At 46.8% G+C, this 64370-nt stretch overlaps 2 protein-coding genes and 1 pseudogene across 4 annotated transcripts in view; 1 reads left to right on the top strand and 2 right to left on the bottom strand.

The window, feature by feature from the left end:
* Positions 1 to 12109: 12109 nt before the first annotated feature.
* Positions 12110 to 14351, bottom strand: LOC108535158 (uncharacterized; annotated as a pseudogene). Its single transcript, XR_001887146.1, has one exon. The product of XR_001887146.1 is annotated as an uncharacterized LOC108535158 (transcript).
* Positions 12110 to 30642, bottom strand: SCD (stearoyl-CoA desaturase). 2 transcript variants are annotated; one of them, XM_017880849.1, is made up of 6 exons: positions 29498 to 30642; positions 28827 to 29109; positions 24412 to 24542; positions 22790 to 22995; positions 20666 to 20898; positions 12110 to 16200 (listed from the first exon to the last, which is right to left on the bottom strand). In XM_017880849.1, the coding sequence occupies exons 1-6, from the start codon at positions 29657 to 29659 to the stop codon at positions 16001 to 16003; spliced, it is 1215 nt and encodes a 404-aa protein (XP_017736338.1). In that variant the 5' UTR covers positions 29660 to 30642; the 3' UTR covers positions 12110 to 16000. The 2 variants fall into 2 exon arrangements, with proteins under 2 accessions (XP_017736338.1, XP_017736345.1); XM_017880856.1 differs by having other exon boundaries at positions 29633 to 30642.
* Positions 30643 to 49986: 19344 nt separating this feature from the next.
* Positions 49987 to 64370, top strand: part of PKD2L1 (polycystin 2 like 1, transient receptor potential cation channel) — a 43842-nt gene continuing 29458 nt past the window's right edge. Inside the window, exons 1-2 of the mRNA XM_017880761.1 lie at positions 49987 to 50221; positions 50770 to 50883. Coding sequence (XP_017736250.1) covers positions 49987 to 50221; positions 50770 to 50883 — 349 coding nt within the window. The remainder of the gene's footprint in view (positions 50222 to 50769; positions 50884 to 64370) is intronic.

Genomic DNA, 64370 nt, shown 5'->3' with positions numbered 1-64370 from the left:
CCTCAAAAAAAAAAAAAAAATCTGATTACCGGTGCATGCAGCCCCCAGTCACACACCCCCTGCTTGCTCAATCGATCACGACCCTCTCATGCAGACCCCCTTAGAGTTGTGAGCCCTTAAAAGGGACAGGAATTGCTCACTTGGGGAGCTCGGCTCTTGAGACAGGAGTCTTGCCGATGTTCCCGGTCGAATAAACCCCTTCCTTCTTTAAAAAAAAAAAAAAAGAAAACCTCTGCATAAATGCCTTTCCCCAAAGCCACACATCTATTAAGTAGTAGAACCAGTACTTGAAACTGGGTCATATTGACTCCTAGCCTAATGGTTTCTCTGTTGCACCATAGTACGCAAAATGAATGATACAGATATGAAGTATAATAAGAACTCACATTAAGGGCCAGGCATGGTGGCTCACGCCTAAAATTCCAGCACTTTGGGAGGCCAAGGTGGGCAGATCATGAGGTCAGGAGATCAAGACTATCCTGGTCAACATGGTGAAACCCTATCTCTACTAAAAAAAAAAAAAAAAAAATTAGCCGGGTGCGGTGAGCACACATGTAGTCCCAGCTACTAAGGAGGCTGAGGCAGGAGAATTGCTTGAACCCAGGAGGCAGAGGTTGCAGTTAGCCAAGATCATGCCACTGCACTCCAGCCTGGCAACAAAGCGAGACTCTGTCTCAAAAAACAAAACAAAACAAAAAAACTCACATTAAAACCAAATAATTAAATTTCTACCAGAGGCCTACTTAGAAATGCAATTAGTGTTTATCAGCCAGGTATGATCACTTTAAGCTCACCTAGTCCAGATCATAAAGACAGCTTAAACAGATTTGGTCAAAACCATGAAGAAATGGGAACTAGCTTGACAATCAAAAGAGATGAGATTGACATCCATTCCATAGACTGAAAATAACATAACTCTTATTACCTTATGTTTGGTTGAAGAGCTTAGATGTGCTTTATATCATAGTCTTAAAACTAGGTGGGGCTAGGAGCGGGTGGCTCACGCCTGTAATCCCAGCACTTTGGGAGGCCAAGGCAGGTGGATCACGAGGTCAGGAGATCAAGACCATCCTGGCTAACATGGTGAAACCCCATCTCTACTAAAAAAAATACAAAAAAACTAGCTGGGTGAGGTGGCGGGCGCCTGTAGTTCCAGCTACTCAGGAGGCTGAGGCAGGAGAATGGCGAAAACCCGGGAGGCGGAGCTTGCAGTGAGCTGAGATCCAACCACTGCACTCCAGCCTGGGCAACAGAGCGAGACTCCGTCTCAGAAAAAAAAAAAAAAAAAATTAAGGTATTCAGCCGGGTGCAGTGGCTCATGCCTGTAATCCCAGCACTTTGGGAGGCCGAGGCGAGCGAATCACCTGAGGTCAGGAGTTCGAGACCAGCCTGGCCAAAATGATGAAACCCCATCTCTACTGAAAATACAAAAATTAGTAGGGCATGGTGCTGCATACCTGTAATCCCAGCTACTCCAGGGGCTGAGGCAGGAAAATCCCTTGAACCTGGGAGGTGGAGGTTGCAGTGAGCCGAGATTATGAGATCATGCCACTGCACTCCAGCCTGGATGACAGAGTGAGACTCTGTCTCTTAAAAAAAAAAAAACAAAAAAGTTAAGGAAGGAATTCTAGTTTGAGTATAGCAGGATGAGCCGCAGACAAAACCCCACAGACACCAAGTTAAAGAAGGAAGGGCTGGGCCGGGCGCGGTGGCTCAAGCCTGTAATCCCAGCACTTTGGGAGGCCGAGATGGGCGGATCACGAGGTCAGGAGATCGAGACCATCCTGGCTAACACGGTGAAACCCCGTCTCTACTAAAAAATACAAAAAACTAGCCGGGCAAGGTGGCGGGCGCCTGTAGTCCCAGCTACTCGGGAGGCTGAGGCAGGAGAATGGCGTAAACCCGGGAGGCGGAGCTTGCAGTGAGCTGAGATCCGGCCACTGCACTCCAGCCCGGGCGACAGAGCGAGACTCCGTCTCAAAAAAAAAAAAAAAAAAAAAAAAAAAAAAAAAAAAAAGAAGGAAGGGCTGGCCGGACACGGTGGCTCACGCCCGTAATCCCAGCACTTTGGGAGACCGAGGCGGGCGGATCACGAGGTCAAGAGATTGAGACCATCCTGGCTAACACAGTGAAACCCCGTCTCTACTAAAAACACAAAAAATTTAGCTGGGCGTGGTGGCGGGCGCCTGTAGTCCCGGCTACTCCAGAAGCTGAAGCAGGAGAATGGCGTGAATCCCAGAGGCGGAGCTTGCAGTGAGCCAAGATCGCACCACTGCACTCCAGCCTGGGCGACAGAGCAAGACTCCGTCTCAAAAAAAATATAAGAAGGAAGGGCTTTATTCGGCCAGGAGCATCGGCAAGACTCACGTCTCAAAAAACCGAGCTCCCCAAGTGAGCAATTCCTGTCTGTCTTAAGGGTTTACAACTCTAAGGGGGTCGGCATCCTAGGACTCTAAGGTGGTCTGCGTGAGAGGGCCGTGATCGATTGAGCAAGCAAGGGGTACGTGACTGGGGCTGCATGCACTGGTAATTAGAACAGAAGAGAACAGGACAGGGATTTTCAGAGTACTTTTCCATACAATGTCTGTAATTTATAGATAACATAACCAATTAGGTCGGGGTTGATCTTTTAACTACGAGGCCCAGGGTGTGGCGCTGGGCTGTCTGCCTGTGGATTTCATTTCAGTCTTTTAGTTTTCACTTCTTCTTTCTTTGGAGGCAGAAATTGGGCATAAGACAATATGAGGGGTGGTCTCCTCCTCCCTTATGAGGAGTTTGGATAATTGTACAGAGCTGTGTAAACATTACTTCAATGAAGATATAGAACAGCTCTGGCTAGGCTGGTTTCAAACTCCTGACCTCAGGTGATCTGCCTGCCTTGGCCTCCCAAAGTGCTGGGATTACAGGCATGAGCCACCCATCCTTCTCATGCCTTTTTGCAGTCACATATGTAATTTAAAAAACTGGGACAATTATATATATATACTTTTTTTTTTGAGATGGAGTCTCACATTGTCACTGGGGCTGGAGTGCAGCGGCACGATCTCTGCTCACTGCAACCTCTGCCTCCCAGGTTCAAGTGATTCTCCTGCCTCAGCTTCCGGAGTAGCTGGGATTACAGGCACCCGCCTCCACACTGAGCTAATTTTATGTTTTTGGTACAGACAGGGTTTCACTATGTTGGCTACGCTGGTCTCAAACTCCTGACCTTGTGATCCACCCACCTCAGCCTCCCAAAGTGCTGGGATTATAGACGTGAGCCACCATGCCCAGCATATATACTATTTTTTAACCTGCGTGTTTCTAAGATGCATTGGAGGTAAAAAGATGCATTGAATATCTCTTTATATAGTTTTACAACATAATTTTAATGGCTCTATTCTATCAAATGAATGCTTTATAATTTATTTAATCGATGTCCTATTGTTATGTATATATATAAACAATGTCTGGCTTCCTCTTCCTGGAATTGTTTTCTTATTTCTATGATAGTACTGTAGTTTGCTTTTTTTAAAAATTTTTCATGTCTTTCTGATACTTCTTTGTCTGTTTTGCTAGCTCTGTGTCCTGTTTTTTTTTTCTCACTACAACCTCTGCCTCCTATGTTCAAGCCATTCTCCTACCTTAGCCTCTCCAGAAGCTGGGATTACGGGCGCCTGCCACCACGCCTGGCTAATTTTTAATAGAGACAGAGTTTCACCATGTTGACTAGGCTGGTCTTGAACTCCTGACCTCAGGTGATCAACCCACCTCGGCCTCCAAAGTGCTGGGATTACAGGCATGAGCCACCACACCTGGCCTCTGTGTCCTCTTTCTACCTTCCCAAGATTCTGTACTTGAATCTTCTTTGTTTTTTCTTTTGAGACAGGGTTTTGCTCTTGCTCTGTTGCCCATGCTGGAGTGCAGTGGTGCTATCTCGGCTCACTGCAGCCTAGACCTCCCCAGGCTCAGGTGATCCTCCCACCTCAGCCTCCCACGTAGCTGGGATTACAGGCACATGTCACCACACCCGGCTAATTTTTGCATTTTTTTGTAGAGTCAGTATGCCCAGGCTGGTCTCGAACTCCTGGGCTCAAGCAATCCTCTTACCTTGGTCTCCCAAAATGCTGGGATTACAGGCATGAGCCACTGTGCCCTGCCCGAATCTTCTTATTCTATAATTTCTCTTTAGGTCATCAATTTCTCTCCAGCTCCACTATAAACCCTTTGGATCTCATCTCTACTTTTCTTCTCGACACCAGATCCAAATTCCCAAATGTCTACTGGGTATTATATCCACAGGAATATACTTCTTGCAATTCAAACTCCACATGTCAACAACTGAACTCCTATTCCCTTTGCAAAATCTCTCGGCTTCTCTCTTTCTCATTTTTGCTACCTATTTCAGGTAGGGGAAGTGCTGTCCTCCCAACCACTCAGGCTAGAAACCTCAAAGTCCTCTTCTGATTGCTGCCCTCACTCATCTCACACATCCAGTCAATAAAGTGCTATTGATTCTCCTCCCAAATGCCTCTCAGCTTGTGCCCTTTCCATTCCCACCGTGACTATCCCAGCTTGTGAGGTCCCATGACTCCTCACCGGAGTGGTGACAATAGCCTCCCAACTTCTCCCAGTTCCCAGCCCCCGCTACTCTGCCCTGTTGCCATGAGAGTTAACTTTGCGAAACAGAGAGATTATTTTCCTCTTCTGCTTGAAAATATCTGATGACTGCTTATCACTTACAGAAGCAAGTCTAAACTTTCCACTGTCCCCTCCCACTCTCCCACCACACACCACCTTCCTGCGCCGGTTGCGTCAGCCTCGAAAGTTCCTGAACGCTTTGTTGTTCCTGTGCTTTTACTCACGTTCTCCCCAGTGACTGCCCAATCTTTAGTGTGTTTTGCTGACTCCTGGCGCTCTGCCTCTTCCATGAGAGGCGTTTTTGCACGATTGCAGACAGGAATAAAAATGAGCTCTGCCTACTGGGCCATCCTGGTTAGCAAGGTCTACACCACCTCAAAGGCAGCTATGGACTAAGAGCCCACAAGGAATCTCGGGTTATGAGGGAGGGGCTGGCCATGAAGACGGCTAAAGTGCCTCATTTGTCTTCCCAGCAGGAAAGCGATGGGACCTCGGCGGGCAGGAAACGCGATCTCCACCCGTCTGGAAAACTCTCTGAGTTCTGGAGCACTGTTCGCGGCCGGACTGAGTGGCATGTCCGCATTTTCCCCATTCCAGGGTAGGGCAGACTGAGGTAGGCGAGCAGAGCCCCAAGGCCGACTCCCCGGGGAAAAAAAAAAAAGGAAAAAAGGCTCCCGCCGACCTGTGATTCACAGGAGCAAGAGCCTGGAAGGACCGCGCCTCCTGATTGGAGCAGACAGAATCAGACAAGCTTGGGGGCCGCTGATTGGCTCCGGCGTGGTCAGGCGCTGGTGGGCTGTTGTAAATGTAAATAGCTCTTGAAGGCCCGGGTCTGTGACCGGCAGTAACCCCGGCGAGAGTGGGTGGAGAGGGAGGCCCTTCCTCTCCATTCCTGTCAGCTGCCAGCCAGGCCCAGGCAAGCCGGCCCTTTAGCGTAGGGGACTGGGCAGGACGAGGCAATGGGTGTCTTCGGAGATCTTAAGCTTGGGCTGAGAGTTAAACAGTCACCTGCAGGGCTGAGCCAGAGCTGGCACCTTCCACACCGAGCCCCTTCCTATCTGCGCTCAGCTTTGACTGTTTAAAAGTTTAATGTGATGTTCTGGGCGAGGACCGAGGCGTTGGAGGTCGCTAGGAGGGTAGGTTTATGGAGTCGCGTTAACGGCTGTAGTGGGTGTACCTTAGTGACCACAGGGAGGTGGCAGCCTGTCCTCGCCTCCTCCTGGTCACCGTATTCTATTTGCGGATAAAGGTAAGAATGGAGGCTTAGGAGTAGTCTTTCTACTAGCGATGCAACTTCTCCCACCCTCTACTCCAGGGAAAAGAGAAGTCTGTGGGGAACTGGCTTTCTAAAAAGTAGGGAAGAGGAAAGGGACAAATGGGTACACGTTAAGAAGAGGGTGACTCATACATTGCTGGAGAAAATGTAAAATGGTGCAACCACTGGGGAAACAGTTTGATGGTGCCACAAAAAGTTAAATATAAAATTAGCATGTGACCCAGCAACCCCACTCCTAGATATAAACCCTAATAAATTATAAACGGGTACTCTTATTTGCACCCAAATGTTCATGGCAGTGCTATTCACAATAACCAAAAGGTGGAAGCAACTCCAGTGTTCATCAATTGATAAATCCGTAAACCAACTGTGATATATTCATACAATGGACTATGAATAGGTAATAAACAGGAATGAAGTACTGATATAGGCTCCATTGGGGATAAACGTTGCAAGATTATGCCAAGAGAAGGAAGCCAGACACAGAAGGTCACATATTGTATGATTCCATATATATGAAATATCCTGAATTGGCAAATCCATAGAGACAGAAAGCAGACTGATGGTCACCAGGGGCCAAGTGTGGGTGGGAAGATGGGGAATCACTGTTGAATGGGTTCGAGTTTTCTTTTGGGGTGAAAATGTTTTAGAACCAAAGGTAGTGTTTGCACAATATTGTGAATGCCCTAAGTGCCACAGAGCTGGTCAATTTAAAATGGTTAGTTCGGCCTGGCACGGTGGCTCACACCTGTAATCCCAGCACTTTGGGAGGCTGGGGCAGGTGGATCACCTGAGGTCAGGAGTTTGAGACCAGCCTGGCCAACATGGTGAAACCCCGTCTCTACTTTAAAAAAAAAAAAAAAAAAAAAAAAGCTGGGCATGGTGGCAGGTGCCTGTAATCCCAGCTACTCAGGAGGCTGAGGCAGGAGAATCGTTTGAACCTGGGAGGCGAAGGTTGCAGTGATCCGAGATCATCCCATTGCACTCCAGCCTGGGCGACAAGAGCAAAACTGTCTCAAAATAAATAAATAAAATGAAATGAAATAAAATAAAATAAAATAGTTTAGCTGGGTGCGGTGGCTCACGCCTGTAATCCCAGCACTTTGGGAGGCCAAGTGAGGAGGATCACTTGAGCCCAGGAGTTTGAGACCACCCTGGGCAATATAGTGAGACCGCCATCTCAATAAATAAAGTGGTTAGTTTTATGTTATGTGAATTGTCTCTCAATTAAAATGTATCTCTTTGTCTCTCTCTCAAACAAACTGACAGACTAAAAGGTGAGTCCTTCCTGCTGTCTATAATTCTCTAAGAAAGAAATAAGAAACAGCAATTGAGTCCTCTGCTGCCTTTCACTTCCACTTTCCTTTCTGTTTTTTGAAGTCTGGCGTGGTCCTGGTTACTGAGTGCTCCCCATGGAAAATGGCCAGGAGAGAGAGGGCCCCTTTGGCCCCTCTGAGAAGGTCCTCGCCTGGGCCCAGAACCACTGTGAGTCAACCGGGCATACACACACTGAGCCTTTGTGAGCGCTCTGTGGCCAGGGTGTAGCTGGCTGGGCGGGGCTGGGTGGGGGAAGGGCAGGTCTGGGTCCTGAAAGTGGGAAGGCTTCTTGCCTCCAGCAACCCCAGTATGGAATCTCAGCTCCTTGGAGTCTGCAATTAGGGCCTGTGGCATTTGTTCCAAAGTCAGTGTACAAGAATCGGCGCTTTGCCTGCTGCACAGAAAGTTAACTATAGGTCACAAAATATGACTCCTACTCCCTGTGACATTTCACACAGTTTGTAGCAGTGACAGAATTTAGAGTAAGACCTGAGCTCATTCTGTTGTTTCCAGTGCTGTTTAGGGGCAGGGAGACATTTCTGAAAGAGGAAGATGCTTTTGAGGAGCTCAAAACCTTATAGGAGGGTGAAGTGTGGTTTGGGAAAAGTAGACAGGAAATGTTGGGTACATATCTATGATTTGAGAGGAAAGCTTAAAACCCAAGTGTGACTGAATGTTAAGATGGGTCAGGAGGTGGAGTGAGTTGGGTTCTTCTGGAACAGTGGATGCATCTGCTGTTTGTGCAAAAGTTAAGCTCCCTGCCACTGCCACCTAGGGAGGAGGGCCACATCACCAGGCTTTGCCTCTGAGTATAACTGAATATTGCCAGGCATACAGTTGGACATATGACAGATTACGACATATTTAGTTTGTCATCTACTCCACACTCAGTAGAGCCAGTAGTTAAGACCATAGGTCCTGAACCAGATTATAGCACCATTACACATTTTATCACAGCTTTTTCTCCAAGTGAACTCAGTTACTTCATCAGTAAAAGCCAGGTAATAATAACACCTGTTTCTGATGCAGTGCGATAACACACAGCCAGGAATTCAGTGCAGTGCCCAGCTCTAGTAAATATTGTTATTGTTATTATGATTGTATCCACAAGTCTGATGGACTCAGAACTTTAATTTCCCACTCAAAAGGAAGTTAAGTCTGTGTTTATGCCATTGCCTAAACCCCTTTAACTAAATGTAGAACATGGTATCTGGATTTTTCCAAGTAACTTGGTACAGCCGAATTGTCATATTATACTCTAGTTTATAGCAGCTTGCCTTTTTTCATGTGGCTAGTCTTTGTCTCCTTGAAGTTTGAGACTAGAGACCACATCACTGCATAATTAAGAGAACATAGACTGGGGGTGGTGTCTCACGCCTGTAATCCCAGCACTTTGGGAGGCCCAGGCGGGCAGATCACTTGAGGTCAGGAGCTCGAGACCACCCTGGCCAACATGGTGAAACCCCCATCTCTACTAAAAATACAAAAATTAGCCAAGCAGGTGCCTGTAATCTCAGCTACTTGGGAGGCTGAGGCAGGAGACTCGCTTGAACCCTGGAGGCAGAGGTTGCAGTGAGCAGAGAATGTGCCACTGCACTCCAGCCTGGGCAACAGAGTGAGACTCCATCTCAAAAAAAAAAAAAGAGAAAGAGAGAATATGGAGCACTTCTTTTAATCAAAAAATTTATTTTAATCAGTGCTTCCTTAATATATTTGGGTCAGCTACAACTAGTGGTAAAACATTAAAATAGAGGGCTTTGTTCTCATATAATTTTTATCAAGATATAATTTATATACCATAAAATTACTCTTTTAGTGTATGATTCAGACATTTTTAGTATATTCACAGAAACATGCAACCCTTACCAAAATCTAACTTTAGAACATTTTCGTTACTCCCCACAGAACCCGTGTGCATTGGCAACCCTCCCCCAGTCTCTAACATCAGCTTGTCAATTTCTTTAAAAAAAAAATAAAAGGAGCTGGAATTTGATAAGGATTGCCTTGAATCTGTAGATGAATTTGGGGAGTATGAACATCTTAACAATATTGTCTTTGAATCCATGAACATGGGATTTCTTTTTATTTATTTAGCAGGTCTTCTTTAATTTCTTTCAACAGCATTTTGTAGTTTTCAAAGTACCACACTTATGTACTTTTTTTGTTAAATGTATTCCTATTTGTTTTATTCTTTTTGGTGTTGTTATAAGTGGAATTCTTTAATTTCATTTTCAAATTATTCATTGCTAGTTTAGAAATACACTTGATTTTTGCATATTGATATTAATATATCCTGCAACCTTGCTGAGCTCATTTATTAGCTTTAATATGTGTATACATGTGTATTCTTTAGGATTTTCTGTATACAAAGTCATGTCATCTGCAAATAGAGATAGTTCTTCCTTTCCAATCTAGACACCTCTTCCTTTTCTATCCTGGTAGACGTATTTAGAAACTATCGTGGTTCTTCTAGGGAAACGTGAAACATCTGGTGGCCATTTGGACATTGGGAATTTCATTTCTATGCTCTTCTCCATTATTATCTTAATCTATTTTTTTGTCCTTTTGCCCCATGGTTAATCTTGATTCCTAAACAGAACCTTAACTTCCTTATACCTTTCCACGTGAAACATATCAAAATCAGGGTTCAGAAAGCAGCAAAGAGAACAGTGAGGATAAATTGTATAAATTGAGGCTGGGTGCAGTGGCTCACGCCTATAATTCCAGCACTTTGGGAGGCTGAGGTGGGTGGATCACAGTTCCAGACCAGCCTGGCCAACATGGCGAAACTCTGTCTCTACTAAAAATACAAAAATTAGCTGGGTATGGTGGTGGGCACCTGTAATCCCAGCTACTTGGGAGGCTGAGGCACAAGACTCGCTTGAACACGGGAGGCAAAGTTTGCAGTGAGGTGAGATCGCACCACTGCACTCCAGGCTGGGTGACAGAGGGCGACTCCAAAAAAAATAAATAAATAAATAAATATATTGGATCCCAGTTAATAGGAAACAAAATAGAGACTTGGAAGAAACTGTGCAGTTACAGAATGGCTGAAAAAATATTCTGGCTTGAACACGTTAAGAAAAATAAAGAGGGAAAAGGACTCATGGTAGAAAACCAGATATTGATGAAAATGTCACCATTAAGGTCTAGCAAGGCCTCCATGTACATAGACTTTTGAGTTTGCATACTCTGAATTACTCAGAGACTCGTGCTTCTTGTCCAAGGTGAAGGCAACCTTAGATTAGAAAGCAAGGTGAGCTGGAGAACTGGCTCTGAGGGGCTCTTAAAAACCCAGGTATTGCTCAAGGTGGCTCCTGATGGAATATGGAGATTCTTCAAACCGTAAGAGTCTGTCTTTCTTTTTTCCATAAGAGGATTATCAGATAAAATATAGTAAAAGCTAGGCTGGGTGTGGTGGCTCACGCCTGTAATTCCAGCACTTTGGATGGCTTGAGCCCAGGAGTTTGAGACCACCCTGACCAACATAGTGAGACCTGCCTCTTCAAAAATAAAACTTAAAAAAAAAATTAGCCAGGCGTGGTGATACACACCTGTAGTCTCAGTTACTGGGGAGGCTGAGACAGAAGGATCACTTGTGCCCAGGAGTTTGAGGCTACAGTGAGCTACGATTACACCACTGTACTCCAACCTGGGCAACAGAGCAAGACCCTGTCTCAAGAAAAATAATTTTAAAAGTATTAAAAGCTAGCCGGGCATGGTGGCTCACGCCTGTAATCCCAGCACTTTGGGAGGCTGAGGTGGGCGGATCACCTGAGGTTAGGAGTTCGAGACCAGCCTGACAAACATGGTGAAACCCTGTCTTTAATAAAAATACAAAAATTAGCCATGCATGGTGGCCAGCACCTGTAGTCCCAGCTACATGGGAGGCTGAGGCAGGAGAATTGCTTGAACCTGGGAGGCGGAGGTTGCAGTGAGCCGAGATCACACCACTACACTCCAACCTGGGAGACAGAGCGAGACTCCGTCTCAAAAAATAAATAAATAAATGAATAAATTAATAAAAGTATTAAAAGCTAAAAGGAAAAACCAAAAACCAAAACCGTTTCCACTTTGTGCACCTGTGAGCCTGAAGTCCTCTGCTTCAGGAACATACAAGCCTTCCCTTGGACTGGTTTTCCTTTCTTCCTGCTGCTGTGCGTATCAGCATTCTCAAGAAGCCATTTTATTCCCTAGAGGTGACTACATTTCAGAAACAGGAAAGAGCTGTACTGCCCAGCCGGGGTTGCAAGGTAAAGAACTGCTTTCAGCTGGGCGCAGTGGTGCACAACTGTAATCCCAGCACTTTGGGAGGCCAAGGCAGGTGGATCACCTGAGGTCAGGAGTTCGAGACCAGCCTGACCAAAATGGTGAAACCCTGTCTCTACTAAAAATACAAAATTAGCTGGGCATGGTGACATGTGCCTGTAATCCCAGCTACTTGGAAGGCTGAGTCAGGAGAATGCTCGAATCTAAGAGGTAGAGTCTGCAGTGAGCCCAGATCATGTCATTGCACTCCAGCCTGGGCAACAAGAGCCAAAAACTGCTTTCCCAGGGAGTGCTTCTCTTGCTGGTCTCTTCCTCTCCCAGTATCTTTATCTTAGGTCTATGTGACTGACCACGTGACATACCTGAGAACCCTGGCACTTCCCCAGGGCCAAGTTGCCAGCTGGTGTTAATGTGTTTGATTTAATGGCAGCAGACTCCCGGCTTCCTGCTTCCCAGAGTTTAACCTAAAGTTACCTTTAGGACAGCAGGCCAGGTTACTGGAGTATGAGTCAACCATTGTAACTTCTACTTCTTTTATACTCTTAAAGGTACAGACATAGATATGAGCCAGAGATAAATCCCAAGACTTTGAATCACAGCCAAAAAAAACTCCCAGACCCAGTGCAATCAGATTCACTTCACTTTTATTATGAACAAACACAATCTCAGATTAGTACAATTAGCTTCAGAGTTGATATTAATAGAAATTATTCCAAAATTATTCTTGTCACAAGTAACTATCCCACATAAAAAGGGAAAAATCCCACCCAATCAAAGAAAAGGTATCCTCTGTATGTTTCCATGGCAATGAGTTGTTTATGCATTCTCAATTTTTTTCTGGCTAGTTATCCACCACTTCTCCCATGGAGCCATTCAATCTCTTGGAGAACCATATAGACTAACGACAGCATCTGGGACACATGGACATACCAAGTTCATGGTGGACATTGCTATTACACAAACCACTCAGGTCTTGAGAATTCCTGTGCCGAAGGATCCCAAAATGCTTTATAAAAAGCATTAGTCATGCCTCAAAACTGCCCTTTGAGGTAGGTCAGTATTATTATCCCCATTTTAGCAGAAGGAAAACTGAGGCACATTATAGTTCAGTGACTTGCCCAGGGTCACATAGCAAGTCAGTGGCACAGTGGTAGGAAAGGCCCTGGCCTTAACCACCAGCAAACAGGGCCACCTTGCTTTTTTAACCTTTCATGATGACCCATTTGAACTACGCTTACAGAGAATACACTTAAGATACTAGCAAACCAAGGAGAAAATTTTCCATTTTAAATGCTACAACCATCTTTTAACCTAAAACAAAAACAAAAAATAAAATAAAATTATATCAAATACATTCAAATTACTTCCACCCTCCGTCAAATGTGGGCACTTAAGAAAAGCAGCCCTAACAAAAGTTTCCAGAATAAAGCCCAGAAGGGAATCCTGCAAATCGCAATACTGATAATCCTCCACTCAGGCCCCTTTTTCTACCAGTCACTTCAGTAGGCTCTCAGGTGCAAAGGGATTCCGCAGAGGGAGTAAGGGCAGGCTCATATGCAACACTGTGATTAGAAAAGATGTAAGGCACCCGGGTTAAGTTGTCAGCACACCCCCAAAGCAAGGACTGTTAGAAATCCAGACTCTTGATCAGATCTGAGTTTATCATTAATGTGTCACTTGAACTGAGCTTTAGAATCTTGAAAATAGTGTTCCTTACTCAGCAGACACACCCCCACCCACACCCACACCCACACCCACATATACATTGGGGCCCTCAGCCTGAGGTGCCATCTAGCCTTATGTAGGGTCATGGTACAGATCAGATCCATGGCACACGATTACAATAGGAAGAAGTGAAAGTTGTTTTTATTGTTCATATATTATCAAGCAGGCATCTGATGACCTGTGGAATTAGAAATACCAGCAGACATTTCCAAGGGGTAGGCGCACAGGTCAGCAGAACTAAACTACAGTGATCTTCCCTTAGATTCTTTTCTACTGAAGTGAATAGCTCAAAAGACAGGGATGCCTTTAGTCCAGGCTAACCCCTGTAGCCTCTATGTAATTAACACAGGAAGAAAGGCCCTCATCCCTTCCAGCACTGGGGTTCAACAGTGGACTGAGTATTTGGTAGTGCACATTTCCAATCTGAATAGAGCAAAGCCAGGCTTCTGCTTTGATGACTGAGTTACAGGGACAGGAGTGGTCCAAAGTTCTCAAAACACTGATGTTCTGTTTTTGTTTTTCCAGACTTCTATACTATTGTCTGCCCTAGGCTGTAGGGAATGCTGGTTAGTTTGCTGAACAGACACTCTGTTCAGCAGGGCTTGTGGTATCTCAAATCCCAGGTCTCAGCCAAAGCTTTGCAGTTCACCCTGACTCCAGGGAACAGGACCTCCTTTCGAGGTGAGGCACTTGGGTTCTTGCCCTTGCTTCTTCCCAGTGAGAACTGTTTCCTCCTACTTTTACAAGCATTGCACTGCCAGCTGAGAGCACTGACTCAGGTGGGGCACCCTTACCGAGCAAGCAGGAGGCATTCAGCATACTCTCTGGTTCTGACCCAGACAGAGGGGACTGAAAATAAACGCTCTTTTGCTCTGTGGCTGGCCCACTGGCTCAACATGAGCACTTGGCTTGGCTGTGCCTTGTGAGAGAGGGAGAGAGGCTCTCTGGGCCAGAGATGTTTCTGGGAGGGTTTGCCAGCCTTGCCTTGAGCCATCAGTGTGGCAGGGGAGCACAGGGGTGTAGGTGGAGACACTCCAAAGGCCATGTGAAAGTGGCAGCTAGCTCTATTTTCAAAAAAGAAGCAGTGGTTCAGTGACCCTGAGCATTCTGTCTACAGGAGGGAGCTGCCTGGACAGCAAGTCATCACTGCCTCTGAATACACACAAAGGAGGCTGCCTGTCCAGGGAAAGAAGAAAACGTTCAGGGAAGAGAAAGATCTGGTAAAAGAAAAGAAAACGGACAGAAGGGTAGACCCAGGAATCAAGAATCAGGGTAGTGAAGAGATTCCTAACCCTGCCCCCCAGGCAGTTCTATAGGCTAGATGTTAACAGAGCCAAAAAAAATAAAAATAAAAAAAAGAGTGAAGGGGCACAACACTGTGGGAGAAGTCTTCTAGTTTTTACTCATTTCAAGGAGAAACTGGAACTAATTAATGAATGGATCTAATATCTAGCTTATTTTATTAAGACTCCCAATAACTCACTCAGTAACCTTCTCAAGCCCCAGGCAACGTGTTCTCAGATCCCTTCCTATGTGAAGTTCGCTCTTAGAAGCTGCCTATAGATCCTGTCCCTCAACCTCTCCATCTCATGTCCAGTAGTGGAGAGGAAATTGGCAACCCAACTAATTCCTCCTCTCCTTCAGAGGTTTTTCAAACATCCCTCTTTGGGAGGGAAATACTCTAATAGTTTAATGTTCTAACCAATGTATATTTGTGTATATATATTATGTTTGACCCAACTCTACCTCCTAAAATCCTTCCCTTTTTTGGATGTTTGGAAATGCCACAGCCATCTTATTACTATGAGGGGAGCAACCAATATCCTGAAGATGGCAGAGCAGAAAGAGGAAAGAACTGTGATGAGCAGCTCATGGAATCCTCAAAATTCTATGAGCTGCTGTTTTTACCAATTCTGGAAACACCCAACTTCAAGACTTCTTGACACATGAACTAAGAAATCTTGTTATTAAAAAAAAAAAGAAAAGAAAACCCTTTCCCAGCAGGGACCACTTTTACTACAAACTTAAAACGTCTCTTCTTTATCCTCAGCCTAAACTATATGTTGTGACATTGAATTAGCATTGCCAAACACCACAGCTACTTCTTACCCCGAGCCAGGAGAGAAAGGAAGCATGCTGTGTGGCGGGGCTTGAAGTCCTCACTAAGTAGGCAGCTGCATGTGTGATTATGGCAAGAGGTTCCTCTTGCTTCGCTTCCCTCATCCTTACATTCATACATGCTGACTCTCTCCCCTGACAATTTACCTGCTTTAGAAGCTTTGTGTCAAGTGAAGTTGCTTTTCCATTCCATCTAGCAAAAGCCTGGGCTGAAGACAATTAACAGAGGACTGCCCAGAAGATTCTGTTTTATCTCTAGCTCAAGCCACCTACTTCAAAGCTCACAATAGCTCAAGGAAAGAGAGTTATCTGGAGAAAAGACCATTCGTTTTAGGCTACAGAAAGGTTGTCTAGGCTTTGGAAGCTGGACATTGAACAAAGACTGACCAGCTGCTTGCCTGGGAGGCAGTAAGAGAAAGGAGGGCGATAGCAACAAAGTGAAAAGGAGGACAATGGGCCTAGAAGAGAGAGAGGCTAAAAGAAGAAATAATATCAGCTTAGCATCATAAAGGCAGAGTTGTTGACTTTCAATACTTTTGTGTTTTAAAATACTGGACTGGAATGGGTTAACATCATCATCTTTAGCATCCTGGTAGCATTATTCAGTAGTTAATAAACAGACATTAAAACCTCTGCCTGGCTGGCTTTTGAAAAAGAAACAGAGGGACCCCAAACTCAGCCACTCTTGTAGCTTCCGTCTCCGGTTCTTTTAATCCTGGCCAAGACGGCGGCCTTGGAGACTTTCTTCCGGTCATAGGCCAGACCAAGGGCGGCCATGCAATCAATGAAGAATGTGGTGAAGTTGATGTGCCAGCGGTACTCACTGGCAGAGTAGTCATAGGGAAAGGAGTGGTGGTAGTTGTGGAAGCCCTCACCTGAAACAAAAGCAGGAAGAGAAGTCATGGAGTGACGGTGCACTGAGGTCTTCTTGATTTGTGCATACCAGTTAGCTAGCAGGGTACCTCATACCTGGGAGAAACTCACTATTGTTGAATGAATGGATGAATTCAGTCTCTTTTAATATGAACCAAATAGATCCCCTCAGAAGCATCTTTACTTTTAGTATTTTACTTTTTTTGTAGAGATGGGGTCTTGCCATGTTGCAAGCAACCCTCCCACCTTGACCACCCAAAGTACTGGGATTATAGTCATGAGTCACTGCACCTGGCCAGTCAAAGGCATCTTAAGGAGTGATTGTAGACCCTGGTCACCCATGGCTGTCTGGGAGCCTTGTGGGAAGAGAACTGAGTTTCTCAGAGGATAAAATGACTAGAGAGAAGCTCCTACTTTTGGGAATGGTATCAGATTGGAAAATTCCAAATTCATTCTTGGCCCTGCCCTCAATGCTCTGTGTATAGTATGTGCACGTGCTTGCAGAATGAAGCACTCTGGCTATGACTCTTAAAAAAATGAGTGAAGCCGGGCGCGGTGGCTCACGCCTGTAATCCCAGCACTTTGGGAGGCCGAGGCGGGTGGATCACGAGGTCAGGAGAATCGAGACCATCCTGGCTAAACACGGGGTAACCCCGTCTCTACTAAAAAATAAAAAACTAGCCGGGTGAGTGTGGCGGGCGCCTGTAGTCCCCCAGCTACTCGGAGGCGCTGAGGCAGGAAATGGCGTGAACCTGGGAGGCGGAGCTGCAGTGAGCTGAGATCCGGCCACTGCATCCAGCCTGGGGCTGACAGAGCCGAGACTCCCGTCTCAAAAAAAAAAAAAAAATACAAAAAAAAAAAATAAAAAAAAAAAAAAAAAAAAAAAAAAATACAAAAATTAGCCGGACTGGGTGGCGGGCATCTTAGTTCCAGCTACTCTGGAGCGAGCAGGAGAGTGGTGTGAACCGGAGGCGGGAGCTTGCAGTGAGCCTGAGATTGCGCCCACTGCACTCCAGCCTGCGCGACTGAGTGAGACTCTTGTCTCAAAAAAAAAAAAAAAAAAAAAAAAGAAAAAAAGCACACCTTTCCCCACCACACTGGAACTACCTCTAGGGGTGGGAGGTTCCTACAGAGTGGTCCCTACAGCCAAAGATCAGAAGAAAGGCCAGCCCAGAGGCTGGAATGTCCTCAGTCACTGCAGTTGCCAGGGGTGCTCCAACTTTTTTGAGCTTTGACCCTGGTGTGGGGGAGGTGCTGATAAAACAGAAGCTCTCTGAGGGAAGAAAAATGGAAATGCTTAGATACCCTCTAACCTCTGAGATTTTGAGGACTCTTGGGATGAGCATTTCACTTTGCTGGAGGGAGGAAAACAAATTCTGGATTCAGGGGAATTTATCTAACGTGTAAAGCTTGGAAACTCAACAGATAGAGAGTTTGCCAACTCTTGGCAGGACTCTTCTTTCTGAACCACAGCCAAAAATAATACTGACCCTAATCAGGCATGGGTAAAGGATAGCTACTAAGAGCTAATATTTGGTTCTCTGTAGATAAAAATACCCTCAGACAGACCAGTCATGACATTAATCAGAAGCAAGGCAATAAGTCCTGCAAAGTAAATGACGTCATCTAGGGCATTTCAAGGTATGTCCTCCCTCTGTGACACCTGATGATCTGCAGTGTGAACTGGGGAGGACGGGGGTAGAATGCCAGGAATAAAGGTACTGAGGATTATTAATGTCCATTAATGGTTTTGCAGCTGGGCTCTGTGTAAGCACTAGCCAGGCCTTTAGTTATCAGAATGGAATCAGATGCACACAGACAAGGGAGAAAAAAAAAAAAGAGGAAGAGCGTCAACGGGTAGAAAGAAGACAGGACTCTGCAACTGGGGCAGCAAGAGACAGCCCAAGAAAGACTCAAGGGAGAAGGTTAATTTGGCAGAGAAGATGAGCATGTGACAGTCAGGGAGGTAATTCAAGAACAAAAAGATTAGGGTGGCAGGAAACAGAGCTGGAGGAGAACAAAGGGTGAGGTGATAAGGGAGGGAAGCAGCAGGCAAGGAGGGGTGAATGGTAACAAACACAGGTCAGATATTGGCAGCCACTTTGAACTGATGGCCACCCAGAGGCTGGAGGCGGGGAAGATCATTATAGATCCATTTGTAATAGGGAACACATCTCAAGCCAGAAACTCCATTCCTGTGATAATCTCAGATTTATACAGTGTATGTGATTTATTTTAATCATGGTTAAAGTAAGAATAGGCACAATGGCAAGAAAGTGTCTGAAAGGAGATACATGAAAGTTAAAAAGAGAGAGAAAAAAAAGCTTTTATTTTTATCATATATTTTTGAGATGGAGTCTCACTCTGTCACCGAGGCTGGAGTGCAGTGGCACAATCTCGGCTCACTGCAACCTCCGCCTCCTGGGTTCAAGCAATTCTTCTGCCTCAGCCTCCTGAGTAGCTGGGACTACAGGCACGTGCCACCATGCCTGGCTAACTTTTTTATACTTTCCTTTTTTTCTTTCTTTCTTTTTTTTTTTTAGTAGAGACAGAGGTTCACCATATTGGCCTGGCTGATCTCTAACTCCTGACCTCAAGTGATCCACCCACTTAGGCTGGGATTACAGGTGTGAGCCACCACGCCTAGACAAATAAATCCTTTTAATAAATATAGTAGGCCGGCCGGGCGCGGTGGCTCAAGCCTGTAATCCCAGCACTTTGGGAGGCCGAGATGGAGGGATCACGAGGTCAGGAGATCGAGACCATTCTGGCTAACACGGTGAAACCCGTCTCTACTAAAAAATACAAAAAACTAGCTGGGTGAGGTGGCGGGTGCCTGTAGTCCCAGCTACTCGGGAGGCTGAGGCAGGAGAATGGCGTGAACTCAGGAGGCGGAGCTTGCAGTGAGCCAAGATCGCGCCACTGTACTCCAGCCTGGGTGACAGAGCTCCGTCTCAAAAAAAAAAAAAAAAATAGTAGGCCAGGCACAATGGCTCATGCCTATTATAATTCCAGCACTTTGGGAGGCCAAGGCAGACAGATCACCTCAGCTCAGGAGTTTGAGACTAGCCTGTACAACATGACAAAACCCTGTCTCTACAAAAAATAGAAAAATTAGCCAAGCATGGTGGCATGCACCTGTAGTACCAGTTACTTGGGAGGCTGAGCCCAGAGGATCGCTTGAGCCCAGGAGGTCATAGCTGCAGTGAGCTGTGATCACACCACTGCACTGAAACCTGGGCAACAGAGTGAGATTCTGTCTCAACAACAACCATTTAAAAGATAATAAAGATGGTTTTGAGAATATAAAGGAAGATTTTAAAGAGAAAAAGAAAATGAGTGTTAGGCAATGACCTGCACAAATGTGTGGAGTAGTGTGGTTGTCTAGATATTACTGAATGCCCAATAGCACCAATTACTGGAGAGAAGAGGTCACCAGATCTATTTAAGGAAAACTCATCCAGGGCCTTGGTCAAAGTCTATATTCAGTTAGAAAGAGGGACAGAGAAAAAAATGTAGATACGCTGGGAGGCTGAGGCAGGAGGATCACTTGAGCCCAGAGTTCAAGACCAGCCTGGGCACCATGGTGAGACCCCGTCTCATTAGAAAATAAAGGAAAAGATCAATGTTAGAGAATTGAGCAGGAACTTGTGATCACCTGCTTTACTGGGAGATTCATGAAGGCATGTTAGGGGAAGGGATGTTCCTAGCCCAGAATAGAAGAGAGAAAAACAGAGGATGAGAGGAGACAAGATGGTAGGTGGTAGTAAAGGCCCACCAGCAGTTATTTTGATGCTGTTCATAATGGCATCACCAAACAGTAAGGCATGGCACACACTTAAAGCAAGGCATATCTGAGTAGAGTGGATAAGATAAAAAATATTTTGTGTGGCGTACTTGAAGTTCATAAAACACCACGCTTACTGGCCACTCAGATGACCCCATTGTTCTATTTATGCACTCCTTGCCTCAAGCAAGACTGCAGTCTGGCCCAGAGTTGATAAAAGAAAGGAAAACTCCAAGGTGCTCATTGTGCATGGCATTTGGTTTCTGTTTTTTTGTTTGTTTGGTTGGGTTTTTAGTAGAAACAGGGTTTCACCATGTTGGCCGGACTGATCTCAAACTCCTGACCTCAGGTGACCTGCCTGCCTCGGCCTCCCAAAGTGCCGGGATTAGAGGCGTGAGCCACCGCGCCTGGAGCATACACGGCATTTGGAAATTGTTTTAGAACCTGGAATCAAGATCAGTGTTTTTTTGTGTTTTCCTTCTTATCCTTTCATTTTTACATAAAACATGTTGCCTGACTCTCAAAAGGGTTTTCCAGTATACTGCCCCCTAGTTTTATAGTGGACAAACGGAGATACAAAGTAGCCATCAAAAACAGGTTTATCTAGTTTTTCTGGCCCCTAGCCTAATCCCCTAATCAGCAGACCACTGGATGTAGTCTTGCTTGGACAGCTGACTTACCCACAGCTCCAAGTGAAACCAGGATATTCTCCCGGGGGCTGATGTTCTTGTCATAAGGACGATATCCGAAGAGGTGGGCAGCACTGTTCACCAGCCAGGTGACATTAAGCACTATAGCATATCGCAAGAAAGTGGCAACAAACAAACTGTGTTGAAAAGTTTCACCCCAGAAACACCAGGGCACAAGCGTGGGCAGGATGAAGCACATCAGCAGCAAGCCAGGTTTGTAGTATCTACAGTGACAGACCAGACACCAGGTCAATGGAGGGGCACTCCACACCTACATGGATCTTCTACACAAATTGGGATGGGCTGAATTTGCTTGTCTGACTCTAAGTTCATTGTTTTACTTTTGTTTGTTTGTTTGTTTGTTTGTTTTTGACAGGGTCTCACACTGTTGCCAAGGCTGGAGTGCAGTGGCATGACCATAGTTCACCGCAGTCTTAACTCCTGGGCTCAAGAGATCCTCCCACCTCAGCCTCCTGAGTAGCTGGGACCACAGGCATGAACCATCATGCCCATTTAGTTTTTAATTTTTTTGTAGAGATGAGGGCTCACTATGTTTCCCAGGCTGGTCTCTAATGCCTGAACTTTCAAGCAGTCCTCCTGCCTCAGCCTCCCAAAGTGCTGGGATTACAGGCATGAGCCACCACGCCCAGCCATCGCTGATTTTTACTCGAGCATAATACCACGTTGGTAAAATAGGTGAGGTCCAAATTACAAACTAATGAACAGATGTCTCTCCATCCTTGGCTGGTTTTCCCATCTGCCTTTGGGCTCCTTTCTCTTTTCATCGGCACTCTTTTTCAGTCTGTTTAGTGTCATGCCTCCATTTTCTGCTAGCTACCCCCTAGTTCTTTGGTCTTCTTTTCCCTCAGAGGCCCATTGAATGTCCTTGATCACCTGCAGCTATCTGTCCCTCTGGAAGCCCTTTCTCAATCTTCATTCTCAATGTAGACCAGGTCACTGACATTCCAAGGGCACTGATCCCCTACATTCCTTCAGCAGTCAAGTCTTTGACTTTTACATCACTGACATTCCCTGCACCCAACTCTTTTTTCCATTTCTGCCACTGCTTCGCTAGCAGGGGTCCTCATTTCCTAACTTATGTCCCTACCTCTCACTTTGGCTCAATGGTTTCTTACACTTGTTCTAAAAGCAGTCTTCCTAAAGCACATCTCTAACTATGCCACATTACAGTTCAAAAGATGTAATGCCTTCCTATTGCTTATTGAATTAAATCCTAAGTCTGCTTTTAGAACTTGACAAGGATGGCATTAGTCTCTCCAGTCTTACTTCTTCCCACACCCTATATTTCAAGCAAAAGGACTCTATTGCTAGAACATGCTTCATGCTTTAGCTCATTCTGTTTCTTCTGTTTGCACTGTCTTTCCCCACACATAGTTGTAAAAATTTCTATCCGTTGGTGGATTCCAACACGACTTATTTCGTAAACACTTCCTTGGCGTTGCCCGTTGAGCACTCTCCCTCCCCTTTATACCTCTCATAGTACAGAAAATATTCTGCCTTATACCATGGTTATCTGGATACTTGGCTTATCTCTCCACCCCCTGATAGGCTACAAACTTTTTGAAGGTAAGAACTAAGCTACCGGCTTGGGCAATATACTGAGGGAGACCTTGTCTTTACAAAAAATTAGCCGGGCATGGTGGTGTGTGCCTGTAGTCCCAGATACTCAGGAGGCTGAGGTGGAAGGATTGCTTGAGCCTAGGGAGTCAAGGGTGCAGGGAGCCAAGATTGTGCCACTGCACTCCAGCCTGGGCAAGAGAGAAAGACTGTTGAAAAACAAACAAAAACAAACCAACCAACCAACCTAGGCAAGTAGGCTATAAACATCTTTGAATCTATGACTGTCCTAGGACAATACACATCTGTTGAATGTAATGGGTTTAATTAAGATAGCTCAGAGAGAAAGAAATGGAGCAATAGTCTATGGCTATGGGCCTGTGGGATGTTAAAAACTGGGATTTTAAATTATGATTGTGAATACGCAAACGCAGTAAATTTCTCAGCTTATATTTTATAAGTCTTAGGAGAAAAAATGGGGTCCCTAATGACCAGATGTCAGGGCCATATCCCCACCTCCATCAGGGCTTCACTCACCTCCTCTGGAACATCACCAGTTTCTCGGCTTCTAGGTCAGACAAGTCTAGCGTAGCGCCCTTCTCTTTGACAGCTGGGTGTTTGCGCACAAGCAGCCAACCCACGTGAGAGAAGAAAAAGCCACGTCGGGAATTATGAGGATCTGCATGTGTTTCCGAAAACTTGTGGTGGGCACGGTGGTCACGAGCCCATTCATAGACATCATTCTGGGGAGAGAGAGAAGAGGAATGTAAGGCTTGAGGATAGACACCCTCTTAGGAGACTCCCAATGGAAAGGTATCAAGAGCCCAAGGCGCTCAGCCCAGCCTCACAAAATATCCAGGAATCTGGGCTCCAAAGGAGTCATGGAGTTGCCTCCCCTCTTCTCCCAACTTGTCACTGAAGCTTATGTAGAAAAAGCAACTTGAAGTCCCAGGACCATAGCAATGGGACTGCTGTTTCTGGAAAGTTATATGGTGGGTGGAATGGAGGTAAATCATACAGAGCTCAGAGAGTTTCAAGAAGTGAGAACATTGCAATTCTTTTTTTTTTTTTTTTTTTTTGAGACGGAGTCTTGCTCTGTCGCCCAGGCTGGAGTGCAGTGGCGTGATCTCAGCTCACTGCAAGCTCCGCCTCCCGGGTTCACGCCATTCTCCTGCCTCAGCCTCTCGAGTAGCTGGGACTACAGGCGCCCGCCACCTCACCCGGCTAATTTTTTGTATTTTAGTAGAGAGGGGTTTCACCATGTTAGCCAGGATGGTCTCAATCTCCTGACCTCGTGATCCGCCCGCCTCGGCCTCCCAAAGTGCTGGGATTACAGGCGTGAGCCACCGTGCCCTGCCTGCTCTAAACTTTTTGCCTCAACAAACCTCAATGTTTTACTTAGCCACCATGGCAGCCCAAGAAAGGGCCACAATGTTGGGTTGGTCTATCTAATCTCCCTGTAAATTGGTTTCCTCATCTGTAAAATGGGGATAATAGTATCTACTTCCTAAGATTGTTGTGAGGACTTTATATCAAATGCTTATAATAGTGCCAGGCCCATAAAAGTGTTTGCTCTCATTATCTGAAAATAAGAGTTTATGAGTCTAGGAACATCAGCTTCAATCCCACTGTGGTGGAGTCCTAAGTTATTCACTTTTTAAATTTTTTTTCTTTTTTTTTAAGTTGGGGTCTTGTCACCCAGGCTGGAGTGCAGTGGTGGTATCTGGCTCACTGCAGCTTCAAACTCCTGGGCTCCAATGAGCCTCCCAGCTCTGCCTCCCTAAGATATTTACCTTAAATAGTGAATTTATTGTCCAGTGTCTGCCCAGGAATCTAAGGTCAGTCTCTGGCTTATGTGCCAAAGCCCCTTATGATGAAGAGCCACAACAGCCAGAATATGTGACAACAGAGGGACCTTAGGATCAAAAATATTCCTACACATCAAGAATATTTTCCATTTATTTTCCTTTTCCAAGGCTCAGAAGTCTCTTCATTCTTCATGGACTTAAGGACTGAACTGGCACTTGAGGTGACCACAGGAAAGAGGAAAGTGAAATGGCTGTCCAGGTGTGGCTCCTCTCTGGCGCTGATCACTCCTTTCTGTCCCCGGACCATTGATAGGGTGGAGGACAAACAGCTGAGCAGAGACAGCTTCTTACCTGGAATGCCATTGTGTTGGCAATGATCAGAAAGAGCCGCAGGGGCAGCCGAGCTTTGTAAGATCGGTGGCTCCACAGACGATGAGCTCCTGCTGTTATGCCCAGGGCACTGATAACATAGTAGAATAACCCTGCCAGGAGAAGACAGCGGGGGGAGTCACCCATCAGTGTGAGTTCCATCTGGGAAAGGATGCCAGAAACTGTCTTCTTCAGGCTTTGAGTGAGAATCGGCTTTACCATGAACTCTAGGGATAACCACATCCCTTAGATTTTACCACTTGAAAAATATCATCACCCCACAGCCTCTCAACCCAGGAAAAAAAGATAAGCTAAGGAATCCCAGAAACTAAGGAGTCAGAAAGGCAGGAGAGAGAATAGTGCTCTTACCACTCATTCTTCATCTTAAAGGCAATCTCTCAGGGGCTAGCTATCTCCTTTCACCTCTATCTAGGCCTTCTCTAAGGTATTAAGGGCCACAAACTACTCCTGTAGAGCCCAGGACCCATAAGCAAGGGTGTTATTAAAATAACAGCAGAGGGCCAGGTGCAGTGTGAACCATGTTGTCATCCCAACATTTTGGGAGGCCAAAGCAGGAAGATCCCCTTGAGCCCAGGAGTTCGAGACCAGCCTGGGTAACATAGGGAGACATTGTCTCTACAGATAATCTACTCAAGAGGCTGAGGTGGGAGGATCTCTTGGGCCCAGGAGGTCGAGGCTGCGGTGAGCCACCATCCCGTCACTGCACTCAAGCCCTGATCAACAGAGAAAGACCTTATCTCAAAAAATAAAATAACAGCCAGTACAATCTGGGCACTGACCAATTTGAGAAGCACTTAGTTGTAGGGGACTTTTAGGGGATTCAGACTGTGGCCATTTATCAACTGGCACAAAAAAGCATTTAAATATTCTAGCAGGCAGTGTGGACATATCAGGGAAAAATTAGCCCTAATCCAATTTGTGCATAAATCCAATTTGCACAGTATCTTAAGATTTACCAGAGATTTCACGTTCCGGTTATACCATCCACCTCCCCCAAGATACATGCACAGTTCCTCTGTCTCGCCTTTGCTACATCCCTGTCAGCCCATACTCTCACCGGGCAATGCTCATTCTAAACAATGGTAGGATATTCTTCAAGCTGTCAGTGGAGCACCCCACCATTGTCTTCCCTCACCTTCCTGGAGACCTGCATGCTCAAGAGGTGCCAGATATAATCTCTAACTGGGAAGGCAGGAGAGAGAATAGTGCTCTTACCACTCATTCTTCATCTTAAAGGCATTCTCCCAGGGTCTAGCTATTTCCTTTCACCTCTATCTAGGCCTTCACTAAGGTTTTAAGGGCCACAAACTACTCCTGCAGAGCTCAGGACCCATATGCAAGGGTGCTATTAAAATAACAGCAGAGGGCCAGGTGCAGTGTGAACCATTTTGTCATCCCAGCATTTTGGGAGGCCAAGGCAGGAAGTGGGCTGCTGGCTGTACCCATCTCTTTCTCTGTTCCATAGCTCTAGCAGGCAGAAGCTGTGGCCTTGGTAGAAACTGTTAACAATGTTTCATTCCTAGGAATGAATGTTAACAATGTTTCATTCCTAGGGAAACAGCTAGAAACAATAGAGCCTCAGTGGCCACAGAACTTAGTTGCAGTTGGAGACACCACACATTGTAACAAATTGTCCCATGTTCTTTTGCAGCCATTGATAGCTGTTTCCTAAACAACCTCATTTTCCCCCCAACCCTACCTCCTTTCTTCTCTCTTATTCCTCCTATAAGGTCTCCAGGAGAGCCATAGAGCCAGAGTCAGCCCTAAGAAGAGCTCTCTCCACATTCCCTCAGAGTGGGGATTGAGGCCCCAGGTGATCTGCCCTCAAGCCAAGTGGCGATTGACATCTCCCCAGATACAGTATCTAACCTGCACCTTACTGGGAAAACCATCAGTTGAGCCAGAGCCCTTTCTAATGAGCAAGGGAGCTTCTGGGCTTGTTACTTGCTGCAAAAGACCCTGGGGCAAGTTGACTCAGAACATATATAAGATCCTATATTAACAGGCAAATTGGGGAAAGAACTCAGGCACTCTGGTGCCTTTTCTAGAAACACCTCTAAGTCTATCAAACAGAAGGGCTTAAATCAGTTGGAGATTTATTCCCTCTCTCCTCCCCAGGGGAAGAAAATGTCCAAATTGATGGTTAAGCAACATCTCATTGCTCTGGCCTTAAGAAAGAGACTTGAATGGTTTTGCCTCTGGCTCAGTGTTGCCAGAGGCATTCTCCTTAGTCCTACCCTAAGGGCTCCTTTGGGAGACTCCAAAATGAAAGAGATTTAAGGCTCTCAAAATTGCTCGGTCATAAGAAATGCTGGAATCACGACCAGTTGCTAATTTAACATTGTCCATAGGGATTAAAACAAGAAAGGTGAAGCTCCTAAATTCTGAAGGTGGGAAGAGAAGATGTCCAGGTTGAGACTTCTGACCCTCCTCCGCTTATCCTCCTTGTTTCTTAAGACAGAGTTCTGATATCCCCTTATCAAGATGGTCATTCTTTCAGCTAAGCCATCCACCAAAGGGCCCAGTACAATAAGTTTACCATCCAGTCTCTGTGAGCCACATTTTTCTGCCCAAAGGCACAGCACACACCCATGGGCAGGTCACCAAAAAAATGTAGCAGGCACAGCCTTGACTTTGGGATGGAATTCTGCTCCCTGCACTAGCAACTGAGGGTAACCAAGCAGAGGCAATTGGGTCAAACTCTGGGCTTCAGAAAACCTACAGGGAGTGCTGAGGCTAGAAGGAGCTTGCAGGTGAGAAAACTACTGGTGAAGACTATCCTCTTGGGGAGAAAGGGTGGAGAGAGGCATCCACTGACTCTTTGGGGAATGCTATCCCTGCTCTTCATCCCTCATGTTGCAACTGAAGTTCTGCTGGATCCTCAGAGGGGCCAGACAACAGATGTTGCCCTCCCCTCACAAATACAAGAGCCCTTCCTGGTATGCAGATGAACTGATCTGCACCTGGCCTGTTCTGTCCGTGTCACAGCTGTGACACATATGTAACCCAAGGAATGCTACCTTCCCAATCCTAAAAAAGTACTGTTGCCCACAGGTGGTACCTAGAAAAACTGAGATTCTGACAAAGGGGCTCTTCTCAGTTGCATTTCACTGTAGCATCTGGAGGATTTCTGGAAACAAAGCTCAATGAACCAGATCTCACTATCTTCGGAAGACCTAAGAGGGGTCCTGAGGGAAACAGCTAAAACTTGGCCTCCCAGCTCTTCTACATAATTACCCTTCAAGAGAAAGAGCAAGCTGTCAGAAAGTATCCCACACCTGAGGCTGCTCTGAAAAACCTCAAGTTGTTTTCTGGAGGAGAAGTCCTGGCTCCCACCCCTTAGAGAGTAGCAATGCAGGGGCTCTACCTCTGCAGAGCTCCCTGCTCTCCATTCCCAACTTAGGCTCATAGTGGCAGAGATGAAAAAACCTGCAAAGCGCATGTGCGTATCCAGGGGGCAGAACCATGCCATCAGGCCATACCAATGGGTCCCTGAAAGAGCTGAGCTAAGGGCAGGTCAGGGACAAACTAGGAACTGTCTCCCTCATTACAGCAGCCTCAAGACCAGGCTCTCTTTTCTCAAGGCTCTTTTCTGGCCTGGCCTCGATGTCCCTGGCAAGGAGGAATGGGTAGGACTGGCGTTGGAAGGTGCAGAATTCTTGGCACTTCATGGCATCAAGAGGGGGGCCTGAAGCAGGCTGGAGGGATGGAACATGAAACATATCTTCAACCTGATTTCATTCTAAGAGCATTTTGTGGACTGGTATATGCAGCACCCTGGAATGTAGAGTAACAGAGCAACACACATCTCTGACTCGGGTTACACAGGAGCTTCATCTTCCTCTGTAACGAAGATGCCTGGTCTGGCCAAGGGGTCAGGTCAAAATAGTTTCGTGGATAACCTCTTTGTTCCTGCTTTTCCAATAAACTCTCTCCCTGAGTAGTTTCCCGTTGCGCTAGCCCATGACTGCTCAACACAGACCCTAGAAAGCCAATGGTTTAGTACCATGTTCCCATGCCTCCCAGGTAGAGGGCTTTGATTCTTTTGTGGTTGGCAGGGGTGGGACAGGCAGCCAAGCAAATGACTCAAACAGAAAAGCTCTTTCAGGGAAAGCTGACTTTCCAGCACAGGTCTACACTTCAAAGCCCACAAGCACAAGGTCCCAGAGCTCTCAACCCCCAGCATTGACATTCCTGCATCTCAGTACCCCCAGGCTCTTCCCAGCCCACTAGGCCTGAAGCAACCAAAGAAAATGCCTGAGAAAAACCCCAGCTGGGAGGCTGGGAGGGGCTGGTGTCCTGTGTAAGATCCCACCTTATTAAAAGAGCAGTGAGTACCTGGAGGACTAGGTCAGGAGGACAGGGAGGCTGCTTACCCCAAAGACAGGTGTACAACTTGCAAGTAGGAATCAAAATGATCCCATACAGGGCTCCCAAGTGTAGTAGAGACATAAGGATGATGTTTCTCCAGACATATTCAACCTTGGGGCTTGGGCCTTCCTTATCCTTGTAGGAGGGGTCATATATATCATCTTTGATATCAGGGCGAATGTCTTCTTCCAAGTAGAGGGGCGTCGTCTCTAACTTATCTCTTCCATTCTGCAGGACCCTGGAGGGGGGCGCTGTGATGGTGGTGGTGGTGGTATAGGAGCTAGAGATCTGGAAGGGGGAGGAAGAGGAGAGTCACGAGAAGAGACACGTGGAGGCAGCTGGGGCCGCTCCGCTCTCTAATCACGCTGGGGGAAGGGTGGACAGCAAAGACCCTTCCCCAGCGCCGGAGTTCACTGAGGGTAGGGTGTATCCGAGATGCAACGGTGAGAAGTTCCCAGAAACTGTACAGACACATTAGGGGCGGGGGACGAGGGGCGCGAAACCTACGGGGAGGCGGCAGTAGGAAGGAGAAGCAAAGCACTTACATCCCCACGAACACAAAGGAAAACCCGCATAATTCATAAAAGCACCAGCACGACCGGATTTTTCTTTAAAGCTTAAGAAACAAAAGTTGGAGACTCAAGTCACCAAATTACAATCCACATTCCCAACTCACTGAAGGCAGCACAACTCGAAAAACATGGCCAAGTCCTCCGCGGAGCTCTCCCCTCTCTTCTGCCACCAACCCGTCCCCTGGAAGCCCAGCCCGCGCCGGCGACTCTGCAGTACGGGGCCAGGCTGGGAAACTCACATCCTCCTGCAGCAAATGGGCCGGCATCTTGGCTCTCGGATGCCGGGATCACTTTCCAGGGGCTGAGGCAGCGGAGCGGAGTTCGGGGGCGCCGGAGGACTGCGGTTTCGAAGGCCGCCGGTGCGCGCTGAGCCGTGGCGCCGTGCACGCTAGCTGGGTGTCTAGGCCCTAGCCGCGGTGCGTGGAGGTCCCTGAGCCGGGAATTTAAAGGCTAGAGCTGGCAATGGGTGACCGTGGCCGGTATTTCCTCAGCTCCCTTTTATCCGCTGCCAAGCAGGGGCAAAGTGCGCGGAGTTGACTGGCGCGGGCGGCCCCGCACGGAGGTGAGGGCGGGAGAGGGAGGAGACAGAGGCCAAGGCTCGCAACGACCGCAGCAGGGCGCCGGGATGCTGCCAACACCGACACCACACCACCCGGCCCCTGCCCCTGCCCCTGCCCCTGGGGAAATGCTAATGAGGCTTCTGTAAACTCCGGCTCGTCATTGGCCGAAGGGAATTTGGTGCCACCTCGTCCTGCAGTTGCCATTGGCTCGGCGCAATCTGCTGTTCCCTCTGCCGCCAGCTCCTCGCTCCCCCTCCCCTCCCTTTCTCCTTCTCAGCTTCTCTTCTACCCGCCGCTGGGCCTCTGCCCGGCACCCCGCGTTAGGAGCTTTCTCTCTGGAAGGGACTGGGGACCCGGTTTGGGGCTGGGGCGCGGAGTCTAGCCCAGGACCGGCCCGCGGGCACACGGCGAACGGCTGGGTGGGCACTGGGGAAGTTTCTCAGGAAACAGTGGGGAAGCCTCGGGGGACGCCCACTATTCACAACTCCGTCCCGTCTTCCAGTCCCCCCAGGCGCGTGGCAGGGAGACGAGGCCGCCACCCCGGGATCGGGAGCTCAGGGGACGCGGGAAGCCCCGCCTCCCTCCCGGGCGAGCGCTGGGGGCTCAGTCCGCCTGCGAACAATGGCTCTGCCCCGCCCACCAGCCATGCGCTGCTCACCCGGGACCGCACCGGACTCTGGCCGCACGCAGTCTGGCTGGTGTGTGTGCCTACGCGTACGAATCCTGTTCAGGCCCCGGGCAAACAGTCCCATCCCCATGCCCGCGCCTCCAGGATGCGTGCGGGAGGTTTTGGAGATTCTTCAGACTGGCAGGTTGTAATTTTGGAGTCTTTGTGGAAACGGTCAGGAAACACTGACGTGCTTTCACCCAGCAGCAGGCGAAAGGACTTCGATGTGGAATAAGAATAGCTGGCAGGTATTGAGTTAATACTGCCAGCCAATTCACAAGAATCGTTTTCTGTAATCCTCACTGTGACCCTGGGAGGTGGGTACCCCATTATTCCATTTTAAAAGTGTGGAAAGATATATGGAGAGATGGAATAACTTGCCCATGATCACAGCAACCAGTAAGTGATGGAGTTGGCAATTGAGCCCAGAAACGCCATATGAGAGCCCAAGCTCTTAATCCCTGTTCAGGACCATACTGCCCTCGGTCCCTGAGATGCTCTGACCCTACTGATCTGTCCCTGTGCCCCCATCTTTTCCGGGTCTGTAGGAGTCTTACCATGAGAGCTCAGAAACAGGCAGGCTATGCATTCACCCCGTCTCCTTCCATGCCCATGTCTCCCCCAAATTCTGCCCTAGGATCATTCCTCTGGGAAGAGGAGAAAATACGGAGTGCTGCGCTAATGATTCGCTTCCCAGTAAGAGAAGCACCTGGGATTTCCTGGAAGGAGGACTAATCAGCTCCCTTGTTGGCCACTGGTCTCAGGGTCAGGCCAACTCTCTGGCCGGTGACCAGGAGCCTGCATACCAGTCCTGGCTCCCTGTCCAGTGTGAGAGTTCTGAACACGATTGGATGATTTCAGATGTGGACAGCTCATCCAGTCATGCCTCAGAAGTACTTGGCATGTGGCAGAGAAATCTGTACGTGGTCTGCCCCCCTTCAGGTTCTCTTTGCAATGTCTAATTTGCTGAATTATTTTGTTTTTTTGAGAGGGAGTCTCGCTCTGTCCCCCAGGCTGGAGTGCAGTGGTGTGATCTCACCTCACTGCAACCTCTGCCTCCCGGGTTCAAGCAATTCTCCTGCCTCAGCCTCCCAAGTAGCTGGGATTACAGGCATGTGCCACCACACTCAGCTAATTTTTTGTATTTTTAGTACAGACGGGGTTTCACCCTATTGGTCAGGCTGGTCTTGCAGTCCTGACCTCATGATCCGCCCTCCTTAGCCTCCCAAAGTGCTGGGATTACAGGCATGAGCCACCGTGCCCAGCTTTAAATGCATATTATTTTATTAAATGGAAGAAGCAAATCTGAAAAATCCACATTCTGTATGATTCCAACTGTATTCTGGAAAAAGCAAAAGTATGGAGACAGTAAAGAGATTAGTGGTTGCAAGGGGTTTGTGGGGAGGAAGAGAGGAATAGGTGGATTTTTAGGGCAGTGAAACTATGCTGTTTGATATTATAGGGGTAGATACATGTCATTACACATTTGTCCAAAACTACAGAATGTCCAACACCTATAGAGAGTTGTACCCTGGCCGGGCGCGGTGGCTCAAGCCTGTAATCCCAGCACTTTGGGAGGCCGAGACGGGCGGATCACGAGGTCAGGAGATCGAGACCATCCTGGCTAACATGGTGAAACCCCGTCTCTACTAAAAAATACAAAAAACTAGCCGGGCGTGGTGGCCGGCGCCTGTAGTCCCAGGTACTCGGGAGGCTGAGGCAGGAGAATGGCGTGAACCTGGGAGGCGGAGCTTGCAGTGAGCTGAGATCCGGCCACTGCACTCCAGCCTGGGTGACAGCGAGACTCCATCTCAAAAAAAAAAAAAGAGAGTTGTACCCTAATGTAAACAATGGACTTTGGGTGTTAATGATGTGCCAATGTAGGTTCATCATTGTAACAAATTTGCCACTTTGGTAGGTGATGTTGATAAAAGGGGAGGCTATGCATGTGTTGGGGAGAGTGTATGGGCTCTCTCTGTACCTTTCACTTTTTGCTCAATTTTGTTGTGAATGTAAAATTGCTCTGAAAATTTTGTGTTCTAAAAAAGAAGAAGACGGCCGGACGCGGTGGCTCACGCCTGTAATTCCAGCACTTTGGGATGCCGAGGCGGGAGGATCACCTGAGGTCAGGAGTTCGAGACCAGCCTGACCAACATGGAGAAATCCCGTCTCTACTAAAAATACAAAATTAGCCGGGCATGGTGGCAGGCGCCTGTAATCCCAGCTACTCGGGAGGCTGAGGCAGGAGAATCGCTTGAATCAGAGAGGCAGAAGTTGCGGTGAGCCGAGATCGCGCCACTGCACTCCAGCCTGGGCAACAAGAGTGAAACTCCATCTTGAAAAAAAAGAAAAAAAGAAGAAGACTACAAATACATGCTGCAACATGAATGGTTCCGAAAAGCATGCTCACCAAAGAAGGCAGACACAGAAAATAGATGTTGAATGATTCCCTTATATGAAATCCAGTAACAGGAAAGTCTAGTCCATAGTGATAGAACAAAATATGGTTGCTTGGGATAGGGAAATTGATTTGGAAAGGGGCCTGAGTTAAGTTTCTCATGAAGGAAATGTTTTGTGTCTTGATTTGGGTGGTAGTTGCCTGAGAATGTACAATTTGTCAAGATTCATCAAACTGAGCGCTTGTGATCTGCACATTTTTTTGTGTAGTAATTACATGTCAACTGAAAAAAGCTAGCAAGGTTGGAAACCAGAGTATGAGCCCAGAAAAGGGTGTCCTAAATTTACCTCATTCATGCATTCATTTATTCAAAATGCAATAGATATTTATTGAGCCCTTGTTATGGACAAGGCACTGTTGTTGGAGCTAGGAACACTGGTGGCCAAGTTCCATGTGGGACAGACAATCAATAAAATAAATAGATAAATGCCAGGGGCAGAAAAAATGATAAGGGAATTTAGAGTAAGTTCTACAAAATACATGAACTTTCAAGATTCTGGGCATCATTTTTGCTCAAGGGGAACCCAAGCAAAGCTCTTTTTTTTTTTTTTTTGAGACAGAGTTTCACTCTGGCTCCCAGGCTGGAGTGCAGTGGTACAATCTCAGCTCACTGCAACCTCTTCCAGCTCAAGCAGTTCTCCCACCTCAGCCCTCCGAGTAGCCGAGACTAGCCACCATGCCCTGCTAATTTTTTTTTTTTTTTTTTTAGAAACGGGGTTTTGCCATGTTGCTCACGCTGGTCTCAAACTCCTGGGCTTAAGTGACCTACCTACCTCGGCCTCCCACAGTGCTGGAATTACAAGCGTGAGCTGCTGTGTCTGGCCTGGTTTTGTTTCTTAACTCACTGTCCACTTGCCCTTTACACCTAGTGTTCCAGGCTTTGTGTCTAATAATTTTCCTAGCTGAATTCACACTTGGCTGTGACTTTCCTGGCTCCCATTTAGGGTACAAATACAGTAATCAGGACATGCCATCATGGATGTTTCCAGACCTGGCCATCTGGAAGACGGAGAATCACAGATTCTCCATCAGATGAGGCTGTTTCCAAGAGCATAGATAGCTCCAGGAAAGAGCCCCAGGGCAGCGCTGGCCAGCAGAGCACAAGTCTCTTAATCTAGGCTGTCATCCTTGCCTGACCGCTACCAGGACAGGAATCTTTCTGAGTAATTCTGCGCCCTCACTCTTGCTGGATTTTTGCTTCCCATCAGAGTCCTGGAAGCTGAACCATCCCTACACCTGAGCTGTTGCATTTACCTGACCTTTTTCTTATAGGAACACCTGGTGTGAAGGAGGATAATTCAGAGGATTTTCTCCTCCTCTCACTGCTAAGAGGGCAAAGATGTCGATTGTCCTGTCAAAATTTCCCTTCACCCACGAAGAAAGGACATGACCCTGAGCAGGTCACTGTCCAGAGAGATGAGACAGTGCTATGCCTCTTGCACGGTGGAGGTGCTTGTCAGAGTGGCATTGGCTCCTCCTATGCAGGCCTCTGTGGAATCACCTCACCACTTGGAGCACGGCTTCAGCTTTCCCAGTCGAAGTAGCCCAATAACAATGCTGTAGAATTCCTTGGGAAATCATGACCTCCCTGGAAGGGGAGTCCTCCGGGGGGCGGCAAGGGGAGGGTGGCCCACTCCCAGAGCTTTCCAGAGTTTTCGGGGCAGGAGCAGACGTGTGGGGAATTGTTATTTCTCCCTTTCTCACCTCTGGTGACTATGAGTCACTCTTGGCTACAAAGTCGATTGCCACGTCTGTGAAGACAGTCCTCCTTGTTGACCCTGATGTGGCCTGGGCAAAGGTTTTTTTGTTTTGTTTTGTTTTTGAGATGAAGTCTCACTGTCACCTAGGCTGGAGTGCAGTGATGTGATCTCAGCTCACTGCAACCTCCACCTTCTGGGTTCAAGTGATTCTTCTGCCTCAGCATCCCAAGTAGCTGGGATTACAGGCACATGCCACCATGCCCAGCTAATTTTTTGCATTTTTGGTAGATATAGGGTTTCACCATGTTGGTCAGGCTGGTCTCAAACTCCTGGCCTCAAGTGATTAACACACCTTGGCCTCCCAAAGTGGTGGGACTACAGGGGTGAACCACCTTGCCCCGGTCTTGGGCAAGGGTTTTGAAATCTATGGGCACACTCTGCATGGTGGTCTTTCTGAGAGTTTATTGGTGTTTCTCTGCTCTATGCACTCACATTGAAGACTCCAGCATCCTGGGCATCCTTTTTTCTTTCCTTTTTTTTTTTTTTTTTTGAGACGGAGTCTTGCTTTGTCACCCAGACTGGAGTGCAGTGGCGCAATCTCGCCTCACTGCAAGCTCCACATCCCAGGTTCAAACAATTCTCGTGCCTCAACCTCCCAAGTAGCTGGGATTACAGGCGCCCACCACCACGACTGGCTAATTTTTGTATTTTCAGTAGAGACAGGGCTTCACCATGTTGGCTAGGTTGGTCTCGAACTCCTGACCTGAAATGGTTCACCTGCCTCGGCCTCCCAAAGTGCTGGGACTACAGGCACATGCCACCACGCCTGGCTAATTTTTGTATTTTTAGCAAAGATGGGGTTTCACCACACAGTGGTCTTTCTGATAGTTTGTTGGTGTCTCTCTGCTCCCTGGATTGATGTTGAAGACTCTGGAGTCCTGGACATTCTTATACTGACTCTGAATTGTTCTGTGACTGACCAGACTACACCTTTGCATGTTTCCGTTTCTTCCCCTATTTCACAGTGGGTGACGGGGTGACACAGGAGTCAACCATTCTCAGGAAATAAGCTGAGCCTTGGAGAGATTTCAAAGAACAGGATTCCAGAGCCTGTTTCTTCTTCTTCCAACTCCAGTCTGAGCTTCATCTCTGACTTGCTCTTTCTTTTTCTATTATACATTTTATAAAAAATATAATGGAGATAGAGTCTCATTATGTTGTCCAGGCTGGTCTCGAACTTGTGGGCTCAAGCGATCCACCTGCCTCAGCCTCCCAAAGCGTTGATTACAGGGGTAAGACACTGGCCATGGCTGGCTCTTTTAATGTGAGCAGGGGTCAGGGGAGAGGAAGCAGTTTTAAACTCTCATGTCTTTCCTTGGAGGTGAGAATTGGTACATCTGGCTCTGGCCTCCCCGAGGTTTGGGGAAAGGGTGAAGGCGCTTGTGAAAGGCTTTCTGCACATGTGTGGACTTTATCCCTGGAACTCGTGTGATTCCCACGCATGCCCGTTTATGACATGGACAGCCCCAGCCCTGGGGACAGCGTTGACTTCCCCTTTCTCTATTATTGACATGTTAGGAGAGGAGGCTTAGGGATACATGTCTGGAATTGTGGTAAACTTGTCAGTAGAAAGAAAAGAAATAAGAGTTGTAGCTCAGGGAGGGGGCTGGAGGATCTGTGGCTGTCCTGTCCCCAGCCAGCTGCCAACCAGAGAGAGAGGGATCTTCATGTAACCTGGACAGCCCATTAACATTCCCTTCCTTTCGTCTTTCTGAGCTCCTTGCAAGGAAAGGCTAGAAACAGCGATAAGGGCTCTGAACCTGGAGAGGTGAGGTTTATACGTGGACTGACTGTGAGCCCCACAAGTGCTCAGACACCTCAGGGCTGACCCCGGTCTCAGTTCCTTTCCTTCTCTGCCTTGTCCTTTTACATTTTTTTATTTTTTTAAACACAAATTTAAGCCAAACTTTGGGTGTCCATAAGTAAACATAATCCATTCCCTTGACCTAAGACCCTAGCCCTTAAGTGTCTGAAACTAGGCATGTTCTGTTCCCCATGACTGGCTTGGTGCTGAACCCAAGTCTTCTCCCAGCCACTGTCACTTCAGCCATTCCAGATCCTGAGATTAAAGTGTCAGCTTGCTCAAATAAACAAGTATGCTGAGACACATTGTCATCCAGCCAGGCTCACGTATCTGACCATCCACACTGCCCGTGGCATCATAACACTGGGCAAGAGGCCAGAGCTGCAGAAAGTTCCCTCCTAACACTGGTCCTCTCAGCCTTTCCCATGACAGAGGGCGATGTGGGGAAGGGATGGAAGCAAGCTCCTGTCCCAGAGGTTGTCTGAGTCAGTCCTCTGTGCCAAGAGAATGGGGCAGGGCCCTTCCCAGATGTGGGCTCTTTCCTGTCCAGTTGCCCAAGATGGATAGCCAGGGGGGATGGGGAGAGAAGACTCCTCCTCCTCCTGCCCAGGCTCAGGCTAGTCTGCCTTTATGGAGCCTGTCTGGCCATCACTGGCTTCTGGAGGAGACTGCGTAAAACAAGAGATGGGGCCCCCACACTTCCATGAGCATATTAATTCACTCATTCAGTGACTTTTTGTGGAATACTCACATGGTCCCAGACACAGTGGTAAAAGCTGAGGTCGCAGGAGATCATAGGTGACCTTGGGCAGCTCACCACAGTGAGACGATCTTATTTATTTATGTATTTATTTATTTATGACAGAGTTTGCTCTGTTGCCCAAGCTGGAGTGCGGTGGCGTGATCTCAGCTCACTGCAACCTCCACCTCTGGGGTTCAAGCAATTCTCCTACCTCAGCCTCCCAAGTAGCTGGGATTACAGGCATGCACCACCACACCCAGCTAATTTTTGTATTTTTAGTAGAGATGAGATTTTGCCATATTGGCCAGGCTGGTCCCCTGACCTCAAGTGATCCACCTGCCTCGTCCTCCCAAAGTGCTGCGATTACAGGCATGAACCACTGCGCCTGGCTGGAGATCTTTATAACTCTAGATGATTGCGCTATAGGCTCCAGAGGAAAGGTACACTCCAGACCAGCTCCGGAGAATGAGAGAAGACTTCCTGGAGGAGATGGTGGTGCTGAATCCCAAGGGACCATTAAGGGTAAGTGTGGAGAATCGCAGTTGGCAAGTTCAGAGACCTGGAGGAGGAAAAGATGGAACTGATATTCTATGAATGAGGACCCTGGAATATGGCTCCTCCTGGGCCCCAGGCTAGAGAGATGGTGCAGCATGTCTTTCCCCGGTAGAGAAGAGGCCAGTGCACTAGCCCTGCACCTCCCTCTGTTGGCAGACATCTGTCTCTCCACACTAGCCACAGAGCCATGGCCTTCCTTTCACTCCAGCCATTTCTGTGTGTTCTCACACACGGCAATGTCTGCACACACAGGTATGCGTACTGGGGGAGAGGCCTCCACCAACTTATTATTACCTATCCCTGGGGCCCCGGGGTAGGTCCTCAGATCAGATAGTGCGTGTGACTGGAAGCAGTTTATGTCTCGGGCAGAAGTGTGACATGGCAACTGACAGTCCCAGCAGATGAGGCCTGGGGACAAAGGTCTTAGGACCAGGACCAGGGCCAGAGATTTGGGTGGTGGTCTGACCTTACGGAGATGCCTTTCCCAGGCCACAGACTATCCCTCCCTCCTCTGGAGGGCCATAGGGGATCTCTCCCCAGTCTGGAAGGCTACCCCATTCCGAGCAAGCCATCTAGGATGAACACATGGAGAGGAAAAGCAAACACAGGCCCAGTGCCTCCAACAACAAATAAACAAGCTGAAGGGAAAGTCTCTCTTGCCCTGACTCAGCTTCAGAGCCAAAGTAAAGAGAGAAGAGGAGCTTGGCCCCGCATCGCCTTCTGTCTCTTCCTTCCTTCCTTCCTTCCTTCCTTCCCTCCTTCCCTTCCTTCCTTCCTTCCTTCCTTCCTCCCTCCTCCTCCCTCACCTCCTCCCTCCTCACCTCCTCTCTCTTTCTTCTTTCTTTCTTGAGACGCGGAGTCTTGCTCTGTCACCACAGGCTGGAGTACAATGGCAACGGTCTCAGCTCACTGCAACCTCTGCCTCCCAGGTTCAAGCAATTCTCATGCCTCAGCCTCCCAAGTAGCTGGGATTACAGGTGGCATGCCACACCACCCTGGCTAGTTTTGGTATTTTTAGTAGAGATGGGGTTTCACCATGTTGGCCAGGCTGGTCTCAAACTCCTGACCTCATGATCTACCCAAAGTGTTGACCTCAGCCTCCCAAAGTGTTGGGATTACAGGCGTGAGTCACCGTGCCCAGCTCCCGTGTTGCCTTCCTGGTCGTAGAGCGGTATACCCCCATTTGCTTCCTGCGATTGCTAAGAATGCTCCCAGAAAGGTCACACTCTCTTCCAGAGTTCTGAACCCATGCCTCTCTCCCTGCTGTAGGTGAAAGGAACAGGCAGGCCCTGGCCATTCCTGGCCCTTCACCCCTTTTGCTTCTCTCCTCCCAACTGCCCCTCCCAAGCTGCTGCTTCCCCTACAAGGGAACCATTTCCTGAGTCCATCTAGCCTCATGCCCCAGCCAGCCAGCTCTCCCTCGACCTTCCCTTTGCCTGACAGTAACCTCTCCCACAGCTGATGTCACCCTGGCTTTGCACTGACACAGCAGCTAAGCTGGGCACAGCAGGGCTGTGAGGTCCAGAGGGCAGCTGGCTGTGTCTGAGGCCAAGCTTCCCTCAGTGCTCACCCAGGGCTTTTCCTCAGCCAAGAGCCTGCTTCTCTCCCATTCTGTGCCTCTAAGCCAGCGTAGCCACATGGGGATAGAGTGTTGACAGAGCCTCCCATGTGCCCAGCGGAAAGTCAATTCTCTGCTCTGTGTGGGGGAGAATGGAGCCAAAGTTCTGCTCCCACCCCTGGGGAGCTCACATATTTCTAAGAGAAACAGGACAAAGCACAATAGCAAACTGGGCATGCTAGCACCTCATGAAGGCAGAGGGTAAACATACTACATTAAACAGGATTGGAGTTCAGGGAAGAGAGAGGGGCACCCTTCTTAACAGGTGCCCCTAGAATCGGGTAAGGGAAGAGAATGGGCTGGTGACAGAGTCATTTAGTGGTTTTTTTTTTAATTTATTTTTTTAAAGCATCTATTTATGTGCACTGTGCGAGGTGCTTTGACAATCTACTAATATTTGCCCACATATTTACCTGTATTTTGCAAGGCTCAGAAAAGTTGTACCAGCCTGGGGGCACTGAGGTGGGGGATGTGATGGGTATTGTCCGAACCTAACATCTGCTAGGTGTGTACTAGGTACTTCATATATTTTGTCTAGTAACTCGTTCTTTCAGCGACAGAACAAACACGCTAAGCAGAAAGTCAGAAGGACACTTGCTGGGTGCTGCTTCTCCCCTGCTCTGCCACCACTCAGCACTTCCCTGTGATCACATTCCCTGCTGCATAAGCCCTGGTACCTACGAGGCCTGACCCCTGGGCAAGTTACAGTCTGGAAGGCTCCCCAGGTCAGCTAAAAGCTTCATCTTTCTCCTCCAGCCCCCAACTCCACCTTTCTTCCCCATCTCTCCCTACCCAGGAGAGAAAGGGAAAATCTCATGCTAGCCCTCAGCTTTACCTTCAACATCTAAGGTGCAAATTAATGTCATCAAGGTGAATTTCCATGCTGTTTTTCTGCTGCTCCCACGCCTGGGGTTCGCTGGATTCCCTTTTAAAGGCCAGAGTTATTCCCTTTACATGTCCTAAGGGACTCTGGATTTGCAATGTCATCTGGCCCAGATACATTCTTGCAGAATATTTGGTGTCCCCATGTCCTCCTTTCAGGCAGCAGCCCAGAAAGCCAACTACCTTTATATCCCATCCTTCCCAAGCCTGCAGTTGAGGACCAGCCAGGGAGATGGAGGAGCCAAGCCTGGAGCCCATGCACCGCAGGCCCCTCAGCCCTGCCTCAGATCCTATAGCCTCAACAGCACTCACAGAGCCCCAAAGGGGGCTGTGGACCCTGTTGTTCCCCAGGACACGCCAAGAACCCATCATTCTTTCCCCCTAACATTCACTTTACCAAACCTCTGCTTTCCCCAGACAAGTGTCAATGTCTTTTTTTCTGATTCCCAAGAGCTACCTGGCTCTCTGAGCCACCTGGCAAAGCTATGGTTGCCTGTTGCATAGTTCAGGGAGGTCTATGAGGCTCAGCTGAGTCTGGGACCTCACCGCCAACTCTGGCACCAGAGGATAGATGGTCACTTGAGAAACAGGGACCCCAGGAAAGGGATGGGGCCTGGTGCTGGTCAGCTAGCTTCCAGCCAGGGCAGGCTGACACCTGGGATCCGGGCTGAAGCCAAAACCCAGGTAATCCCATTACCTCCTTCATGTTTTAGGGCTTCTAGCAAGAAGCTGCCAAAGGCGGAGGCATGGAAATGTAGGGCTTGCCTGGGAGGGTGAGTGTGCCTGAACTCATCCAGGAGCAGGCACAGAGTCTCATCCAGGGCATGGGAGGAACCATGATGGAGGGTGTGGTGTAGGGAGAGGGAAATGAAATCGGGGAGTGAAATCAGCACATGAGGTGAGAGGTGAGGGTTGAGTTGTCTCCCTGAGAGGTAGGAAGCAGATGTGGCACTTGGTAGAGACCCCGGAGGGCTGAAGCTGTCCCTTCTCCAAAGGAAGGCATGGAGGCAGTGCGAATGGGCCTCAGAGACCGCAGACTACAGGTAGGGCAGCTGACCAAGACGTTTACCTGTGCCACACTGCCCCAGGCCTGCTCCCACCTGGAGCAGCCTCACCAGTAGTTGAGTGTGGCAGGGATGCAAAAGCAAGCCCATTCCTGGGGTACACAGAACTCCCCAGTGGCCTATTGTGGCGCCCAGAGGTTTCACTGGACCTCTCTTCGACTATACCACGGCTGCTCTCCCAATCTTCCTACCCTATCACCTTCACTCAGGCAGGACTTTCCTCACTCTCTGACAGCGCTCTCAGCCTCACTCAGCTCCTTGCTTTCTTTCACAGATGTTTCCCCCGCAAAAAACCCACACACAGTTGCTCAGCCTTGGTGTCTGTTTCTCAGAGGAGCCAGTTTAATAGGGGCCATTACTAGGCCTCTAGAATGATAAAGGCCTATGGGTTTAGGACCTGTTCGCAGGCCCAGATCTGAATCTGCAGAGTTACCCGGGGGGGAGGGGGAAGGTAAGGTATAGAAAGAAGCTGGGGGAGAGAAGTGGTCTCTAGATTGGGGCCCCTCTGAGGGCTCAGCCCTCCAAACTGGATTATCCGCTCTTTTATATCCAGAAAAAGAGCAGCCTCCCCATATTGACAGACATGGGGCCAGGGTCCTGCTGCCACCCAGTGGCCATGGTAGGTAAAGCACCTATGTGGCCTCCCACTGGGTCCTGTGATTCTGCCGGTGAGGGTAGGAGTGGAGAATTTGTTCTGCTGGTTGGGGTCCTCTTCCTCTCTCATTTACAGCATAAATTACAAAAATCCTGACTTCCAAACTTAATTCCCAAACTTTCCTCCTTCAAAATTAGGACCATAATCGGCTGAGTGCACTGGCTCACGCCTGTAATCCTAGCACTTTGGGAAGCCAAGGCAGGTGGATCACCTGAGGTCAGGAGTTCGAGACCAGCCTGGCCAACATAGTGAAACCCCTTCTCTACTAAAATTACAAAAATTAGCCAGGCATGGTGGCGCGCGCCTGTAATCCCAGCTACTCGGGAGGCTGAGGCAGGAGAATTGCTCAAACCCGGGAGGCGAAGGTTGCAGTGAGCCGAGATTGTGCCACTTCCCCACAGCCCAGGTAAAAAAGCAAAACTCCATCTTAAAAAAAAAAAAAATTAGCACCATAGTCACACACATCTGTGAATGTACTACAACCATTGAATTGTCTGTTTTAAGTGGGTGAATTTTATGGCATGTGATTCTATCTCAACAAAGCTGTTTTAAAATCAGCACCATAAGAATTGGGTGAGGCTTTTAGTATGTGAAGATGAGGATGGTTGTTTCCGTTTCTTGGGATATCCTCAAGCCGATATGAACGATGGTCACACAGTAGGTACTCAACAAATCTTTAATAAATTACCAGTGTTGTTAAAAGGAGCCAGTTTTTTTTTGTAATTTTTTTTCTTGAGCCACTTTTTTCATTGCCTCACTACTTACCTTTGAAGCTGTACACCTTCATTCCCCCAAATCTGTAGGCATCTAAAGCCTTCTTACTTTCCAAGGTCACCTGAGATCTTCTAGTCTAAACATCCAAAAGCTTTTCATTGATCAAAACCCTCCTTGAACTTTTTTATTTTTTTGAGACAGAGTTTCACTCTTGTTGCCCAGGCTGGAGTGCAATGGCGGGATCTCGGCTCACTGCAACCTCCGCCTCCCGGGTTCAAGCTATTCTCCTCCCTCAGCCTCCCGAGTAGCTGGGATTACAGGCGTGTGCCACCACGCCTGGCTAATTTAGTATTTATAGTAGAGACGGGATTACTCCATGTTGGTCAGGCTGGTCTTGAATTCCCGAAGGTGATCCGCCCACCTCGGCCTCCCAAAGTGCTGGGATTACAGGGGTGAGCCACCACACCCGGCCCCAAAATGGATCTCTTTAGAGACATGGGGCTGGGTGCGGTGGCTCATGCCTGTAATCCAAGCACTTTGGGAGACTGAGGCGGGAGGATCACTTGAGGCCAGGAGTTTGAGACCATCCTGGGCAACATGGTGAAACCCTGTCTCTACAAAAAATACAAAAATTAGCCGGGTGTGGTGGTATGCCCTGTAGTCGTAGCTATTTGGGAGGCTGAGATGGGAGGATTTCTTAAGCCTGGGATGTTGAGGTTGCAGTGAGCTGCGATTGAAACTCTACACTCCAGCCTGGGTAACAGAGTGAGACTCTGTCTCAAAAAACAAACAAAAAACAAATTTTACTATTTTTCCCACACAGATGACTAGTGGGATATTGATGAAGCTTAAGGTCTTATGTCCAGGATGCTTTCTTATAAGTAAGTGATTCCCAATGTTTGCATTAAGAATCATTGTCATAGTCAGCCACGGTTATTTATGGACTGTGTCCTGTGGTTTACACTTATTGAGGTGGAAACGGTTAAGAATCAGTATATAGTATACAGAAGGTGGTTTGAAGCTTGCCTCTCCCTGTAGAACTTGGAATGTGAATCACCCCAAGATTCTTTTGTCTGGAATATGGAAGGTGACTTTCCCCAGGGGTTCCTTCCGGAGAACTTACAAGGTCCTAGGCCACAAGTTTTCTTCCTATAGACTTTGCTATTTCCGACTCTTAATTGGAGTCCAGTAGATCTGGGGGTCACTGAAGAAGCTTGTTGGGATGGGCATGCTGTGAAAAGGGAGTGCACTGGTGGCAGAAATGGGGTAATCCCCACCCTGGTGTCTACACTTGGATGGCATATTACCAAAAACCACATCCCAGTGAAGCCAGCCATGGGACCAATTCACCAAGTGGGTTAAAAAGTCTCCTGATGAAGAGGTGCTTCTGGCTTTGATGGGCCACAAGGCTTGTCATGTGGTTATAAAACTCCTCTAATAGGTGCTGTCACTCAAAGATTACCTTTGGAATTCTCTCTAGGCCAAATGGTATCACTCCATTCTACTGGTGTCAGCTGCTTGAAATAGTGTAGACACAGAGAGTTCTGGGACCCATGTCACTCAGAAACAATGTCAAAGTCCTGGCTGAAGGTATCTACATTACCCACGATTTGCTGTATATGAGTGGAATGTATAAGCACGGACGCAATGGCAAGATAACTAAATTTGTTTTGTGCTTCAAAGTACACAGTTTATAAAGACTTCTATATTCTACTATCTAAATCCTAAAATAGTCCTTAAGGTGAGCAGGGCAGGCATTGCTATCAACACTTTGGAGATTTGTAGATAGGTAAACTGAGTCTCAAAAGCGACTTGTTCAGAACCATATACTAGTAAGTTGCTGAGCCAACTGCTAAACACAGGGACTTTATTCACATTTTTTGTTTTTTGAGACAGAATTAGTCTGTTGCCCAGACTGGAGTGCAGTGGCATGATCTCGGCTCACTGCAACCTCCGCCTCCTAGGTACAAGTGATTCTCCTGCCTCAGCCTCCCAAGTAGCTGGAATTACAGGTGCATGCCACCATTCCTGGCTAATTTTTGTATTTTTAGTAGAGACAGTGTTTCACCATGTTGGCCAGGCTGGTCTTGAACTCCTGACTTCAGGTGATCTGCCCACCTCGGTCTCCCAAAGTGTTGGCATGAGCCACTGCACCCGGCTGACACTGGTTTGTCAATGGCATCAACAACAGGAAAAGTCAAGTGCCAGTAGGAGCTTAAGGACATGGAGAGAGGTACTGGACACAAGATAATCAGGAGATGTCACTTGATTACCACATTTGCAATTTCTTGAGCAAGTTTAAACATCAGTAAGAATGCAGAAAACTTTTTGAGTAAATTTCTCAAGCCATGTTGCATAAGCTGTGATCCTGGGGCCAATACTGGTTGATCCACACACATGGGGAATGCTTAACACTAAGCAGGAGAAAGCAATTGGATTTTGCACAGGTAGGTGACCAAAGGGGAATAAAGCAGTCCACTGGTGGCCTTGAACAATCAGAGACGTGAGACTTGTCACATGATGACCCTCCTGTAGCACATTCAAACCCCTGCTGATCACAAGCCTCCTCCAGAATTCAAAATTACCCAATGGGAATCAGATACCATCTCCCATTGCTTTTCCTGCTTCTCTGGACCATACTGCCAGCTTCCTGTTCATCACCCCTATCCTAAGGTCCAGTTATGCAAGGCAGGGGTCATTTTGCAATTATTTAAAAGGCTCATGGGTGAGAGGCAGTGGCTCCCTTTTCCTTCGTCATCAGCTTATCTAACATAAGATGGTTGATTCTGGCACAGTTCCTCCTCCTTTTTCTTTTTTTTCTGGGGAGTTTCCAAATTTATTGCTTATCAATGGACTCATCTTGGAAATTGAGCTGTAAAACACCACAATAGAGGATAGTCTTGGTTGCCAAATCTGTTCCCCTACCAGGGCAGTGTTGTTTACTTCCAAAACTTTTTAGGTCTCCTCCAAAGGACTCAAGGGATGGGAATTTCACCATCTCTCATGGGAGGTTGTTTTATAGCCTCTTACATCTTACCCATTATGAAAGTTCTTCTGATGAAACATTTTTTCCCCCCTTGGTTCATTCATTACCCTTAGATAATCCCCTAAAGAGCACCTTCACAATCCCTCTCCTTCTTTGGGGCTTATGTCTTCAACTATCTGCACATGGCTATCAGGCCCCCATCCCACACACAGGCACCTGCACTCCTTAGCTCTTCAGCCAGGCCTACCCACATGCAATTCTTTTCATCTTTCCTCATACATCAAAACCGCAAGTGAATTTGAAGGGGGATTATGGCTCTCTTCTCAAGATTTTCTCACGTCAGCTGCATCCCTTCTCCTCAACCACTTACCAGGTTTGTGTACGCCAATAGTCATTCACCAGTGGAAATGAGGTTTTCTGGAATGCTGTGTTCTATAGTTTAAAAAAAAAGATTCCCTTCCTACCCATAGCTCGATATCTAGATTGGATTCAATATTTATGACAATACTATAATAAAGGAGGAAAAAATCTAAAAGAAGTCTGAACCTACCTTAAATCTGCCAACGCCACCAAGAAAACTTTTAAAACTACTTTTAAACTACAAATAAAATCTCAAAATAATATATTTCCCTTAAACATAGGCTATGAATTAATAAAAGAAATTCAATCACCTTTTGGTAAAGGAAGCATGAAAGGATTGACTACTCATTTCTTTATGGATGAAAAATTAGCATGGATGAGTGCCCCAAATGAAAAAGAACCCTTCCTTTTCGTCTTGTTTTGTTATTTCCTTCCCACTGACTTTGTCAGAAGCCACTTCCTTTTGTTCCTCAACCACTCTGAATAGCTGGTAGTTTCCATGCTCTCTGAAGGGATTCATGTACACCACAGTCCTCAGCGGCAATAGGGACCACCAGGAGGGCCTCATCCTCGTTATGCAACCTCAGGCCTTCCTTCTCCTCTGTTTTCTCCCAACTGCACTGAGTGCCAGCCTTCTACAGCTCTAGGGGCATCACAGACATCTTCAGAGCCCAAGACCCCACCTATCATTCCTACGCTTAGAAGGAATCTCTCCTTTTCCAAACCTTCCCATCCAAACCCGATGGGGCTCTCTCTTCCTTCCCAAAACTTACCCATCCATCAAGATCTAGCTTCTGTTTCATTTCCTCCAGAGGAAGCTGCCTTTTCCTCTAAACTTCATAATGTTTAGTGTCTATACCATTAAAATATGCTACTTCGCATTATTCATGCCTCCATTTGCTGCTGCTGAGTTTTTTTTTTTTTTTTTTTTAAACAAGCTCTTTCTCTGTCATCAAGGTTGGAGTGCAATGACATGGACACGGCTCACTGCAGCCCTGACTGGGCTCAAGCAATCCTCGTGCCTCAGCTTCCTGTGTATCTGGGATCACGGACATGCATTACCATGCTCAGCTAATTTTTTGATTTTTTTTGTACAGACAGGGTCTCACTTTATTGCCCGGGCTGGTCTTGAATTCCTTGTCTCAAGCTCGGCCTCCCAAAGTGCTGGTGTTAGCCACTGTGCCTGGCCCATTTGCTCCATTTTTTAAAGTTTTATTTTATTTTTAAATGATAAATAATAATTCTATATACTTATGAGGTACAATGTGACATTTTGATACATGTATACGTTGTGGCGTGATCAAATCAGGTGAATTAGCATATTCACCACTTCAAATATTTGTCATTTCTTTGTAGTAAGAACATTTTAAATCCTCTTTTTTAGCTATTTTGAAGCACACAGTACCTCATTATGAACTGTAGTCACCACACTGTGCGACAGAATACCAGAACGTATTCCTCTTGCCTGACTGAAAGCTTTTAGCCATCGACCACTCTCTTCCCCTCTCACCCACCCCTCACCCCTAGCCTCTGGTAATCACTGTTCTACTCTCTACTTCTATGAGTTCAATTTTTTTAGATTCCACATATAAGTGAGAGCATAGGGCATCTGTCTCATTATACCTGGCTTATTTCACTTAACATAATGTTCTCTAGGTTTATCAATGTTGTTGTAAATGACAGAATTTTCTGTGTTTTTTTTCAAGGCTGAGTATATTATATTGTGCATATATACCACATCTTTTAAATCCATTCATCTTTTGATAGATACTTAGATTGTTTCCATATCTTGGCTATTGTTAATAATCCTGCAGTGGACATGGGAAAGGAGACATCTATTCAACACACTAATTTCAATTCCTTTGAGATTCCTGGAACATATGGTAATTTTATTTTTAGTTTTTTTGAGGAACCTCCTTACTGTTTTCCAAGATGTCTGTACTAATTTACAATATAGCCAAGCATACAGGGGCCCCTTTTCTCCACAGCCTCGCCAACACTTGTTATCTTTCTTTTTTCTTGAGACAGGGTCTTGCTCTGTTGCCCAGGCTGGAGTGCAGTGGTGTGGTTTCAGCTCACTGCAGCCTCAATGCCTCAGCTTCCCCAGCTTAAGTGGTTCTACCACCCCAGCCACCTGAGTAGCTGGGACTACATGCACACACCCCATGCCTGGCTAATTTTTTTTATTTTTATTTTATTTATTTATTTATTTATTTTTGTAGAGGCGGTGTTTCACCATGTTGCCCAGGCTGGTCTTGAACTCTTGAGCTCAAGTGATCTTCCCGCCCTGGCCCCCCAGAGTGCTGGGATTACAGGTGTGGGCAACCACACCCAGCCAAGATCTCTTTATAGGGACATTCAAGACTGATTATTTTGACAAGGCTGATGTTTTACTGAATGTGAAGGGGGGCTTCAGGCCAGTGAGTAGCCCTAGGTGGGGAGCCAGGAGTTGGGAGAGGAAAGTCTCTCCTCTAGCCTCAAGGAGGAGAAACTGCAGGGTGACCACCACCACCTGCGGGACCAGCCCATTCTGGGGCATCATGCATGCTTATAGGGGAGCTGGGGCAGGTGATCGGAGGCTGGAGCAGGGCATAGGCAGGAATGTGCTTGGGGGCCCATGCCACAGTTTTAATTCAGAGACCTGCGGTTATAAAGAAAGCAGATCAATCCTGATATCATGCGTAGTTCCATTTTGTGCTCAAGCTTACAATTCTAGGCCCAGGACTAAGCAGAGCCATGGGAAAAGGTTCCCAACTCAGCTGGATCCAGATATCCACTCCCCTTTAGTCCCGCATCATACTGTCCTTGTCCTTTGTTCTCTGATCCAGCCTCTCAACCAGGTCGTAGCCTTTTTCCCATACTGAGCCCCATACCCTTAAGGAACCCCCTCTATTGGTGTATCTCACCCGTAAGCCATGGAAAGGCAAGCCTCAGAACAAGGAATATAGACAACCTAGGACTCTGCGGTCCTCTCCTCTGCCCCCTCAGCGCCCTGAAGTATGTGCGACTGGGGTTCCTCCTGCCCCTGTCCTTTCCCCGCAGCTGAGAGGGTGAAGTGAGGGAGGGGAGCCGCCCGTCTCTGCTCCACCAGGGGACAGCTCAAGGTGAGACAGGACAGGAGCCTCAGACCCATTGGCTGAGCCTGGGAGGTGGGCAAAGCCTGGGAGGGGGGCAGTGCTCTTCAGCCTTCCTCCCCGGCCTCGGTCCCCACCCCAATCCATGTCGGCCCTTTCAGGAGCTTTTAGTGGGAATGAGCTCAGACCCACAGCACAGGCCCCGGCTCCCCTCCCGTCTCAGCTCCTCCCATTGCTCTTTGATCGTCTCTTCTGTCCAATCTCTGAGCCCCCTCTCCACCAGGCACATCTGCAAGCAGCCCCCTTCATCCCCAGCATCGCCTCTTCCTCCCGTTTCTCCTTCCACTCCCAGTTCCACATCCTCCTCCTATTCCCCTCTCTCCCCTCTTCAGACCCCCACCTTCCAGTTCCCTCACCTCCCCTTTCTGCTGGTCCCTGGGGCTTGCAGCAAGAGGGAGAGACAGCTCCTGACAGGATTGATGGTCCTTCCCCACCCTGTCCTCTCATCCGCTCCCTCCCCAGCGGGCACAGACATCCCCCTACAAAAGGCAGGAGCCCAGGCTGTGTGGAAACAGCTGCTCTCAGACGCCCTTCCCTTTGCTCTCTGCTGGCTAGGCTGGGCTGCGCCTCTGCTCCCTCTTCCTCCAGCTGAGGGTGGGCACCTGGGGTACCGGGCCCCCCTACCTCATTCCCCATGAACGCTGTGGAAATTCCTGAGGGGCAGGAACTGCAAAAGCTGGGGAGTGGAGCCTGGGACAACCCCGCCTACAGTGGTCCCCCTTCACCACATGGGACGCTGAAGGTCTGCACCATCTCCAGCACAGGGCCCCTCCAGCCCCAACCCAAGAAGCCTGAAGATGAACCCCAGGAGAGGGCACACAGGACTCAGGTGTCCAGCTGCTGCCTCCATATCTGTCGAGGCATCAGAGGTACCGGATAGGGGCAAGGTTCCCCTGGGATATTACAGTCAGGAGAAGGAGTCACCAAAAGCTTTAGGGCAGGGGGTGGGGGTGGAATGTGATCTGAAGAAGAGGTGACCTTTCAGTGTCACTTTGGGGTGTGTGAATTGCCTGTGGTAGTGCTGCACACCCCAGAACACAGAGACCAGCTGAGCGGTCTACCAGTTGTGGGGAGCCTGGCATGGTCATCACCTGGGGACCCAGAAGAGTATGTGGGAGCTGGGTTGAGGGAGGACGTGGATGTGAGGATGCCCTAGACTACCCCACCTGGAACAGGTGCCTCCTTTCCATGCCTTCATTCTCTACGAGCCAGGGCCTTCACCTCTGTCGACCTCAGGGAGTTGATGGGAAGGGCAAGCATGGGTGTGGGTAGAGAAGCTAGATTCAGCCAAGGATGAAGGTGATGGGCAAGGAAGGGCAGGGGTGGAAAGGGGCTAAAGTCTACGGACAGATGGGTGGGGATGACTGGGAGGAACACTGCCACTGAGGATCCCAGACATCTCTCCCATGCCCCTTAGGACTTTGGGGAACAACCCTGACTGAGAACACAGCTGAGAACCGGGAACTTTACGTCAAGACCACCCTGCGGGAGCTGTTGGTATATATTGTGTTCCTGGTGGACATCTGTCTATGTGAGTAGCATCTGTGTTTGTGTACCTCTGTCTGTGAGAAACATCTATGTGTGCTCCATCTGTATAAACATTCCCGTGGGTAACACCTGTGGAGCCAGCATCTATCTGTGTAAGCAGGCTATATCCGGGAACTTTAGATAACAATATTCCAATCCCATCTATTTACCTTTGCAGCTTAAGATATTTTGTTTAAAAGGAATATGTCAGAAGAGGAAGGCAGTTTGGTCAATAATTACAAGGGGAAACCAATTTTTAAGTTCACTTTGTGGCCATTGTTTTCTATTGGCTGAAAAGGTGAAAGGTGAAAATTTTTTACCCTTCTGTAGAGAGTGGGCTGGCACGGTGGCTCACGCTTGTAATCCCAGCACTTTGGGAGGGTGAGGTGGGCACATCACCTGAGGTCAGGAGTTTGAGACCAGCTTGGCCAACATGGTGAAACCCTGTCTCTACTAAAAATACAAAAATTAGCTGGGTGGCAGGTGCCTGTAATCCCAGCTACCCAGGAGGCTGCGGCAGGAGAATTGCTTGAACCCGGGAGGCAGAAGTTGCAGTGAGCCAAGATCGCGCCACTACACTCCAGCCTGGGGGACAGAGCGAGACTCTGTCTTAAAAAAAAAAAAAAGAGTGGAAAACCACTCCCTTCTGTTTGGAAAAATAGTTTGGTGGGCTTCACATAGTTATTATACTGTATCTGATTCATGTTTCTTTAGAGGCAGTAAAAGAATGGAAGAAAAAAGAGAGGAAGTAAAAGATTCAGGCGACCTTAGATCTCAGATCCCTGCTAAGAGAGGGAGGGACACACATGGAGTGATGATGGTCCCATGTGAGAGACCACCATGCCACACACCATTGGAGGAAGCTTACTGAGGCTCTAGCTATAGACACAAACTGAGAAGGTTTGATCTCTAAGTTGAGAGAAGCAAGTGAAAAGATAGGAGGGCGACTATGGAAAGATAGAGTCAAAGAACTGTAAATAATAATACAATTGGACCAAACAGATACTGTTAGACCTGTAGGTAGTGACAGCACTTTGTATTTGGTTTATTACTTCTTTCAAAAATTGCACAAGTGATGTTTGCCTAGTTTAATATAGTTGTGTGTGGAGTCGTGTTTTGATTAAAGCTGTAGGTTGGACCATACAGCTAAGGTGCCCTCATTATTAGGTGTTCTAGGCTCCACAATACTCTGTTCTTGTCGGGGTGCACAAATCTTTTGAAAGTGGAGTCAGAGAGTCTCATAACATCAATGTTGATGGAACGTTTTCTTATTTTTTGAGCCACCCACATTTGTGTGAGCCCTCTAGGAAAGCTGGCAGAAAGCACTGGTTCTGGCTGTGCTCTATCGGAACTCACTCCATGCTGGACAGAGGGGACAGTCCTCTGTGTTTGCCACTGGCCACTCAGCAGGGAGTGAAAGGATACAGTGCAAGTGAGGAACAACGGCTGGCCCAATGTACATTTTGTGGAGCCTTTTCAATTCCTTTCAGCAAATGGCTGTCAGAAATTCATCTGTTGATGTATTGATTTTTTTGTCCTAACCATCTGCTAGCAAGGAGAAGTCATCTCCTTTTTCAGATCCCATGACAGCAGCTGAATCCCACAGGCAGAGCCTTTCTCTAAAATGACTTAAACATCTCTCTTTCCAGATTAGCCTCTGGAACAGGACTGTTTCTAGCTCCCCAGAGTTACAGTGAACCATTTCTAACTCCATTGTATGGAGCTGGAAAGAGTGGAAGCTTGGATTCTGGAAGTCCAGGAGTCCAATCCACTCATGTTCTCTGCTTTTTGAGATCTCAGTGCACTGATGCATTGCCGGATGGTCTGTGACTTGCCAAAATCTGAGTCATAGACTTAGTCCAATAATTACAGAATCCTTGAGTGGACGGGGGCGTTAGAGGTCATCTAATTTTAGGATGCAGAATACGTGCAATCCTTTCTCTGTGATCCTTCCCATGGCGCTCTGTCAGGCAGCCAACCAGGCCAACTGGGGGAGTGTCAATGGAGCTGTCACCGTTTCATGAGGCAACCCATTCTACTACTGGGAAGCTCTGTTTCCTTCCTCTTATGGAACCCCCTCCTCTGAGCCAGACGTTGGACTGAGAAACACATAGATGACAGATACTTGGGCCTTTCCCCTCAGAGGCTCACTTCCTTTTTAGAACTTTCTTCTATTAAGCTAACTACTGATGTGTACCTGTTACTCTCTGAAGTGACAACCTTTCAACTGTTTGAGTGAATATAGCTTGCCCTTGGTCATCTGTTCTCTAGGTTAAATAACTTCTATTTTATCACTAATCTAGTCATGATACTATGGTTTTCAGAGGTACTATTATGCAGGGATTGAAGGCATGGGCTCTGAATTTGCACAGGTTTGGTCAAACATCATGCATTGCCATTCACCATTTGAGGGCCCTCGAGCAATTTGCTTAACTTCTTTGAATTTCAGTTTCCTCATCTGTACTTACCCAATCCAATAGGATTATGTGAGATAATAGCCATGAAATCATTAACTCAGTGCCTGGCATGTACTAAAAGCAATTTCAGAACGTTCTCCATACTGGTTGCCTGCCTGCAGACTTCATCTGTGTGATGCCTGGCACTGGACAAAATATGCCACGGACAATCTGACCAGCACAGAGTACTGCGATGCCATTATTTCTGTTGTACCCAGATTTGGGGGATCTGTGAGGAAATGCAGAAGAAGTGATATCTGAGCTAAAACCTGAGAGATATGGAGGATTTATCCCCTTGAAAGGGAGGTGAATAAAAAGGAATTCTCCGGGAAGAGGGGACAGCATGTGCCAAGGCCCAAAAGGGACAGAGGGCACAGTTTAATTAAAGTGCATCAACGTGGCTGGAGCAGACAGTTTGAGAAGCAAAATGGTAAAAGACAACGAGGCTGGCCTTATAAGAAGGGGTTGATCATGAGGGGCCTTATAAGGCATGATAAAGAATTTGGACTTTATTCTGAGGGGTACAGGGAGAGCTGTTGAAGAGTTTTAAGCATAGGAGTGACATGACAAATTTTAAGTTCTCCTGAGGAGAGGACAGAAATATAAACCTTGGGTCACAGAAATATCTCTGGGAAAGTTGAGTAGGGGAGATAATAGTCCTGTGCTAAGGATATTAATGGGATTTTTAAAAACAAAAGCCTTACAAGAGCCACTGAGTCAATCTGGTGGCAGTATAGCATGCTGGTTAAGCAGTGAGACTCTGAAGTCGACTATGTGGGTTCAAGATCTGGTGCTTCCCCAATTATCAGTTGTGTGATCCTGAGCAAGTTTGCTAACCTCTCTTATCCTTGGATAATGATCAGACCCACCTGAGAAGATTATTATGCAGGTTAAATAAAACAGCTCACTAATATGCTTAGCACAGTGTCTGTCTGACACGTGGTAAATAGTGCCTATTGTCTTCAAGTCACAGCAGGCACTGTAAAACTATAAATGTGGCATCATAAACCCAGCCAGCAGTGGAGGGTGAGGAAGGGAGAATTAATCTGATACCTTTAAACCTCAGAAAACCTCCAAGTCCTATGGAATTGGGCTCTAAATAAAGACCCTGAAATCATTAGACTACCTGAAAATGTGCCGTTTAACTGCCTTGGGCCTTGAGAATTAAAGTCCACACTCACAAAGTGCCGGCCACACAAGAACTTTTTATGAAACAGAATTAGGAGGCCTTCACATTCTGATTATTCCTACAACATTTAGTAAGATAAAACTAATACTAGCTTCCTAGCCCCTGCCTCTACCTGCCTTTTCCTTTCAGACATATTTTCAGGCAACATGGAGCCTTGGAATGGCCTCAAGAGGGCCACTTCGGCGCTCTCCAAGGTCCTGCCCTCACCTCCCTGGTGTCTCAACTCGCTGTTAGCCTCCCTGAGCACTGGCCAACTGCATCTAGACCATACATTCTCAGTGGGGATGATGTAGCCTCCAAGTGTGTAAAAATAGTTTCTCCAAGGGCAAAAACAATCCTTTAGATATTACAATGGCTTTTGGGCCTCCGAAGAGCCACGGTACATAAGAAAATGTAGAGTCTGTCTGCGGTATTGGAATTGGGAGTGATTAGGAAGAAAATGCCTAAAGAGACTTCTGGGGAGATGGATAATGCAAAAAAGGTAAAGAAACACTGAACCAGATCCACTTAATTTGGCTAGTCAGTATGCTGACTGAGCTCTCCTGCCTAAGGATTGGGAATACTAGTTATAAGACTGAAAGCTGGCACCAAGCGGGGTGGCTGTTGTGTTGCTCTCTCAGGATGCTGTTTTCTAAGAACTGGAGTGACATGCAGTTGGATAAGCAGCTGTGCCAGTGTGCTTTTCCATGTCAGTTCCCGTGACTGGGTTTAAATGCTCCAGAACCCGTGTTTATTATTAGGTAAGCACTGTGGCATGATGAAAGCATAAAAACACTGGAGTCAGACGTACTGGATTCAAATACTAGCTCCTCTACTTCCTGGCTTTGTGACCTTGAACACTTGTTCTACCAATAAGGATAATAACATTTGTCTTTGGGAGATAACATGCATAAAGAACCAAACACAATCACTGGTAGTAGTTATCTTTGTATTATCTAGTGGAAATTTAAAACCCTCACCTGGTCTTCTAGACTGGTCATTTAAAAAATATCTTTCAAGAGAGAAGTCGATCTGAAAAGGCTACATACTGTGTGATTCCAACTATATGCCGTGGTGGAAAAGACAAAACTATGGAGATACTAAAAGTTGTCAGTGGTTTCTAAGAGTTGGGGAAAGAGAAGGATGAATAGGTAAAGTACAGAGGATTTTTAGGGCAGTGAAACTACTCTGTATAGTGAATACCTGTCATTATATGTAAAACCCATAGAATGCACAACACCAAGAGTAAAACCTAAGATACACTGTGGACTTTGGGTAACAATGATGTGTCAATGTAGGTCCATTGTATAATGAAGGTACCACTCTGGTGTTGGATGTTGATGTTAGGGGAGGTTGTACTTATGTGAGGGCAGGGGATCTATGGGAAATCCCTGCACCTTTCATTCAATTTTTCTGTGAACCTAAAATTACTCTAAAAAAATAAAGTGGGCTGGGCGTGGTGGCTCATGCCTGTAATCCCAGCACTTTGAGAGACCGAACCAGGTGGATTGCCTGAGGCCAGGAGTTCGAGAATAGCCTGGCCAACATGGTGAAACCCCATCTCTATTAAAAATACAAAAATTAGCCAGGTGTGATGGCGGGCACCTGTAATCCCAGCTACTCAGGAGGCTGAGACAGGAGAATCGCTTGAACCTGGGAGGCGGAGGTTGCAGTGAGCCAAGATCATGCCACTGTACTCCAGCCTGGACGACAGAGAAAGACTCTGTCTCAAAAATAAATAAATAAATAAAATAAATAAATAAAATAAATAATAAATAAAGAATTATATCTAAAAAGCATAAACTGCATTTAAAAAAACAAACTTTTCAAGTGCACTGCTTGTGGAAACTGCAGAAAAAATAACTTTCATGATTACAGTTAATAATAATGTATTATATCTTTCCAAATAGCTAAAAGAGAGGATTTTAAATATTCTCAACACAAAGAAATATTTGAGGTGATGGATATGTTAATTAGCCTGATTTGATCATTCCATGATGTACACATCTGAAGAAACATCACAATTGCACCCCATAAAGATACAGAGTGGGCCGGGTGCAGTGGTTCATGCTTGTAATCCCAGCACTTCGGGAGGCCGAGGCGGGTGGATCACCTGAGATCAGGAGTTCGAGACCAGCCTGGCCAACATGGCAAAACCCCGACTCTACTAAAAATACAAAAATTAGCCGGGTGTGGTGGCTCGCTCCTGTAGTCCTAGCTATTCAGGAGGCTGCGGCAGGAGAATCGCTTGAAGCTGGGAGGTGGAGGTTGCAGTGAGCCGAGATCGTGCCACTGCACTCCAGCCTGGGTGACAGAGCAAGACTCCATCTCAAAAATAAAATAAAATAAAAGCAGTGATTATTTTCCAATTAAAAGTAAATCAATAAATAACATAAAATTACCTTTCAAAATTTGTAGTTGGCTCCACATATAGGGATAGTATTATTTGAGTAGCATCCTTTAAGTGATGTCAGACTTTTAAGATAAAGTACTTTCCCTGGAAGCCCTCAGTTTATCACAACCACTACCACCATCATCATCATTATTAACAGCACAAACAGCAAACCTTTATTGAATAATTTCTCAATGCACCTAGCGCTATGTTATGTACTTTAACTCACTGGCTACTTCCAATGACTCTGTGAAGTTGGTTCTGCCTATCACTACCATTTTACAAATCAGAAAGATTTAGAAAAGTCAAACAGCTTGTTCAAGGCCACACATGCAAGAAAGTGAAGAAAGAGGAATCCAACTCAGCGATTGGTTGCCTGACTTGAATTCTGAGGCTTTTAACCACTGGAGTATACTACAGTCTTTCTACCTGGAAATGTATTGCTCATAAATTTACTAACACCCATCATCATCTTAGCAAGGACCACTCCGTGCCCTACCCTAATAGAATCAGAGTATTGAGAAATTCTACTAGCTAACTACTATTCTTTCTTTTTATTGCTGTATTTAAAAGATGATATAAAAATATTAAAGAATATTTTAAAATATAGTTCGCGACCACTGTATTAAAGAATTTTTCATTTTTCATATTACCAGTGTTTATGTATACATTCTTACCTAGTTGTATTATATTGTATACTTTCATTTATAACATTTCATCATATTTCTAAGTAGTTTTTTTTTTTTTCTTTTTTGAGACAGAGTCTGGTTCTGTCACCCGGGCTGGAGTGCAGTGTCCTGCCTCAGCCTCCTGAGTAGCTGGGATTACAGGTGCCTGCCACCACGCCCAGCTGATTTTTGTGTTTTTAGTAGAGACAGGGTTTCACCATGTTGCCCAGGCTGGTCTGGAACTCCTGACCTCAAGGGATCAGCCCACCTCAGCCTCCCAAATTGTTGAGATTACAGGCATGAGCCACCGTAGTTTTTGTTTTTGTTGTTGTTATTGTCGTTTTGGGGCAGGGCCTCGTTCTGTTGCTCAGGCTGGTGTGCAGTGGTATAATCTTAGCTCACTCCAGCCTCAAGCTCTTAGGCTCAGGTGAGCCTCCCACCTCAGCCCTAAAAGTAACTGGATCTACAGGCATGCACCATCACACCTGGCTAATTTTTGTATTTTTCATAGAGACGGGATTTCCCCATGTTACCCAGGCTGGGCAACTCCTGGGTTCAAGCCTTTCAAAGTGATAGGATTACAGGCGTGAGCCACTGTGCCTGGCCTCTAAGTAGTTTTCATATTCCTTCCCTTCCCTTCCTACCTTTTTTCTTTTCTCTCTTTTCTTTTCTTTCCTTTTCTTTTTTCTTTTCTTTCTTTCCTTCCTTCCTTCCTTTCTTCCTTCCTTCCTTTCTTCCTTCTTTCTCCTTCCTTCCTTCCTTCCTTCCTTCCTTCCTTCCTTCCTTCCTTCTTTCCATCCTTCCTTCTTTCTTTCTTTTCTTTTTTTTTTGAGACAAGTTCTCACTCCGTTGCCCAGGCTGGAGTGCAGTGGCATGATTTCAGGTTACTACAGCCTCAACCACCTGGGCTCAAACAATCCTCCCACTTCAACCTCCCAAGTAGCTGGGACTATAGGTGCACACCACCACACCCTGCTAATTTTTAATTTTTTTTTTTTTTTTTTTTTTTTTTTTTTTGAGACGGAGTCTAGCATGCTCGCCGGGCTGGGCTACAGTGGCTGGATCTCAGGCTCACTGCCCGGGCTTCGCCTCCCGGGTTTACGCATTCTCCTGCCTCGCTCCCGGAGTCTGGTACTACAGGCGCCTGCCACCTCGCCCGGCTAGATTTTTTGTATGTTTTTTAGTAGAGCGGGGCTTTTCACCGTGTTGCCAGGAATGGTCTCGTCTCCTGACCTGTGACTCCACCGTCTGGCCTCCCAGTGCTGCGGTTACGGCCTTGGCCCACCGGCCCGGGGGCTATTTTTTAAATTATTTTTTATAGAGATGGGGTGTTGCTATGCTTTCTAGGCTGATCTTCAACTGCTGAGTTCAAGTCATCCCCCTGCCCCTGCCTTGGTTTCCCAAAGTGCTGGAATTACAGGCATGAGCCACCATGCCCAGCCAGTTTTTATATTTTTATTTTAAGGACTACAGTCACACCACAATTATCTAAAACATTTCTCTGGTTGTTTCTGTATTTGCCTATCATGGGTAAATGTATCTATAGCTGCAGCTTTTTTTTTTTCACTTTTGTTAAATTATTTCCTTTGGAATTGCTAAGGAGAGAGATTACCACGAGGCCAAAAGATAGAAATAGCTCCTTAGTATTTGCTATGGTTGTCATTTTACCTCTGTAAGGGATTATAGAAATTTATTATGCCACTACTGCTATAAGATCACATCAATTTTGTCACAACCTCATCAAAATTGGAGGTTCTCATTTATAATTTTTATTATTAAATAGGTATAAGATGGTACAACTCACATTAATTTACTTGCCTTTTATTACCAATGAGGTTGGACACTTTTCTCATGCTTTAATTTATAATGTGTAATTATTTTTGTGTAAATTGCATGAGAGATGTTTTCAGGGGGACAAAAGAGGGAAAGGAAAGTGGGGAACTTGGACCATTAGACCCTAGGTGGGGAATCAACCATCAGCGACCTCATTTCCAGGATCTGGGCTCTTGGGAGTGGAAAGAATAGCCAACAAAGTTAGCCGTCACCTGCCCAGCCCAGCAATTTGACGGGGTCAAGCCCTGGTAGACTATCATGGTCAGCCATACTGACCATGTTTCTTCTCCCTTATGCTTTATTCTAGGAACTGGTGGACCTAGAAACCAAGACTATTTGGAATCTCATCTGTCTAAAACACAGCTATCTTTTTCATGCAGGCAATATGGGTGACCCATCAATTGTCTGATAATAATAATAATGTCAATTGTGCAATCCTTGAAACCTTACACAGAGATTTCACACGTATTATCTCATTTTATCCTGACGGCAATCCTGTAATGGCTCAATATTTTTACTTTCTTTCTGCAGATTAGGGAAATGTTATTATTGTCATTATGAATAGTTCAGGAATGATTAGTCACTCATAGCTCTTTGTGAGGGATGGAGTCAGTCCTGTCCCAGCTATTCCTCAGCAGAGAAAGTGCTGGAGAATAATCTTCCTGGCTTGCCCTTCCCACGGGGCCCACACCATCATCATGATATTTATGAAAGGGCTTCCAGCCCTTTGTCTTCTTGGAGGGATGGCTGTAGCCTTTTGTTGATGGAGGAAACATTGAAGGTCTTTGTGTAGAAATAATGGCTGTTTGTTTTAGGAGACATTATTGTTATCTCAAAGGTGCACCTGGGACTGGCCCTGTATAGGAGAGGCTCTAAGCCAGGAAATGGCTGGGTCTGATCACCATGGAGCTGGGGAGGAGGGCAGAGACCCTCAACCTTTAATGCCTAATGGCTACATGCCAATTAATATCAATTGGATGCTCTTAATCCATCACTAGTTTTAAAGAAATGCATGCCTCTCTTTACTCTGCTTTCTTTTAGTGGATTTCAAGGTTCTATCCATAGATTGGTGGAATTGCATTAATAGGAGAGGTTGAAGTGAGCTTGTCAAGAAAGCTTGACAATATTTCTAGAATCAACAAAGAAAGGAGCAGAAATATATTGGAGGTTCAGAAAGTGTCTGTGGCTGAGTCCCTGGGTGGCTGTAATGATGTGAGAAGATACTTTGTGATATAGAACCACAATTTTAGTGAAGGCACAGTTGTATAACGGAAAGAGTGTGTGACCTGGAATAAGGTGGTCTGATCCAAATGATGGTACTACCAGTTATTAGCCACACATCTTTGGCAAATAGGTCAAGATACTTAAATCTTTCTAAACCTTGATTCCTCAAGTGAGAATAACATCTTCTTTTGTGAGGTTGGTGGAAAACAAATTAGGTATTTAGTAGTACAGTGCTTGGAATATAATAGGCTTTTAATAAATATTAGTTGTCATTCCCCATCAAGATATAAATTAGGAAAATATTGAAATACATCTCAGCCAGGCTCAATGGCTCACGCCTGTAATCCCAAAACTTTGGGAGGCTGAGGCAGGTGGATCACCTGAGGTCAGGAATTCAAGACCAGTCTGGGCAACATGGTGAAACCCCATCTCTATTAAAAAGACAAAAATCAGCTGGGCACGGCAGTGTGTGCCTGTAATCCCAGCTACTCGGGAGGCTGAGGCAGGAGAATCACTTGAACCCCCGAGGTGGACGTTGCCGTGAACCAAGATCACACCACTGTACTCAGCCTGGGCGACAGAGTGAGATTCCATCTCCAAAAAAAAAAAAAAGAGAGAGAGAGAAAGAAAAACATCTCAATACTCTGGATTGTTGTAGATGAGGCCAGGATGCAGTACTGCTGATGTAAGTGGCTAGCAAAAGAGCATATAACTCGTATTACAAGGTGTGAGTTTGAGCCCTAGCTCTGCCTCTTGCCCTGAGCAAATCATGTACACTCCGAACTTCATGATTCATAGAAAATTTTGTTTATGAGTAAGATAGAATCAGCAGACATGTCTGATAGGCAACTGGGAGACATTACATAGGAAAACTCTTTGAAAACTATGAAATAACGTACACAGGTAGGGTAGGTAGGGGATTATAAGGATATTGACAATTATGTTATTGGGTGGTGGCAGCAGGATTGCTGAGGTTTTAAGTTCAGACAGAACTTCCAGACTGCGCAGAGGTTCAACTAACAAAAATAAGGAATGAGGGCAATCTTTTCTTTTCTTTTCTTTTCTTTTCTTTTTTTTTTAGACAGAGTCTTGCTGTGTCGCCCAGACTGGAGTGCAGTGGTGCAATCTCGGCTCACTGCAACCACTACCTCCCAGGTTCAAGTGATTCTCCTGCCTCAGTCTCTGGAGTAGCTGGGATTACAGGTGCGCACCACCACGTCCGGCTAATTTTTGTTTTTTTTTTATAGAGATGGGATTTCACCATGTTGGCCAGGCTGGTCTCGAACTCCTGACCTCAGGTGATCTGCCCACCTCAGCCTCCTGAAGTGATGGGATTACAGGCATGAGGCACTGTGCCTGGCCAGAGCAATCTTTTTCAAAAGTGTCCTCTGAGGACCCCTAGGGTTTCCTGAGACCCTTTCAAGGGGTTTGTGAGGTTCTCTCTTACCCCAAAACATATTTGCTTAAGGTCATATTTTCTTCATATATTTCAACCAAAATAACATATTGCAACAGATTGTGCAGAAGCAGATACGAGAATACAGCTGTCTTCTATTAAGCCAGACATTAGGAGACTTGCAAACATGGAAAACAATTCCATTAAAATTTTTCTTTGTTTGTTTGTTTTGAGACAGGGTCTCACCCTGTCACTGAGGCTGAGTACAATGCTGCCCTCAGGGCTCACTGTACCCTTGACCTCTTGGGCTCAAGCAGTCCTTCCACCTCAGCCTCCCAAGCAACTGGGACTACAGGCATGTGCCACCACACCCACTTAATTTTTGATTTTTTGTAAAGACAGGGTCTCATTATGTTGCCCAGGCTGGTCTTTTTTTTTTTTTTTTTTTTTGAGATGGAGTCTTGCTCGTCGCCCAGGCTGGAGTGCAATGGCGCGATCTCGGCTCACTGCAAGCTCCGCCTCCCAGGTTCACGCCATTCTCCTGTCTCAGCCTCCCGAGTAGCTGGGACTACAGGCATGTGCCACCACGCCAGGCTAATTTTTTGTATTTTTAGCAGAGATGGGGTTTCACCGTGTTAGCCAGGATGGTCTCGATCTCCTGACCTCGTGATCCGCCCACCTCGGCCTCCCAAAGTGCTGGGATTACAGGCGTGAGCCACCGCACCCGGCCAACCCAGGCTGGTCTTGAACTCCTGAACGCAAGTGATCCTCCCAAAGTGCTGGCATTATAGGCGTGAGCCACCTTGCTCAGCCAAATTTTTGGGGGGTTTGTTTGAAAAAATATAGTATTTTTAAAAAATGTGTTATTTGTGTTTACATGTATTGGGATTGTTATCATTTTCAAACGAATGAATTAATACATATTTACATTTTTCCTGAGTTTTATTTTATTTTTATTTTTTTGAGACGGAATCTTGCTCTGTCACCCAGGCTGGAGTATAGTGGGGTGATCTTGGCTCACTGCAGCCACTGCCTCCCAGGCTCAAGGGATCCTTCCACCTCAGCCTCCCAAGTAACTGGGACTATAGGGACTTGCCACCACACCCAGCTAATTTTTTGTATTTTTGGTAGAGATGGGGTTTTACCATGTTGCCCAGGCTGGACTTGAACTCCTGAGCTCAAGCTATGCACCTGCCTTGACTTCCCAAAGTGCTGGGATTACAGGCATGAACCACTATGTCTGACCAGTTTTAACTTTTATAAGGTAATGATTGATAGATATAACCCAAATAAATGAAAACTGTTTGCAGTCCTCAAAATGTTGAAGAGTTACAAAGGGGTTCTGAGAACAAAATGTGTGTAAACCACTGGCTCAGAGACTGAGTCTAAGCTGGTCGAATTAGATTATTTCATAGCATGGAGGAAAAAAACAGATGAGACAAAGAGAGCTCATTAGCAAAATGCTGAAACTAAGTTTGAGATCCTGGATATTCACACATTCATTCATTCAAACATGTATGAAGTCCTACTATGTGCCAGGTCCTAGGCCAAGTGCTGAGGGTTTTGAAATACCTGAGACAAGGCCGGGCAAGGTGACTCACGCCTGTGGCTCAGCATTTTGGGAGGCCAAGGCGGGCATATCACCTGAGGTCGGGAGTTTGAGACCAGCCTGACCAACATGGAGAAACCCTATCTCTACTAAAAATACAAAATTAGCCAGGCGTGGTGGCACATGCCCGTAATCCTAGCTACTTGGGAGGCTGAGGCAGGAGAATTGCTTGAACCCGGGAGGCAGAGTTTGCAATGAGCCGAAATCGTGCCATTGCACGCCAGCCTGAGCAATAAGAGCAAGACTCCTTCTCAAAAAAAAAAAAAGAAAAAAGAAAAAAAAAGAAATACCTGAGACACATCTTCTGCCTTCAAGGAGTAAGAAAGGTTGACATGCAAACAAACAGTGACATAGAGTGTGATGAGCGCTACAGTGGAGGGTGCACTGGGACCATGGTAAGAACTGGGAGACAAAGTGGGCAGGGAGATCTGGGAAATCTTGAAGGTCCCAGAGACAGGTACCATTCATGTCTGGGGAAGCCCAGACATCGCCATTTGCTTGCTTACTTATTTTAACAGTGCTAAAACTGTTTTTAAGTCATTGCCAGGGAGGCCCAAAGTCATTGCCATTTGCTTGCTTGCTTGTTAGTTTTAATAGTGCTGGCTGTCAGCCTGGAGGAGGCAGGGGAGAGAGGAGGTAGCACCAGCCAACTAAGGCCTCAGGCTATGAGTATGCAAGAGTTTTGCCACAGTCAGAGTCTCAAAGGGCAAGTAAGAGGAAAAAGGTGTAAACCAGTATTTCTTTT

Source organism: Rhinopithecus bieti, unplaced genomic scaffold (genome assembly GCF_001698545.2).
Source record: "Rhinopithecus bieti isolate Rb0 unplaced genomic scaffold, ASM169854v2 scaffold_425, whole genome shotgun sequence".
Lineage (NCBI taxonomy): Eukaryota > Metazoa > Chordata > Mammalia > Primates > Cercopithecidae > Rhinopithecus > Rhinopithecus bieti.
This window is presented reverse-complemented; position numbering and strand designations above follow the sequence as displayed.

Coding starts and splice junctions, on each gene's coding strand:
- SCD (XM_017880849.1), bottom strand. CDS start 29,659: ATGCCGGCCCATTTGCTGCAGGAGGATGTGAGTTTCCCAGCCTGGCCC. Junction 22,996..24,411: donor CCAACACAATGGCATTCCAG/GTAAGAAGCTGT, acceptor CTCTCTCCCCAG/AATGATGTCTATGAATGGGC. Junction 16,201..20,665: donor GGTTTCACTTGGAGCTGTGG/GTAAGTCAGCTG, acceptor CTTTTGTTTCAG/GTGAGGGCTTCCACAACTAC.